At 36.9% G+C, this 63,612-nt stretch overlaps 3 protein-coding genes across 3 annotated transcripts; all 3 read right to left on the bottom strand.

The window, feature by feature from the left end:
* Window positions 1-32,657: 32,657 nt before the first annotated feature.
* On the bottom strand, window positions 32,658-36,785 carry LOC112722409 (uncharacterized). Its single transcript, XM_025773419.3, has 4 exons — window positions 35,861-36,785; window positions 35,688-35,789; window positions 35,460-35,573; window positions 32,658-32,892 (listed from the first exon to the last, which is right to left on the bottom strand). The coding sequence occupies exons 1-2, from the start codon at window positions 36,683-36,685 to the stop codon at window positions 35,751-35,753; spliced, it is 864 nt and encodes a 287-aa protein (XP_025629204.2). The 5' UTR covers window positions 36,686-36,785; the 3' UTR covers window positions 32,658-32,892; window positions 35,460-35,573; window positions 35,688-35,750.
* Window positions 36,786-40,208: 3,423 nt separating this feature from the next.
* Window positions 40,209-44,330, bottom strand: LOC112722408 (uncharacterized). The gene is made up of 4 exons (XM_025773418.3): window positions 43,412-44,330; window positions 43,239-43,340; window positions 43,011-43,124; window positions 40,209-40,443 (listed from the first exon to the last, which is right to left on the bottom strand). Exons 1-2 carry the CDS (start codon window positions 44,234-44,236, stop codon window positions 43,302-43,304), a joined length of 864 nt encoding a protein of 287 aa, XP_025629203.2. The 5' UTR covers window positions 44,237-44,330; the 3' UTR covers window positions 40,209-40,443; window positions 43,011-43,124; window positions 43,239-43,301.
* Window positions 44,331-47,756: 3,426 nt separating this feature from the next.
* On the bottom strand, window positions 47,757-51,744 carry LOC112722407 (uncharacterized). Its single transcript, XM_025773417.3, has 4 exons — window positions 50,963-51,744; window positions 50,790-50,891; window positions 50,562-50,675; window positions 47,757-47,994 (listed from the first exon to the last, which is right to left on the bottom strand). The coding sequence occupies exons 1-2, from the start codon at window positions 51,623-51,625 to the stop codon at window positions 50,853-50,855; spliced, it is 702 nt and encodes a 233-aa protein (XP_025629202.1). The 5' UTR covers window positions 51,626-51,744; the 3' UTR covers window positions 47,757-47,994; window positions 50,562-50,675; window positions 50,790-50,852.
* Between the last annotated feature and the right edge of the window lie 11,868 nt (window positions 51,745-63,612).

Here is a 63,612-nt window from a genome sequence, read left to right as displayed (position 1 = left end):
TATAGGCTTGGACTGTCTTTGGATTTGGGTCGTGTTCCTCTATTTGGGCCCTTTACTGGGCTTTCCTGTTGATTTGGCCGAGCTCTTTTGAGAAGAGGTCGGATAGTCTGACCTGAAGAGGTCGATCGCTTTGTTACTGAACATCCCGGGTTGGATAGCTCGACCCAGGGTGTGAACAGCAACCCATCAATGTCATCAACAAATCCTTGATGGACTTCAACCTCATCGGAATCACTATCCACGTGAGTTATCCTTTCGCCATGATGAACCCACACAGTGTAACTTCTTTGAAATTCCTTACTTATTAGATGATCATAAACTTCATCCCTTCGCCCCCAACTAAAGTTGTTACGTATAGAACAAGGACAAAGAATTTCTTGTCCTTGTTGTCTACCTTTAGAAAAGGCAAAATCCAAAAATGAATTAACACCATGTTGGTACCCCTCAGTATGTCTTGGTAAACTAGTCCATCTTTTGCCCATTACTTTGTCAACTAAAATAAAAGACATAGACATCTGTTTTAGACTAACGATAAGTGATTTTTCGAATCAAGATCTTATTACTTCTAAAGGATTTCTAGAAGTCAACCACTAATGTTCAAAAGATAACATCTCACCCAATCATGAAACTAACAATTTGCATCTAACAAACTATGCAAAGAAGATTAAGCAATCAATCAATCACTAAATATTCTTAACAATTAAATCTTCAAACGAATTAAAAAATATAACATATTAAATGATTTACTTGTAGTGTTGGCAGCTACAGAGAGATAAACTATTTGATTCGCTTTTTCTGGTTTTAAAGAGACAAACTACAATAACAAAGAATAAAAATATAAGCAATTCATAACCATAATCCTAAGACTAATGTTACTATCACTTCCATAACTACACACTAGCACTAGCACCTATAAATTCAAACAAAACCCACCAAAGATACTAGTTACTACATAACAAAAGCACCTTCAACCTATCTACCAGCACAAATGACCGAATTCACTATCTCTTAACAAGCCAATCAGAGAATCAACAATTATATACTTATTGAACCAAAATACTTCTAATTTTTGACATCCAAAAATTAACAACAAAATCAAATTTATTTACATTGAACAGTTTAAAGAGACTGAAAATAATAGCACATGAGTAAAAGCCACCAAGCCAATCAACCATATACAAATCTGCATAATTATGGTAATATTTTTCTATTTTAAATCAATGACTAAAACAGAGCAATGACCAAAATCAATATTAAAATGAAAACAAAATCAAAATAGCATTTCCAAAGAACCAATTACCAAATCAAAATCAGAATAACACTATACAAAATGAATATTAAAATAAAAATAAAATAAGAATAGCATTTTCAGAGAACCAATTTTCAAATCAAAATCAGAACAGCATTATACCAAATGAATATAACATCAATATTAAAATCAAAACAAAGTCAGAAAAAATTTTCAAAGAACCAATTACCAAATCAAAATTATAACAGCATTATAACAAATTAATATTAAAATCAAAACAAAATCAGAGCAACATTTTCAAAGAACTAGTTACATACCAAATTAATATTAAAATAAAAATAAAATCTGAACAGCATTTCCAAAGAACCAATCACCAAATCAACATCAGAACATCATTATACCAAATGAATATAAAATCAATATTAAAATAAAAACAAAATAAGAACAACATTTCCAGATAACCAATTACCAAATCAAAATCACAACAGCATTATAACAAATTAATATTAAAATCAAAACAAAATCAGAGCAGCATTTTCAGAGAACCAGTTACATACCAAATCAATATTTAAATCAAAATAAAATCAAAACAACATTTCCAAAGAATCAATTATCAAATAAACATTAGAACAACATTATACCAAATCAACATTAAAATTAATATTAAAACCAAAACAAAATCAGAGAAAAAGACCAGTTACCACAAATGACAACCCACAAACGACCAAGCCGATGACCACAACAAAAGTAGCGACAACTCATAAACGATAGAAGCAGAAGCAGCGGAGCAGAAGCAAAAGAAGCGCAACCCACAAAAGACCAAGGTAGCAACGAACATGGTGAGGTAAGGGGAGAAGCAGTGACGGCCGGGAGAAGCAGCAACCGCCAGGAGAAGTAGTGACGCCGCTAAGAGGGTAGAAGCAGCGACGCCACAAAGATGGGGAGAAACGGCCAGAGACGTAGTGACGATTCGAAGATGCAAGACGGCGCACCGAGAACTCCTTCCTTTGATAGTGGGTTAGGGCTGCATGGTGAGGTTATGGGAAGTTTGATTTGTGCGATTGGCTTTGAGTCTGATGAGTTGGTGTGGGTTAGAGCTGACGGTAGAGGGAGCAGAGACGAAGACTGCGCGCGCTGATCTTGTTTTGTTCTGAAGAGAATTCCTTGGTTATGTTAGAGTTTAATTTAGGGAACAAAAAATATATAACATTTATTATAAATTTATTTTTTAATTTTATTTTTTTATAATAATATTTGTTATATATTTATAACAAAAATATATAATACTTATTATAAATTTACTTTAACTTTATTTTTTCCAAAAATAATATTTGTTATATATTTATAACAAAAATATATAATATTTATTATAAATTTATTTTAATTTATTTTTCTAAAAAAATATTTGTTATATATTTATAATAATAGTTCTTGAATATTTTATAAATTTAGTATTTATAAAAAAATGTTTAAATTTGTATGATTATTTATAATTATTTTTATATGTATCTTTTAATTTGTATAATTATTTAAATAATATTAGAAAATTATTGTTTGATAAACAATTGTTTGTTGTAACGGTTATAAAACCGTTCTTTAAAATAGTCAAAGAGAACGATTTTTTGTTGTTGCTATAACGTAATGAAAAATTGAACTTTATAAAAACCGTTGTCTAAGACCATCTAATAGAACGGTTTTAAAGTGTAGCATTTCGGCAACGATTTTTATGTGTTTCTTTTGTACAATTATTTAAACAACAATAAAAAAATCGTTGCTTAAAAACAAATCATGGTAACAGTTATAAAACCGTTCTTTAAGATAGTCAAAGAGAACGGTTTTAATTTATTGCTATAAAATAATGAAAAATTGAATTCAACAGTAACACTATAAAAAAAACCGTTGTCTAAAACTATCTAAGAGGACGGTTTTAAGGCATTGCAAAATTTGATGTTGCTAAATATCATATTTGTTGTAGTGTGTCCTTGATGAGGTCGGGGTCATTGGGAATGAAGACGGTACGGTGGCATGGCGGTCGTTGAGGGTAGTGAGCTGGAGGGCAGAGCTGCGCCGTCTTTGGCCTTGCCCTTCTTGACAGCATTGAGGAACTTGTCGTAGCGCCATTGGGAGCCTCGGTGAGGTCGAGGAGGCTTAGGCATGAGATTTGGAGGCACTAAGGAGAAGGTTTTGAGAGAATGAAGAGGATTTTTAGGTTCTAGGCTAATGGACCTTGATGAAGGTTGGGGCCCTACGTTGTCTACAACAATGACTTGTAGTTGCAGGGGTAGAGAAGAGGAGTGTGACAGCAATGGCTTGTGATTGTGGGGGTAGGGAAGAGATGACAATGGGTGTGACTTGTAAGAACATGCCGTGATTTTTTTCATTGTGGTCGTTGTTGTAGGTTGTGTGCGTTAATTAATAAGAGTATTTAAATAATTTTTTATTTGTTTTAATCTTGATATTTATCTTAAATCAAATAGAATATTGAAACATAATTTAATTTTGTACATTTTACACAAAACACAATACAAAGATTTAATTAAATTTCTGTTTCTTAATTTTTATCTTCCCGCCATCTCTATTTCTCACTCTTAATCTCGCTTCTAGACGCAACCTAAAAGAACTAATAGCAACATATATTCGCTTATTATTTATAAGATTAAAAATTTAAAATCTCCTAGTTCATATTAGGTATCATTTATCATCTCTCTAGACTAATTTTATATTTATTATAATTTACATTATTAATGATATTCATAAATATTTGAGAAAATTTTACTTTTCTCTCTTAAGAGATATTAAAATAACACTCCCCTCCTCTCTATTTATGAACTATATATTTTTCTCCTTTATATTTTTTAAAAAATCTCTCTTTTTTTTTAACTCATTTTAATATAAAAAATCTCTTTTTTTTTTAACTCATTTTAAAATTTGTGTTAACTAATGTCAACTTTATCCATTTTTTAAGAAAAAATAAATTATTTTTTACAAAAATATCTTTTAGCAAAAATTTTATCTTTGTAATTCATTTTTGTATACCAAAATCTTCTTTAACAAATTTTTTTTAGTGGTTAAATTATATTTTTACTAAGATACCCTTTAATATTATTTTTCTAGCTAGTGATTAAATTGTGATATCAATACATATTATTTTAATATTAAATTAAAAAATTCTTTTCTGCGAGGCTAATAGAAAAATATAAAAAATATTAAACTGAACTTGTAAAATTATGTTTAATAATATGTATTGATATTATGAGATTAAGAGTAAAACATACAAAAAAAATTATTGTTAAAAAATTTTTTGATAAAATTATAATTTAGTAATTAAAATATTATTGAAGGATATTTTAGTAAAAAATAATTTAATCATCAAAAAATATTTTAAAGGATATTTTGATAAAAATACAATGTAGTCACTAGAAAAATAAATTGTTAAAGGATATTTTGATAAACAAAATTTAACTAAAAAAAAAATTAAACTTTTGTTAAGGATATTTTTATAAAAAAATAATTTATTTTTTCTTAAAAAATGCATAAATTTAACGATAATTAACACAAAAAAATTAAAATAGGTTAAAGAGAATTTTTTTTAATTATAAAAAAAAAAGTGTATATTTTATAAATAGAGAAGAGAAAAATATATCATTTTATAATATCTCTTAGAAAAGAAGAATAAAATTTTTTCTAAATATTTTAATATCAACTATTACACTAATTACCTGTAAAGTATAAACTAGAAAAAATTAACGGCCTTCTAATTTCTAAACGCTTTTCAATTCTCAGTTATTATTTAGAACTTGGAAGAATCACATTGATGAAGCGATAGTAATTGACCACATGAAACAAAATAATTGATCTCTCACTCCGTTATGTTTCAACGAAAACAACGTTCCATCCTCACATGGGAGAATGAAAAGATTTATTACAAAATTATTTATCTTAAAATTTAAAATAAAAAATATATAATTATACTTGTAATATATATTTTTTTTAATATAAATCTCTTTCGAACTGGATTTTTTTAAGTTTGTCATATATTAAATTTTATTTTTTATAAGGTTAATAAAAATTGAGTTTTAAACTTTTTAGACGAAAAAACCTAAAATTGAATTTTAAACATTTTAGACGGGAAAACCTTAAAAACTATATACTGCAAGTCTGCAAACTACTCAATATATATCTGAGAAAACAAGGGGAGTGAACTGTTAATAAAACTTGTCTAACGAGTATGTTAGTACGATGACATGGCCATTAAGTGTTATGCTAGAAGGGATACAATTAGCATTAGGTAATGCAATGAGATTTAGCCTTTATTCAACCAATGACTATTAAGATCCATCCAAATAAATGCAAGAAACACATCTTTAGATTTAATGACTCATATTTTCTCATTCTTACATTTAATAAACTACAAAATCCATCTTTCTAAAAATCAATACATTTAAGTTTAAAATAAAGCATAATATAAACAAAAATAACAAATTTTAAATTTTAAAATTTAAATTCTAAATTTTAAACTCTAAATATTAAATCTTTTTTTTATTCTAACATTTACTTTTTAATAGTGTGTGATTGAATAATGATAATAATAATGATATAAAACATTAATTAATTAATAATTCTATTCATATTAGTAATTTTAAAAAGTTTCGTAGCTCCGCTCCTGAAGCAAAGGCCGAATTAAGTACTTAGTTAAAACATTTATTTTCACAAATTAAATAAACAAGAAGAATAATATCGAATTATATGAGTATATCTCTATCAAATTATCCAATACACAACCAAACAAAAGCTTATCTTAGAATAATAAGAATAATAATGATAACTAATAATAAAACCCTTCCCTTATATGTCCATGTCCTGATGTCCATCCCACACACACAAAGGCACATGCATGCAATTTTCCTAATTAGTGGAGGGACATGTAACATGAAGTGTGAGCCAATTAGAGAGATTTGCAAATAAATATAAGCAGCGACCCAAACGTTCCTTCTTTTTACTCACTCACTCACTTGGATTTGTTCTCCTTTTGGGACTGAAGACAAGCAGCCAGTCTACATGAGAGATGTGACTATATGAGAGATAATGAGATTATTATACTTAATTTGCTCTTTTACTTTTTGTTTTATGATTTATTTAGTATATAAGTTGTTAAAAAGGATAATTTAATCTTGCAAATCTCAGGTTAGTCTTATTATATACATTTTGTCCCATACTAAGTTTGTAATTTGGAAACATTATTTTAGCAGTTTAAATCAACATCTCACTAAACAAAAATAAAAATCAATAATATTAAAGATACAATAATAACTCAAAATTATCTTATTTAATTTAATATATTTATAATTTTATTTATATAATATTTATAGTCACATATTTGTTATATCCAATATTATTTAATTATTTTAACAAAAATTAAAGAATATGAAATAATGTAAACAATAATTAAAAAATACAAAATATTTTCAGCTGCACCATTTAGTTAATTTTTTAGTATCTCATAAATATTTTTGAATAAAAATTTAGGATCAAATTAATTGTTATATCCTACGTATGAATTTATTGAACTGGTATATATATATATATATATAGTAATAAACTCGCATTAAATAATCAGAGAGACATAGCAATTGGCTTTATGAACATCTAAACAAAATTAAATGTTCTTTTGTTTTCCCTTGCATGGCGTCATTTAAAACTACCTTTTCTTTTATTTCGAGACTCATTGACTATATATTACCAATGAACATGAGTAGCGACTGTGAGACTCATCATACTATGTGGCGAGCCCCGTAAAGATTTAATTTCAATGATTTTTTTTATAAATTTTATTTTTTCTCGCAGATTTCAATGGTTATATGTATCACTTTAGATCCTGATCCATAAAAAAAACCCTTAGTTTAACACCCGAACTAATTTAGTATAGCTATACCATTCTTAATTTCTCACGGATCTATCTTAAAAGTGAGAGACTATAATATAAAATCTATGCTAAGCTGAAAAGTTCTCGAGACATGCTATCAAGCTCAAATCATCAGTCGTCACTATTTGAAGATAAAATCTCTATCACATCTGGATACTCCTCAAAATTCTCATTATCATCATCAGAGATTTCTATAACCTCTAAAATCTCTTTGATAATGTTATCACTGTTTAGATTCATATATGCAGGTCTATCAGTGAACATAGGTTCGTTCACAAGTGTCGTATCAGAAGTATCCACAGAAGATCCAGACAACTCTCCAGTCTGTACGTCAGACGAGGGTGATAAAATCAGCTCTAGAAGAATATTCCACTCAAGTACAGATTTCGGTACAAGCTCAAGCACTTACTGCTCAACTGAATCTGGTAGAGGAACAACCTGGTCCTCGGACTGTACAGGATGAGAATGTCCAGATCCATCAGAAAACGGATAATGTGGCGAGCATCCGGATGAAGCCAATATAAAGGAAACTCGTAGGGGGCGCCAGAGTCAAAGAAATGAGTGTTGATCGAATGATGGAAGAGATGATCTTGTAACACATATACTCGTGTACTCGAGACTTGGCGGCTACTATATAGAAACTATGATGCACCGAGACCTCATAGATATAGTGGTGATCTAACTCATAAAATAGAATCCTTGTTTCCATCTGAAACGGAAGGTAAAGGGATAAGAACTGAGAAGTCCTTAGTAGGATCGGGGTAGTTAGTTAAGTTCGTTTTAATACTATACCCAGTCAACAGCAATAACCAATAAAGACAACAAAGCATAATAACTAAAAAACGTAGAAAATCAAGTACAGCACACAATCGCAGAAAAAAAAAGTTCACAGGAAATATGCACAAACAATTATGATACATGTCTATTCCTAGTGTAGGTAATGAGCTTATCTGTCAATTTCTACCCTCTCCCAACACTACCGGGTACTAGTCCTGAATATGGCTTTTCAGTTGGCATTGACCTCTATAAGCAACCTCGCCTTACAGGTGTGGCTCTTCCTAATCATTGGATGCCGAACATAACCTCTGTAAGCAACTCTAATTGTTGTATGTCATGATAAACTTCTATAAGGATACTACCTTACAAGTACGACCATCACTACAAACTATTCGTTGTATCCTTGGAAATCAACTATTTCAGTGAAATTACCATCATATCTTTACTCGCTTCCAGCGACAGATAGTCAACTCAGCTCGTATTCAGCTTCAAATATTTCTCCTCCTGTCCTCTTTATTCTCTTTATTTTCTTTTCTTTTTTCAGTCTTTTACTTTATAAATCTCAAAATATCAAATCATGTTCCCACTATTCACTCGTCTTTTCCTAAATGTCTTATGAAAAGAGAATTATAAAATTCTTAATATAACTCTATGTTTCAAATACTTTTAGAAAGTCTTATTATTTTATTTTTTTTTATTTAATAAAAATATTGGTTTTAGTAAAAATAAATAAATAAAAATATATATTAATTAAATTGATATAAGTAAAATAATATTAAGGGAGTATTAATATTTAGGGTAAAATACTAAATTGGTCCCTATGTTTGGGTTTAATACTGTTTTAGTCCTTAAGGTTTAAAGTGTCCTATTTGAATATGAAAAAGTTTTATTTAGATTCAATGTAGTCCTACGTGAAGTCAATGCTAAATATTAACGAAAATCGATTTTTAGATATGGAAAACTTATATAGCCAAACTCTTCAGTTGCCAAGGGAAGTCCCTTGCGGTAGAGGTGACGATGGCCTTGTCCTCGTCGCCACCGGCGAATTTTTCCGCAAAAAGCGGGTTCTCGAAGATGTTCTCCACGTGCTTGAACCAAGGCCAGTGGCTTACGGTGATGCATCCGTTGTTGATCATGTGCCTCTCAAGTTTGTACCTCTTCTTCAGAGAATGACATTAAAGTTTGATAGAATAGTGACATTAATTGTTTAACATTGACTTATCGGCAGGACTATATTGAAACTAAATGAAACTCTTTTGGATTCAAATATGACACTTCAAACTTTAGGGACTAAATCATGATTAGGCCTAAATATAGAGGACCAATTTAATACTTTACCTTAATATTTAATATTTCTATTTTGATATACCAAAAACTAGTTTTATTAAAGCTTTATTCCTAAATTTTTAGAAATTATACTTTAAACCTTAAACTTTTAAGTATTTTATTTTTCACCCAATATTTTTAGAAAATTACTAATTAACTCTCTCATATATTAATATTTATAAAAATAACCCAGAATTTTATAAAATACTTGTTCACACCTGAACGTTTACTGGTTACTCAAAATACCCCTAGACTTATTTATTTATAAAATTATAAAATCAACCTCATTTTTTTATCAAAATATAATTTTATTCTCAAAATAATAATGTTATATTGGTGACAAACACAATTTTTAAAACCCAAAAATTCTTTTTTGTAATCTGTTTGAAAATATATATGATTTTTTTAATTTGTTTTCGAACTTTAAGATTACCGATTTTTCACAATTTTTCAGTTAATTTCTCGGCCATCAATCCTCAATAATAATTCTCATTCACAGCAGCCACAAAATCATCAAATCACCCCCAACTGGACTGTTCCACATGGCCGAACCAACAAATCACAAGCCAACAATAATAATTCAACAAAAATTCAACATAAACTCAATCAAACTCAAACAATAATCAATCAAACCAACATTCATTTATCACATTCACATTTAATCGGTGCAAAATTACTAAACCCTATCTCTAGCTCGCTATCCTCACAACCGAAGTACTGGAGAAACTCTCTGACCGAAAAATCTGAGAAAAAAACGTCAAAGATCGGCTATTCCACTTCTGGGCTCAATTCGCCGAACATGCATGGAGGGGCAGCAGCTTTACTGTCTACTTCTCCCGAACAAAAGTGACGTCAACGTGAAGAGGAGGAAGATACAAACACTTTAATCGGATTAAATTTATTTATTGGAGTTACAGATCTCAAAAAATTAAGATTAAAAGCACCACGGTCATGTCACGCTCTTCTCTCTTGGTTCTTTCTCTTTTTCTTTCTTAATGGTTCGGCTGAAATGAAATGAGAATCATGATGATTAAGGGTAATAATGATTATTAAGTTGGTTCGGTGACACATGGAAGGGGGCTAGATGTCATGCATATCAACTATTGAGTCAGCGATTCAAGTTATAAGTATCTTAAACGGATAATTACGAAAATTAGATATATATAAACACAAGTAATAATATATATAAAAGATTAAATATATATGAGTTACTAATATAAATGACATTGATAATTTAATGATAAAAAGTACATAATGGAGCATTAGCAACTCTAAGTTCATTAAAGAGTACCGATATTTACTTATATCGACAGATATCGAATTCGATAAGAATAATAATAAAAATATTATTATTATCTAAATTTTATTATAACTATGGCATATAAAAAAATAATAATATAATAATAAAATTATATTATCATTTATTTTATTTGCAGAACTCAAAAATGACTAAATAAAATTAATTACTAAAAAAATTAAAACGTTATTTAATTAATTACGAAAAATTAGGACGTTACAAAATTAATTTATATTGACAATGCATTAAAATTAAATTCTTAAATAACTTTATTCTTCAACAAAAAACAAATCAATCTCATATTTCTTTTAAATCATCTACAAATTTTTTAAGGAATAACAAATTAGTCTTTAAATTTTGTTAAAAAACTAATATGTTATTACTTTCAAGGTTTAATTATTTTGTTAATTTTTATAGTTTCACCAAATTTACAATTAAGTTCTTATACTTTTTTTTCTTAATTGAATCTTTACGCATCTTTTAATTTTGCAATTATATCCTTTTCGCATAAAAAATATTAAAATTAACAGAAATTTTTTTTTCTAAAAACATACTACAAAAAATTATCAGAATAGCGACTGATTTAGTGACAAAAAAATGATTGCTAAACCCTTAGAGACTGATTTAGCAACCGATTTGGGTGGTCGCAAAATTTGAAATAACAATTGATATCGGTCGCTTATCGTTAGCAACCGATTTTCAAATAAGGCTACCAAACCAGTAAAAAGTGATATTGATCCTTAACAAAATCAGTCGCTAAATAGCAACTATTTTTTTAGTCGCTGTAGAAATCAGTCGCTAAATAGTGACTAACGCATTGATTGCGAAATTAGTTGCTAATTAGAGACCGATCTTTTGGTTGCTAAATCAGTCTCTAATTACATAAAAAAATTATTTTTTTAATAGCGACCATTTTTTGATGATTAAATCTATCGTTATAGTTTTGGTCGCTAAATTAGTTGTAGACAATAATTCTTTAAATTATACATTTTTACTAAATTTCAACGATTTCCATATATAATTATAATTTAAAAAATTAAAATAATTAAAGATAGGTCCGTCTATTCAACTAAGTAACATTTACAATGTCTACCTAACTAATAAACAAAAGAGATGTTTACAAAACTGATGACTTAATTATCCAAAATGACTTAATTACTAACTAATATTAATGATGTCATCGGCAGGATGGACTTAGGTTAGGGAGAGAGGGGCACTTGTCTCGCTGGGTGATGAAAAATTAATAGTAGTTACATATAAATAGGTGATAAAAAATTAATAATAATTATATATAAATGAATATATTTAATTTTATTATTATATTATTATATTATTTTTGTTTCTATACTAAATTATAAATTATTTTTTTGAGAATTTTATTAAAAAAATATTTTATTAAATTTAATATGCAATTATATATATCACATTAAATTTAATTTAGTATCAAAACTAAAAATAAAAAAAAAATAAATAGTGATAATGTTCTTTTTAAAATAGTTCATTAATTAATTACTAAACTGATGCTTAGTTTTTTAAATATAAATAAAATTTTTAGTTTTTAAAAAAAATACTATTTATATATTAAATAATAAAAAAACTATAAGAAGCTGACTTTTAGTTATCCAACATTAATTATTTTTTAATTATAAAAATTTTCAATTTTTAGAGACTTGAGCGTTTAAATTTTAAGATAAATAACATAATTTTAACAAAATTGATTAATATTGATTGAAATTAGTTGAAAAGAATAAATTTTTTAATTAAATTCTAATTCATATTTTTTATTTTAACTCTTACAAATATAAGTAAAATTATTAGTTTATATATATATATATATATATATATATATATATATATAATTTTAGTTTCAAATTATAAATATATTAATATTTAACAAAATTTATTTTAATGTATTTTTGTCTCCATTATAAAAATTTTTTTAGGTTCATCACTGGTCATCAGTCAATAAAAAGAAGAAAATGTCTTTTATTCACTTCTCAACTTTTTCAAGAATTTTCTTTCGACTGAAAGCTTCCTTCTTTACCATTTTTATTTGGTGCTTAATATGTTGGAACATATGTTCATAGTATAGATTTTATAGAATAATTTTAAAAATAGGTGAGAGAACAAATCAACAAATAAGATCCAAGAATATTTTGTTAAGCAATTAAAAAAATGAACTAGGAAGGAATTAAAAAACTAAAGTTTTGTAACAGCTATATGAGTAGCAGAGAATAAAAATCAATAAGATTAAATTAGCCATATCTTTATTCTTCTGTTTATTATGATCCATCAATAGACAAATTTTATCTGGAATATATGTTGGCTACTTATAAGCTATGTGCTCAAAAGATGTTTACATTTAAAATTGTGCTAACAGTAGAATAAACAATGTAACTGATAGAGAATGATGTATGCAATAAAAATATAAAACACTTAATAGAAATTCTTACTAGGAGGATTCACCAATCAAATGTGAACTCCTACATATTTCTTCCAACTCCAATTTCTTTGTAAGCATAAGTTCTTTCATTTTTGTTGATTTAAACTGCTAAAGTTTTCTGACTTCACTCTCAACCTATAAGGAGAAAACCAATCTTGTTAATTACATAATGCATAGTATAAACTCCAAACAACATTAGAGCACTAAGAATCTAGGTGAAGAGGAAGAAAAACAAAACAAAGGCTATAAATCTAAGATGAAAACTCACATAGATAATAGAGGAGGCGGCATGACCAGAGAAAGTAACGGTGAGAAAAGAATGGCGCGATGACGAGAAAGAAAGATTTGGACGGTGATGCGATGATCTGTGACAAAGGAGTGAGCAGAGAAGACAGCATGACCAGAGAAGGATGAGAAAATAACAATGCAACGACGAGCAAAGAGTGATCTGGACGGAAATACAATGATTTGCGACAAAGTAGTGAGCAAAGGAAGACGGCGGGCATAATGCGGTGAGGGGCAAATGGTGATGAGGACTTGAGTAGACGAGATGGACGAGAATGGTGCCGACAAAGAATCGACGGAAAGTGACTTCTCTCTCCACTATACTGAAAAGTGAGTATGGTAGCGAGAGAGAGATAATGAAAAATTAGGGTTGAAAAATTTAAGTTTATTCTTTTTAATTTATTTTGAAATGTATTTAAAATAATGACCGATTTAGCAACTAATTAGTTTATAACATTATTTTTCAGTTGGTTGCAAATAGCGATTGATTTAGCGACCAAGTGCTGTAAAACCAGGATTTTATAGTTAGTTACTAAAATTGGTCTCTATATTAATCCTTAGCAACCGATTTAGCAACCACCTCCTTAACAAAAAAATTATTGACCAATCATTTTTCAGTCTATTTTAATGTTTGTAGCTAATTTGGTTACTAAAAAAATAGCGATCAATTCAACGACAGACTTCCTTAAAATTAGCATTTTTAAGTTGGTCGCTATCTTAATACTTAGCAACTAATTAAGCAAACCACATACTTAGCAACCGAATTAGCGATTGACCTTTTATCAACCTATTTTTATGTTGGTTGCAAAATCGGTCTAAATTAAAAAAATAGCTATTGATTTTGTGACCAATAGATTCAAAGACTAATTTTTTGTTTTGGTTGCTAATTTGGTCACTAAATTAAAAAATAACGACCGAATTTAGCGACCAACTTTATTTTAGTCATAGAAAAAAATTATCCATTGTCAAATTGGTAGCTATTAGCAATCGATTATGTTGGTCACTAAAATCAGTCACTAAATAAAATTTAGCAATTGATTTAGTGATGAATATTTTTTTGTCGTAGAAAACCCCTATCCATAGCTAAATCGGTCGCCATTAGTGACCAATTTTGTTCGTCGCTAAAATCGGCTGCTATTCTAGTAATTTCTTGTAGTGACATGCGGTCAAAGATCCTCTTTGACCACATGTTTTTAGGGTTAGGTTCTTTGACGATATGTTTTTAGGGAGGAATACTCTGTTAATTTTAATATTTTTGACACTGAAAGGACCTAATTACAAAATTAAAAGTAGTGTAAGGACCTAATTAAAAAAGTATATATAGGAACCTAATTGCAAATTTGGTAAAACTATAGAAACTATCAAAATAACTAAACCTTTAAATAATAACGTATTATTTTAACAAAAATTAAAGACTAATTTGTTATTTCTTAAAAGAAATTGTAGATGATTTAAAAGAAATATGAGATTGAGTTTTAGAATGCTATAATTCAGAAATTGGGACTGCATGGCATGAAACGGGCGGAGAAGTTATTTTATAATATTCTGATTTTTGTTGTTCGAGATAGGGTGAAGTACGACTCCCTTGTAATAGACAATGACAATGATTTGTAAGTTTTGTTTCACTATCCTCGCCTTTTTTATGAGGTGAGAACCTACGAACTATTGGCTAAGTTTGGGGATGTGATCTCTAGTTCAGGAGGATCGAATCGAAATCATCAATTAGTAGCAATGGTAGCAACCTCTAGTTCATCCCCTGTTGTTGGCTTTTTTATCTTTGCCTATAATTGCACCTGCGATAGTTTTGGTGGCATATCCGTCCTTTGCAACTGATCAAACCGCGATGACAATGGAGAAATAGGTGATGATCGGTCTTTCAGTGAGCTTGCTATTGTGATGGCAGATACTCCTGTTATGATCCCAGTTTCTGGGAAGGTCGGAGAATCAGATGCCATGGAAGATGTACTGTGGGATGACGATGATGTGGAGCCTATCATGATTGATGAGGATAGCGATGATGATGTAGGGATGAGTATTCCACCTGGGGGTGGTGGAGCATCGAGTTCGAAAACTCATCAATACCCCTGGCACTTTTTGACTTTAGACTTTGAGGACATAACACAGCATGGGTTCCCGGATGTAGAATCCGGATATAGGGCTAGAGATACACAGGATGCAGTAGGTCTAGCTAAGTTTCAAGTTAGTCAATAGTTTTAGAATAAAGGGAAAGTCATCTTATGTGTGAATACTTATAGCATTCACTGTGGGGTTGAGTACAAAGTGCTAGATGTAAGACCCGGTTAATTAACGAATAATTAACCCATAAATGAGAATTTATTCTAGAAAGCCAAAAATGTTATTTTTATAGATTAATATGATAGAGGAGATTGAGACGAGAATTTCGGTACCAATTTTATAGAAATCGGACCAAGATTGGACAAACGGGCCAAACTGGTCCAACCGGACCCAAAGTGGGCCCTTGGCCCAACTAAACTAAACCAAAACCCTAGTTTTCAGCACTCTCTCTCCTCACAACACTCTCATTCACGCTGAAATGGTGGAGAGGAAGGGGAAGAACACTCTCTCAAGTTCTATCTCTCACTTGATCTTCAAACCACCATAACTTTTGATCTAGAGCTCCGATTGTCGCACCGTTTACGGCCACGCGTTCATCGTGGAGAGCTCTACAAAACCCATATAATCAATCTTGAGGTAAGCTACGTTTTTCTCTTCTAATTTCCAGCCTTGATTTCGAGTTTCATGAGCAAAAATGTTGAGATTTTGGGTTCTTTGATGTTATAGGACCCAACTCTCTTGAAGGAGAAGGTTAATATTGTCTCCTTGGACCTTGGGTGTGGTAAGATTCTCAACCCTAGTGTGATTTGTTGTTCTATGATGTTTGGGTATTGAGATGTTGTGTATGGGTATGGTGATTGTGGCTTAGGTTGTGTATATGTGAATATTGGAGCTTGATTGGTGATTTTGGAAAGCTTGGAAGAGGGTTTTGTGTGACAAAATCTGTTCTTAGAGGTGTTGAGACCTTGAGAGCTTGTGGACAAGTGGTTTGGAAGTGTTCCGGTTGAGCTTGGGTAATCGGCTAAGGTATGGTTTCGGTTTCCCGTATCTAATATGTAATGTGGTAGGAAATACTTAGGCTAGAAGCCCTAAGATAGGCATTGAATTGTTGATATTGTTGAATGGTTGAGATATATGATGTGATCATATATGCGATTATAAATATTGATGCCTTGATTATGTGATATATGAGAAATGCATGTTGTGATATATGCTTGATGGATGATTGAGGTTGAATTGATGGGTGGTACCATGTTGATGGTGAGTATGATGATGATTATGTATAATGATGGTTGATTGGAAATGGAATTATTGGAAATTGGGATGAGGAAGGATGTATGACATGATATTGTGTTTGTCCTTTAGCCATTTGATTGAGAAGTGTTAAAATGGCTGGATGTGATTTTGGAAACCTTGGTAAAATGTCAATGTGTGAGTTGAGGATGGCTTGTTGTTGATTTTGGTACATTTTGAATGATTTCAAAGAAAAGGGTTGAAATTGGCATGTTTTGATTGATTTTGAAAAGAGTTGAAAGTGGCTTGTTTTGAAAATGGCACTTTGTGGTTTTGTATGAAAACATGGTTTTTGGGCATACTTTGACGGGACATAACCTGGACTACAGATCTCTGATTTGTGCCAAATCTGTTTAGAAATGAAATTGGATCCGGGATGTCCATGCCGTTCGAAGAACGGGTGAAAAATGATTTAAAATGAGAGAGTTATGACCGTCGGAAGATTGGGGGTTGAATCTGTGAATTCTGCAGCTTTTAACTTAGAAAATTTTTAGCAGAATAACCCTCCGCGCGTAGGCGCACTTGCCGCGTGCGCGCCATTCTTCCAGGAAGCACCATCTACGCGTGCGCGTGGTGTGCGCGGGCGCGTCGATGCGCTGCGCCATATGCCCAGCTATTTTGCAGAGAGTTGTGCCAGAATTGTGCCAGTTTTGTGCCTGGACGCAAGAGCACCCACGCGCACGCGTGGCTGACGCTTGCGCGCCGTTTGGATATTTTTCAACCTGCGCGTTCGCACGTATGACGCTTGCGCGTCGATGAGTTTTTGGCCATCTGCACGTGCGCGTGGAGTGCGCGTACGCGTGGCCCTGTTTTCATCCCAAAGTTGATTTTTGAGTTTTAAAAGCCAAATTTCATACTTTTAAGCCTCCGATCTCACCACTTATATCTTAAATCATTATGATATGCCTAGCATGAGGAAAAAGGCTAGTGAATGTGGTAACTTGCGAGTGAAGCAAGGGAAAAATGAATTATCAATGAGGATCAAAGATGATTATGTGAGATGCGGAGAATGGCGGTGGAAGTGCTTGTTACGCCATGGGCCGAAAGGCCGTAATTGTTAATGAATGGCTGGTTATGGATTTAACCATGAGCCGGATGGCTGGATTATTGCCGTGTTACGGCGGAGCCATGATTATGGCTATGTATAAATGCATATATGCTGTTGAATAAATTGTGAATGTTGCACTTCCACCACCGGAGATGAGGGTTTCCCTGGGAGGAAGCAGTGGCTAGCCACCACGTGCTCCAGGTTGAGACTCGAAACTCTTTTGACCCTATGTCGTAAGTGTGGCCGGGCACTGTGAAAGGCCCGGATAAGTTCGCCCCCGTAAATATTCACCAGTGAGGGTGATGGATATGGATCATGATTATGATCACGTTTATGATGAGTATAACTCGAGTTGGGGATGCGCGACAGAGGGACAGTCCAATGGTTAACTACCAGGACTTGTCGGGTTGGCTTTATAACCGACAGATGATATCATCAGCCACTAGGGACAGGCATGCATCATAAGCATACTACATGAATTGTTTGAGATTGCCTATTTGACTGCATATTACTTGCTAATTGTCTAAATACCTTATCTGTTCCTATTTGTAAATCTCTTGTCTGATATAACTATGTTTGTTATATTATACTCCTGTTGGTGGTTGGGAGGTTTGAAGGAATTGGAAAGGAAAGTATTAGTTAGACTGAAGGATCTTTAGTCAGTTGCCACTTACGGTTTAGTTTGTTTATAAGCTTTGATATTATCTGGAGGAAGTCCTAGGATTGCCTTCGGCTTTCCTCTATTATTATGTATTATATATGTGGAAGCTGTTACCGTGCTGGGGACCTCTGGTTCTCACCCATGCGGATTTTGTGGTTTTCAGATGCAGGACGCGAGGCTTCTCGTTAAGGCATGCTGGGGACTTCTGGATTAGCGAAGATCCTTGTTCTCGGGATTCTGTTTTGGGTTATATATCTTGTTTAGATACTTTTATCTCCATTAAATAATACAAACTGTGATGACTCCTCTTATAGGAGGTTTTGGAGAATAGGTTTCTGTATTTGTGTCCCTTTGGGTTTTCCTTGGGGTTTTCCTTATTTTATTATATGTATATATTGCTATGCTCGGACCGGTTATCTTCGCAGCCGGATTTTGAGTCTTGATATTCCTGTTTTTGACACTCTTTATATATATGATCTCGCGTCAGCTTATCCCTGTTCGTTACGTTATCGATCGGAGTGTTGCGCTTTCGAGTTACGGTTTTTGTTTACCCCTTTTTCTATAAAAGCTCCTAGTTATAATCAATTATTCATACTACTATACGTACTAAGTTTTTTTGTTTTAGAGGTCATAATACCTTGCCATCTCTGAATTATGACTTAAGCATAAGACTCTGTATGGTAGGGTGTTACATTATGGTATCAGAGCAGTTCGTTCCTGTACAGCCTGAGGAATGGACTGACTATGCTTCTTTGCATTCTCTGTATATGTGTCATGTGCTATTAGTATATCTGCTTGATATAATTGGCATAAACGTTCATGAGCATGCATTTGGGACTTTGAAGCATTAGACTTCCGATATTGAGACTGATCAACTTAATATCGATTGTTTGGTGTGTATAGGAACCAGATGGCGCCTCGTGGATGCGGTAGAGGCCGTGGGAGAGGTCATATGAATGCTCGTGCGCCAGGGATTAACCCTAATGACCCGGTGAATTTTATGACTGCGTTGGAGAACATGGCTGCTGCTATGCAAGCCACTACTGAGGCTCTTGGCCAACAGATGAACAACCACGGTAATGACGGAGGTGGAGTTCAAGGCCCGATGACACTGGCGAACTTTTTGAAGGTTAATCCCCCGAAGTTCAAGGGAACTACTAGCCCGACTGAGGCCGATACATGGTTTCAAGCTATGGAACGAGCACTGCAAGCGCAGGTGGTACCTGAAGGGCAGCGTGTTGAGTTTGCTACCTATTTGCTCACTGGTGAAGCGTCGCATTGGTGGCAAGGTATCCGACGCCTCCTACAGCAGGGTGATGATTATATCACCTGGAATGTCTTCCAAGAGGAGTTCTATAAGAAGTACTTTCCGACTTCTGCTAGGACGGCCAAGGAGCTTGAATTGTTGCAACTGAAGCAGGGTACTATGTCCGTATCTGAGTATACTGACAAGTTTGAGGAGCTGTTCAGATTCTCTCGTATGTGTCAAGGGACTCCGGTGGAATATGAAGAATGGAAGTGTGTTAAGTACGAAGGAGGACTCCGGAGCGATATTTTCAGTTCAGTGGGACCAATGGAGATTAGGACTTTCTCCGAGTTGGTGAAAAAGTGTAGGGTTGCTGAAGAGTGTGTGAAGAGGGCAGCCACTGAGAAAGGAAGTCACAAAGGATCATTTTCATAGAACCGAGGGAAGAGTTTTGCACCTAGAGGTTCGCCTTTTAAAAGGGAAGGTTCTTTTAGGAGGCCCAACAACAACAAATCCCAAGGGAAAAGGTTTGGGAAGCAGCCTCAGAATGATCAAGCTTGTACTAGGTGTGGAAGTCACCATCCGAGAGTACCATGCAAGGCCGGATGGGGTTTGTGCTACAATTGTGGAAAGGCGGGGCATAAAGCCGCAAGTTGTCCGGAGAAGCAGAAACAAGGTGCTGGGAAAGTACAACAGACTAGTCGGGTATTCACCACCTCAGCTATAGGTGCCGAGAGATCTGAGACACTCATTCGAGGTAACTGTGAAATGGCTAGTCAAACTTTAAATGCTTTATTTGATTCGGGAGCATCGCATTCATTCATTGCATTTGAGAAAGCCCATGAGTTAGGATTGAAGATCGTAACCCTAGGTTATGACTTAAAAGTGTATAATGCTACCCATGAAGCCATGGTAACTAGGCTAGGATGCCCAAAAGTTTCGTTTAGGTTCAAGCAGCGTGATTTTGTCCATAATTTAATCTGCTTACCGATGATCGGTCTTGATCTTATCTTGGGATTGGACTGATTATCTAAGAACCATGTCTTGCTTGATTGTTCTACAAAGTCAGTGTACTTTATGCCAGAAGATACAGACGGGCCGGTCGTGGTGAATAATTATTACTTGAATTCGATGATGGTGAACTGTTCCGGAATCGAATGTCAGGGTATCCTGTTGTTAACCGCTGGTGTTTCGGGTGATGACCAAAGGTTGGATCAGATTCCGGTAGTGTGTGAGTTTCCGGAAGTGTTTCCCGATGATATTGAGGAATTTCCACCTAACCGAGAGGTCGAGTTTGCTATTGAATTGGTGCCTGGGGCGGGACCAATCTCAAGTGCTCCTTATAGGATGTCACCGTTAGAGATGGCCGAGCTAAAGTCTCAGTTAGAGGAATTGTTGGGTAAGAACTTTATCCGACCAAGTGTTTCCCCGTGGGGTGCTCCAGTGTTACTAGTAAAGAAAAAAAGATGGAAGTATGCGACTCTGTGTGGATTACAGGCAGCTGAACAAGGTCACCATAAAGAATAAGTACCCATTACCGAGAATTGATGATCTCATGGATCAGTTACAAGGAGCTGGGGTTTTCTCTAAGATCGATTTGCGATCCGGTTATCACCAGATAAGGGTGAGGGGTGAGGATATCCCTAAGACTGCTTTCAGGACTCGTTATGGTCATTACGAGTATACTGTAATATCTTTTGGGTTGACGAACGCTCCTGTAGTGTTTATGGATTACATGAATAGAGTGTTCTGTCCGTTTCTGGATAAATTCGTTGTTGTCTTCATTGACGACATCCTGATTTACTCCAAGACTGAAGAAGAGCATGCGGAACACTTGAGGACCGTGTTGCAGATTTTAAAGGAGAAGAAACTCTATGCAAAACTGTCTAAGTGTGAGTTCTGGAAGAGTGAGGTGAAGTTTTTGGGTCACGTGGTGAGTAAGAAGGGAATAGCCGTAGATCCAACCAAGGTAGAAGCTGTGATGGATTGGAAGCAACCAACCACAGTAACTGAGATAAGGAGTTTTCTGGGTTTAGCTGGCTATTACCGAAGATTCATCAAAGGCTTTTCGCAATTGGCCTTGTCATTGACAAAGTTAACTCACAAAGACACTCCGTTTGTTTGGACTCCTGAGTGCGAGGAGAGCTTTCAGGCATTGAAGGAAAAGTTGACCACTGCACCTGTGTTGGTGTTACCTGAGCCGAACAAACCATTTGAGGTGTACTGTGATGCCTCACTAAAGGGTCTAGGATGCGTGCTGATGCAGCATCATAATGTGGTGGCGTATGCCTCACGACAGTTGAGACCTCATGAAGTTAGTTACCCTACGCACGATCTGGAACTCGCTGCGGTCGTGTTTGCCTTGAAGGTATGGAGGCATTATCTCTATGGGGTTAAGTTCCAAGTCTTCTCCGATCACAAGAGCTTGAAATATCTCTTTGATCAGAAAGAGCTTAATATGAGGCAAAGGAGGTGGATGGAATTATTGAAAGACTACGACTTTGAGTTGAATTACCATCCGGGAAAGGCGAATATAGTGGCGGATGCGTTAAGTCGGAAGTCGTTATATGCGGCTTGGATGATCCTTCAAGAGGAGAAGTTGCTCAAGGGATTCGAGAGTCTAAAAATTGGTGTTCGAGAAGTATCTGGAACCTTGTGTTTGAGCCGATTAGAAATCTCGAGTGACTTTAAGTCCGAACTCCTAAAGACTCATGAAAATGATGAAGCGTTATGGAAGGTGTTACCAGCTATCGAGCAAGGAAAACAGTGGAGAGTGTTGGAAGAAAAAGATGGGTTATGGAGATTCAAGGGTAGGATCATTATGCCGGATGTTGGTACTTTGAGGCAAGATATCTTAAAGGAGGCACACAAAAGCGGATTCTCCATGCACCCGGGAAGTACTAAGATGTACCATGATTTAAAGGCGATGTTTTGGTGGCCGGGTATGAAGAATGATGTGGCGGAATATGTTTCAAAGTGTTTAACTTGTCAAAAGGTAAAGATTGAACATCAAAGACCTTCGGGGATGTTGCAACCTTTAGAGGTTCCGCAATGGAAATGGGAAAGTATTGCAATGGACTTTGTGTCAGGATTGCCAAGGACTAGGACTGGTTTTGATGCTATCTGAGTGATTGTGGACCGACTAATGAAGTTAGCTCACTTTTTGCCCATTCGGATGACTTACACCCTTGAGGATCTAGCACGGTTATACATAAAGGAGATTGTGAGACTCCATGGTGTACCTACTACTATAATCTCTGATAGAGATCCTCGTTTCACTTCGAGATTCTGGGGTGCATTTCAGAAAGCTTTTGGAACCCGATTAAGCTTGAGTACAGCGTACCATCCTCAAACCGATGGTCAATCCGAGAGGACGATCCAAACCCTAGAGGATATGTTGAGAGCTTGTGTTTTGGACCAACCGGTGAGTTGGGATCGGTATATGCCGTTAGTAGAGTTTGCATACAATAATAGTTACCATGCGAGCATTGGAATGGCTCCGTATGAGGCATTGTATGGGAGGAAATGTCAATCTCCGCTATGTTGGTATGAAGTTGGAGAGAAAGGCTTGTTGGGGCCGGAAATGATAGCTGAGACCACTGAACAAGTTAAAAAAATCCGAGATAGGATGCTTACGGCGCAGAGTCGCCAGAAGAGTTACGCCGATCAGAGGCGGAAGCCCTTGGAATTTGAGGAAGGAGATCATGTTTTCCTTAAGGTTACTCCGACCACAGGAGTAGGTAGAGCGATTAAAGCAAAGAAGTTGAATCCTCAATACATTGGTCCATTTTAGATCCTGGAGAGGATTGGGCCGGTGGCGTATCGGGTGGCTTTACCACCTCATCTTTCGAACCTGCACGATGTGTTTCACGTGTCGCAGCTTCGGAAGTACACTCCTGATGCTAGCCATGTGTTAGAACCTGAATCGGTTCAGTTAAGGGAAGATTTGACGCTTCCAGTGGCTCCAGTCAGAATTGATGATACTAGTATCAAACGGTTGCCTGGAAAAGAGGTTTCATTGGTCAAAGTGGCATGGAGTTGAGACGGTGTTGAGGAACACACTTGGGAACTTGAATCGGAGATGCGAACGGATTATCCGCACTTATTCTCAGGTAATTGGATTTGAATTTTGTGGGCAAAATTCCCAATTAGGTGGGTAGGATGTAAGACCCGATTAATTAACGGCTAATTAACCCATAAATGAGAATTTATTCTAGAAAGCCAAAAATGTTATTTTTATGGCTTAATATGATAGAGGAGATTGAGACGAGAATTTCGGTACCAATTTTATAGAAATCGGACCAAGATTGGACCGAACGGGCCAAACCGGTCCAACCGGACCCAAAGTGGGCCCTTGGCCCAACTAAACTAAACCAAAACCCTAGTTTTCAGCACTCTCTCTCCTCACAACACTCTCATTCACGCTGAAATGGTGGAGAGGAAGGGAAGAACACTCTCTCAAGTTCTATCTCTCACTTGATCTTCAAACCACCATAACTTTTGATCTAGAGCTCTGATTGTCACACCATTTGCGGCCACGCGTTCACCGCGGAGAGCTCTACAAAACCCATACAATCAATCTTAAGGTAAGCCACATTTTGCTCTTTGAATTTCCAGCCTTGATTTCGAGTTTCATGAGCAAAAATGTTGAGATTTTGGGTTCTTTGATGTTATAGGACCCAACTCTCTTGAAGGAGAAGGTTAATCTTATCTCCTTGGACCTTGGGTGTGGTAAGATTCTCAACCCTAGTGTGATTTGTTGTTCTATGATGTTTGGGTATTGAGATGTTGTGTATGGGTATGGTGATTGTGGCTTAGGTTGTGTATATGTGAATATTGGAGCTTGATTGGTGATTTTGGAAAGCTTGGAAGAGGGTTTTGTGTGACAAAATCTATTCTTGGAGGTGTTGAGACCTTGAGAGCTTGTGGACAAGTGGTTTGGAAGTGTTCCGGTTGAGCTTGGGTAATCGGCTAAGGTATGGTTTCGGTTTCTCGTATCTAATATGTAATGTGGTAGGAAATACTTAGGCTAGAGGCCCTAAGATAGGCATTGAATTGTTGATGTTGTTGAATGGTTGAGATATATGATGTGATCATATATGCGATTATAAATATTGATGCCTTGATTGTGTGATATATGAGAAATGCATGTTGTGATATATGCTTGATGGATGATTGAGGTTGAATTGATGGGTGGTACCATGTTGATGGTGAGTATGATGATGATTATGTATAATGATGGTTGATTGGAAATGGAATTATTAGAAATTGGGATGAAGAAAGATGTATGACATGATATTGTGTTTGTCCTTTAGCCATTTGATTGAGAAGTGTTAAAATGGTTGGATGTGGTTTTGGAAACCTTGGTAAAATGTCAATGTGTGAGTTGAGGATGGTTTGTTGTTGATTTTGGTACATTTTGAATGATTTCAAAGAAAAGGGTTGAAATTGGCATGTTTTGATTGATTTTGAAAAGAGTTGAAAGTGGCTTGTTTTGAAAATGGCACTTTGTGGTTTTGTATGAAAACATGGTTTTTGGGCATATTTTGACGGGACATAACCTGGACTACGGATCTCTGATTTGTGCCAAATCTGTTTAGAAATGAAATTGGATCCGGGATGTCTATGTCGTTCGAAGAACGGGTGAAAAATGATTTAAAATGAGAGAGTTATGACCGTCGGAAGATTGGGGGTTGAATCTGTGAATTCTACAGCTTTTAACTTAGAAAATTTTTAGCAGAATAACCCTCCGCGCGTAGCGCACTTGCCGCGTGCGCGCCATTCTTCCAGGAAGCACCATCCACGCGTGCGCGTGGTGTGCGCGGGCGCGTCGATGCGCTGCGCCATATGCCCAGCTATTTTGCAGAGAGTTGTGCCAGAATTGTGCCAGTTTTGTGCCTGGACGCAAGAGCACTCACGCGCACGCGTGGCTGACGCTTGCGCGCCGTTTGGATATTTTTCAACCCGCGCGTTCGCACGTATGACGCTTGCGCGTCGATGAGTTTTTGGCCATCCACGCGTGCGCGTGGAGTGCGCGTACGCGTGGCCCTGTTTTCATCCCAAAGTTGATTTTTGAGTTTTAAAAGCCAAATTTCATACTTCTAAGTCTCCGATCTCACCACTTATATCTTAAATCATTATGATATGCCTAGCATGAGGAAAAGGGCTAGTGAATGTGGTAACTTGCGAGTGAAGCAAGGGAAAAATGAATGATCAATGAGGATCAAAGATGATTATGTGAGATGCGGAGAATGGCGGTGGAAGTGCTTGTTACGCCATGGGCCGAAAGGCCGTAATTGTTAATGAATGGCTGGTTATGGATTTAACCGTGAGCCGGATGGCTGGATTATTACCGTGTTACGGCGGAGCCATGATTATGGCTATGTATAAATGGATATATGCTGTTGAATAAATTGTGAATGTTGCACTTCCACCACCGGAGATGAGGGTTTCCCTGGGAGGAAGTAGTGGCTAGCCACCACGTGCTCCAGGTTGAGACTCAAAACTCTTTTGACCCTATGTCGTAAGTGTGGCCGGGCACTGTGAAAGGCCCGGATGAGCTCGCCCCCGTAAATATTCACCAGTGAGGGTGATGGATATGGATCATGATTATGATCACGTTTATGATGAGTATAACTCGAGTTGGGGATGCGCGACAGAGGGACAGTCCAATGGTTAACTACCAGGACTTGTCGGGTTGGCTCTATAACCGACAGATGATATCATCAGCCACTAGGGACAGGCATGCATCATAAGCATACTACATGAATTGTTTGAGATTGCCTATTTGACTGCATATTACTTGCTAATTGTCTAAATGCCTTATCTGTTCCTATTTGTAAATCTCTTGTCTGATATAACTGTGTTTGTTATATTATACTCCTGTTGGTGGTTGGGAGGTTTGAAGGAATTGGAAAGGAAAGTATTAGTTAGACTGAAGGATCTTTAGTCAGTTGCCACTTACGGTTTAGTTTGTTTATAAGCTTTGATATTATCTGGAGGAAGTCCTAGGATTGCCTTCGGCTTTCCTCTATTATTATGTATTATATATGTGGAAGCTGTTACCGTGTTGGGGACCTCTGGTTCTCACCCATGCGGATTTTGTGGTTTTCAGATGCAGGACGCGAGGCTTCTCGTTAAGGCATTCTGGGGACTTCTGAATTAGCGAAGATCCTTGTTCTCGGGACTCTGTTTCGGGTTATATATCTTGTTTAGATACTTTTATCTCCATTAAATAATACAAACTGTGATGACTCCTCTTATAGGAGGTTTTGGAGAATAGGTTTCTGTATTTGTGTCCCTTTGGATTTTCCTTGGGGTTTTCCTTATTTTATTATATGTATATATTGCTATGCTCGGACCGGTTATCTTCGCAGCCAGATTTTGAGTCTTGATATTCCTGTTTTTGACACTCTTTATATATATGATCTCGCGTCAGCTTATCCCTGTTCGTTACGTTATTGATTGGAGTGTTGCGCTTTCGAGTTACGGTTTTTGTTTACCCCTTTTTCTATAAAGGCTCCTAGTTATAATCAATTATTCATACTACTATACGTACTAAATTTTTTTGTTTTAGAGGTCGTAATACCTTGCCATCTCTGAATTATGACTTAAGCATAAGACTCTGTATGGTAGGGTGTTACACTAGAATCAGATCATGTCAAGTACTATGAAAAGTGTAAGGAGTTTAAAAATGGTTGCAGATGGTTGATTTAGATCACTCTTCGCTAGTGGAAGGGTATTTGGGAGGTAAGACGGTATAATGGACTTCACACATGTCTGGCCACATTGATCTCTAGCGATCACATGAAACTTTATTCTCATGTGATATCTACTTTCATCCTTCCTATGATCAAAGCTGATGCGGCTAAGTCGATCAAGGTTTTGCAGAATGCGATAGAGGCACATTTTGGATTTAGACCGATATAGAAGAGGGTTTGGTTGGTTAAGCAGAAGGCCATCATGCAGATTTATGGGGATTAGGAAGAGTCCTATAATGAGTTGCCAAGATGGGTACTTGCTTGGTGTCTAGATAACGATGCCAGGTAGTATTGCAGTATTGAAGATGAATCGTAATCGACTTGGAGGCCAGGTTGACGAGTCATCACCTTATTTTCACTGGGTTTTTTTTGTCGTTTCCACTGTGTATCGGGGAATTTAGGCATTGTAAGCTACTAGTTAGTATTGATGGGACCAACTTATACAGTAAATATGGCAACTACTCTGGGGTCACTGAGGAAGAACTTCAGTGACAAGAACCTCCGCCCATGCTCATACCACTACTCTAAGTACAATTGTGACGGTCTTGGGTCTGGAACGATATCAAACCGTAGCACATGATTGGCCCTGTAAGTCTAAAAGAGGTGCTAAGTCTGTAACGTGTAACACCCCGAATTTATAAAAATTAAATAATTAGTTATTTATAAATTATTATATTATATTAAAATTTTATTTTAAAAAAAAGTATTTTTTAACAAAAATAATTAAATAAAATTTTATAATTTTTAAAATTTAATTTAATTATGACTTATTCTATTAATTTAAATTATTTATTAAAAATTATTTTGATAGAAAAAATTTAAATTAATTATTATTATTATTATTATTATTATTATTATTATTATTATTATTATTAGTTGCCAAAGCCATTAAGGAAATAGTAAAAGAATAAAAAAGGTGCCAAACGTGGCTTATATATGTATAGATATATATGTTTAACGTGACACATGTTCTTTACTTCCATTAAACACCATTATCGTCATTAATATCACGGTATGCTTTATTTGCTTTTTTCTTTATCACCGAACCAAAAGAAAGGAAATAAGGGCAGACATGCATCATATTGTTTGCGCACTTGCATTTGATTGTGGTTGTTTATTCAATTTTTCTGTGATTGTATTGTTTGCCTTGTTGACCTGCTTGTGTGCTTTACTAGATATTTTGTTGATGTTGCAAATTTAGTAATGTATTGATGAATGCTGCCTGTGGTTGATGAACTGTTAATGTGACCGAGACTTTATTTAAGTAGTGTGATTTAAAGAAAGGACTTTAAACGATTTTAGGTAAGACCTAGAAAAAATTTCAAGGATTTAATAGAGATAACTGTTTTTGGGACGTGAATTAATTATTTGTATTTTATTCTATATTCTTACGGCATTCACTTATCCTACTGAGAACATGTGAGGACGACGTTCTCACCCCCTACAGATTTCCTTTCAGCAGCAGGTTCAGGAATCCTTGGCGCAGAGCCGCGACTGAACATCAGAACTTTATGTACATACGTATTCGTATCTCCTATATTCGGTGTTGTCCTTGATTTTTCTCTCACCATTTATTGTCTTTGAATTTCAAAGGGGTAGAACTTGTATTTGAGAGTTTTAGAATAAATCTATATATATATTGCTATGTGAATAAACATATTTTGTGATTAAGAGGTTTCAAGTAAAAACCTTTCGTTTTCTTGATTAAAATTTCAGCTCGTATTCGCGAAAGCTCAATATTAAATAGAATTAGTATAAAATAAAAAAGGTTTAGAGTTGAGTAGCGCTCGGACTTTTAGTACGGTCATGGGGTGCTAAAAGTTAGGGTGTTACATTATGGTATCAGAGCAGTTCTTTCCTGTTAGAGCCTTGGGAATGGACTGACTATTCTTCACTGCATACCCTGAGTGTCTGTCATACAATAGGACTTGTCCTAATGACAAAAGTTTGAGTTTTAGATGCATGACTGTCTATTGATTAATGCTGTTAGTTGACCGTTGCATTTCTCATGGTATTAGATCTGGCCAAGTTAATACTGATGATTTGTGTATACGATAACTCTAATGGGTTATCATGGACGAAATAGAAGTAATAGGTAACACAAACCGTGGGTTTTGGAAGCATTAGCAGTTGCGTCTCGAAGTTGCTCGGTTACGTATCTTGTCCCTCCATAGTTTGTCTTGAAGTTTTGTCTGAGGTTTCTTTCTTAGAAAAGTGAACTAATTATTCTCCAATCCTATTCTTTGTTCATATGCATTTTTCCTTCGATCTTTTAACTACATATGTTTGCTTGAATTTCCTGAGATATCCACTTTTTCTGAGATATCAAGCTTACCTTGTAACTTCTGCTTTGCAATCATACTTCTACCTTATCATCTTTATGTCATATGAAAACTCAAGTATTTGAAATTGTATATGTATCTATATGAGTTGAGACTTTTTACTTTTTCCGTAAAGTATTTTAAAAAGTAAAGTATTAAAACTATATAGTGTTTTGTGTAATATGCTAATTTTTGAAGATGAAAATTTTTATAAATGGGATAGGATGTAACACCCTAAATTTTTTAAAATTAAATAATTAATTATTTATGAGTTATTATATTATATTGAGATTTTGTTTTTTAAAATAATTATTTTTTAACAAAAATAATTAAATAAAATTTTATAATTTTTTAAGTTTAATTTAATTATAACTTATTTTATTAATTTAAATTATTTATTAAAAACTATTTTAATAAAAAAATTTAAATAGTTTTTTATAAATATTATTATTATTATTATTATTGTTATTATTATTATTATTACTATAATATCATTAGTATATTATTATTATTATCCTTAGTTGTCGAAGCCATTAAAAAAATAGTAAAAGAAAAAAAAAAGGTGCCAAAAGTGGCTTATATATGTATAGATATATATGTTTAACGTGACACATGTTCTTTATTTCCATTAAACACTATGATCATCATTAATATCACGGTACGCTTTATTTGCTTTTTTCTTTTATCACCGAACCAAAAGAAAGGAAATAAGGGAAAGAGGAGTGACCATGCGAGGGAGGGAAACCGTCAAAACCTCCAACTTTTTTACTTCGATTTTTTGCGATCCGTAATTTTAATAAAAAGTCTAATTTGATAAAAGTGTTTGTACATTTTTTTTATACGTTAACGTTACTTTTGTTCGGTAGAAGTTAATGGTGATGTAACTCCTTTTTTTCTTGAACTCGGCCAATTGAAGTTCTAGAAGGCATAGACGATTTTTGACGTTTTTCTCTTCAGCAGTTCGATCAAAAAATTTCTCCGAAACTTCCGTTGTTTTGATTTCACATGGAGGTAGGAAATTTTATTTTAAAATTAATAGTTTTTAATTTAAGAATGCCAAAAAAATTATTGAATAATTACAAATAAATTGTGATTCTCTGGACTGATTGAATTCGATGAATAAGTGTTGACTATGAGAATGATTGAGTTTGATGAACGTGTTTGAATTATTGATTGTTTGAATTGTGGCTGGAAATATGTTATGTTTACTCCTTAGTTAAATGACATATGAATTGAGGAAATATGAAAGTGAGGGGCCCATAAGGGTGGTGATGAAGCCTAATTTTAAGGGAAGGTTTTGTCTGAATTCTTGTAAAAATAAACGAACATGTAGTTTTGGTTAATGTTAAATGTATAAAGAATATGGTCGGGAGATTTTGTAAAGTTTGAAAGAACGTGCGACTTTTTCTTTTGGTTTTAATATCAAAAGATTTAAAAGAGAGCTGAATTTTATTGAAACAGAAAGAGGCTTAACTTTGAAGAAAACGATTTGATTATTGAAAACTTATTTGATATTTTGAACGGTGTGATTATTGAAAATGATTTGATACTTGAAAAGGATTTGAGAAATGACTTAGTTGAGACCTGTTACGATGGGTAACTGGAGATTAATGGGCTGGACTAATTGGGTTGGCCCAATCGTCTGAGGAAGCACTACAACAAATAAGGGTTTTCGCAACTGTTGAAAACCGTTGCCATAGATCAAAAAACCGTTCCTAAAACTTTAGGCAACGCTTTGGCAACGGTTTTTGACCTGTGGTATATGCGGCCGTTGCCAATGCTCAAAGGCAATGGTTTTTTACCTAAGGAAACGGCAACCAAAAAACCGTTGCCATAGTTACTGGCATAGACAACAGTTTTGATGACAATTTTTAAGGAACGGTTTAGAACCGTTACTGGATTGGCAACGGTTTAAAACCGTTCTCTTTCATGACGTAGGTTTAAAACCATAACTGGATAGGCAACGATTTTAAGCTGTTGTAGTTTTGTTATTCACAAAGACAACAGTTTAAAAGCGTTGCCTTTGGTGTTGTTTTTCTTTTTGGAACGGTTTTAATACCATTGTCATTTTATAGCTGCTTTTGACAACGATTTTAATACCATTGCCTTTTGTGACTTTTTACAACAGTTTTTTTTAATTATATAATTCTTTATTTACAATAATTTTTTCATGTTGCATTGTAATTAGTTCCAATTATTTTTAAAGTCCGTATCAATAAATAACTTTAACTATTTGAATCAAATTACTAACGAAATGTAATTGAACATTTACCATAAAAAAATAAACAATTATATACTTAGTGAACAAAAAAATTCCAAATGTAGTATAGTGTTATCAGTGTCGGTTACAAATAATTTCAGATATTTTTTTATTACCCCAGGGAGATAAACTTCAGAAACCCCAACCCTAGAAAGGAATTCAATCTTCTTCTAAAGAGTTTTATTAATGCTGGCAGCAAAAATTTTTGACTGCTGAAGGCATCAAAAGGATCAAGCAACCATAGTCATATGGAACTGATTGCTGAAGATCTCGACATAATCTTATATAACTATGAAGATCCTAAAGAAACAATTATACAAAATTAAAAGATAGTAAGTACTAATTAGAATATTAATGAGTTGATTATGCAATGATTCTTGAAGAATAAAATTAAATTTAATTTTATAATTAGTTTTTGAAAAATTTATTACCATATTCTCTTGAATTAATCTTACCACCAGCAACTTGTAAAAGCCTAAAAGATCAGATATTGATTAACTTGATGCCTAAAATTTATACTTAAAACACTGCAATAGCACATCATGTAACACCCTAACTACCAAAGCTCGCACTTCCGGCTGTGCGACTCTGATAGCTCGGACATTACGACGACACTTATATTATTTAATACTAAAATATGAGCCTGTTTAAAACTTTAAACCGCAATACCGCTCCTAAAGATACTTTCATTCGATAACGTACATCCATAAATACCATTCAACTTACAACAACTCATACAGAGTACATCCATATATATATATACATAAATATATATAAATAATATTACAAACATAATACAATACAATTCCTATCCCTCTTACAGATTATATCGAGATAAAGGCGAGGGTACAATAAACCATAACTAAAACAATATAGAGCATCATAACAACAATTAAATAAGCTCTTCGTAACTTCTGCGCCCATATCCTGAAAGGGGAAAAATGTAGGGGGGTGAGAACATCATCCTCGAAAGGGTTCTCAGTAGAGGGTTTTTGGGAATTACTGTAATAGGATACATGAAGATAATCGCACCAGTGATTAATAACCGTCTTATGCCTCTTTTCAAAAACAACGGTTTACAATAAAAGAGGAATCGGAAATCTTTTCTGAAAGAGGAACAGTTCAATTCTCAAAAACTCAAAAGCCTTTCAAAACGGTTTATCTATGCTGAACCAAAGTAGCCTTTCATATTTTATTCCAAACCAAAAACACAAAACCGAAATCAACCATCAGTTCATCTTATTCCAACCACGGCCCTAGGCCCAAACAATCCAACCAGCAACCAATCACCACAATCCAACAGAGTCCCAGATGCAAACACAGATAGGAAGTTCAACCACAAACAAACAGTTATTACAAGTAAAACAGTTAGCAATTAATCACATAGGCAAACCAAGTATAATATGCACACCCAACCAATGTCACACAAATGCATATGATGCATGCCTGTCCCTAGTGGCTGATGATATCATCTGTCGGTTATAGAGCCAACCCGACAAGTCCTGGTAGCTAACCATTGGACTGTCCCTCTGTCGTGCATCCCCAACTCGAGTTATACTCATCATAAACTTGATCATAATCATGATCCATATCCATCACCCTCACTGGTGAATATTTATCCATCACCATCACTGGTGAATATTTATGGGGGCGAGCTCATCCGGGCCTTTCACAGTGCCCGGCCACACTTACGACATAGGGTCAACAGAGTATCAAGTCTCGACCTGGAGCACGTGGTGGCTAGCCACTGCTACTACCCAGGGAAACTCGTATCTCAGATAGTGGAAGTGCAACATTCATATATATCAATGATTCAGCATAAACATGCATTCAATCTCATCCATGGATCAACATCCATCTCAGCCATCCGGCTCACGGTTCAGTCCAGAACCAGCCAATATTCATATCATACACAGCCATTCCGGCTCACGGTTCAATCCAAAACCAACCAATATGTATAATCATACACAGCCATTCCGGCTCACAACAAAACAGCACTTCCACCATTCAACATCATTAAATTCATAAAGTCGGCATTTAAGCCATAAATTATTTTCTCAATTCATTTCACTTTGAAATCGAGTTTCAACTCTTTTCAGCCTTGGCTTTAAAGATCTCATTTCTCAAATCATCTTAGGCTCATAAGCCACTTTTACTCAAGGTAAATTCCCCTTTGAAAACAATGCCACTCTCGGCATCCTCTTTCCAAACTTCCATAACCATGGCAAGTTAAAGATTTATTTTGAAACATTCAAAATCATCCATTCAACAATGGGATTTTATAACAAAGTTTCTCGACATAGTCCCAAGTCTTTAGGGGAGAATAACATATCTCATTTCACCAAATTCATTTAAAATCATTAAAACATTGGCTTTCTGATTTGAGTAAGAAAATAGGATCTAAGCCAAACCGAGTCACGTAATCTTTACTTCTTTCAAAACCATTTCCTTTACTTAAACAAAACCGGCTTCAATTCCATAATTAAATCTGAAGCGTTTCAAACTGATAAGAGAATCATTTTTGTTGTGTTAAACTTAGAGTTCAAAAGATACTTTGAATCTTATTTAAAACGTCGAAATAATGAGGCTCATCACTCGAAATCCAATTCCTTTTAAAATCACGAAAACTCTCCCAAGGGACAATCTTTGTGTTTAATAGAGAAAAACATAAACCCGTTTTACCTTTTAAAACAGCCTCAAAGCAAAATTCTCTTTCGAATGACTTGTCCCCAAAGACATACTGTTCTTCTTGGAAAATAAGGAGAAATCATGATTCTCTTTTCAATAATTCTTTCAACGCATAACTTCATTGCTTTCTTAATTGTTCTAAGTAAAGGTAATAAAAGAAGCCATAATTTCACAATCCTCAAAATAGATAGGAAAGGCATTAAACTTAAAATTCCCCAATTAACATTTCAAATAAGGACTCGGATTCTATAGAAATTTCGGCAGCACCTCCCCTAAAACTTGGACTTTTGCCACCCGGTTCGGGTCCCAACTAAACCGTTTCTCATTCCTTTTCAACAGCTCAAAACCAGAAATCAATTCAAAAGCAAGCTAAATCCAACAATCGCCTCAGTGGCATATCTCAAGGAAACCATTTCAAATATCAACTCAATATCAACCGATTTAACTCATTTCTAAAGCTTTAAAGAATCGGTTCAGCATTAAATCATTTATCAAAACCAAATCAATTAAAGCGACCCAGGCTGACTTTCAAGAGTATTCTATCTTTCACATCATCAAAATAATTGACTCAATTCAAACTAATCCTCAACGGATTAAACTCATATTTCAAATCTTTAAAGAATCGACTTCAGACATTACATTTCACAAAGCCGCACCACAATTCAACCAAACCAACATCCATAGTCATTCGAGTCAATCAAATAATACATAAGGCAGATACAATCACCAAATACACAATATCTCGCACCAGTATCCATATGTAATAATTCCAATAATAAACTATAGTTTTTGGAAAGCGCCCCTACCTCGAAACGCAAATCCATAACTCAAACATGTCACAGAGTCCTTTCCGCCTCAACCCGAACTGACGGCAACTAAAATCTCAGCTCCCAGTCACGTTCGCAACAACCATCGCAACACTATTCGCAACATATAATAATCAGGACTCGACCCCACATTACCCAAAACTCATATTCATTAATCAAACACAACCGAATACCAACGCGAGGCTTTTTGAAACATAATTTACTTACTGAGCTAGCGAAACGAAGCAGCCGCAGCTCCATATCAACCCGGCAGCGACTCCGTCAGCCACCTCAAGCGGCAGCGGCGATGAAAGACTCCGACAACCGCGGCTGCACAACAACGTCATAGCGATAAAACCCAGGAATAGAAAGGAATGAAGACCAAATGCAAGGACCCTTACCGGCAGTGGTTTTCCGGCGACTAAACTGCGTTCTCCGGCGGCAGAGATGGCGGAGCAGCTCGAAACGGCCAGCAGCAGTGGCGGCGTTATCCCAGCACCAACATCCACCACCGTTTTCCGGCAACCAGAGGCACTGCGGGGTTTCACGGCGGCAGATCTAGCAGGAAAAGGGACCCTCGGCAGTGGCGCGTCGGCGGCGACTGGACGCAACTCCTCCAGCTCGCGTCTCCTTCTCTCCCAGCGTCGCCCATTCTCGGCCTTCCTCCTCCTTCGAGTTCGACAAAAAGGGACCCACGGCGGCGCTGTGCTTCCTCCACGATTGCGGACCCGACGATGGCGCAGCAGTGAGGACGACGGAGCTGGCGGCGAGTCCCTCTCTGCGCGACACTGACAGAGCGGCTTCTTCCTTCCTTCGACTCGGACCTGACGGCGGACCCCAAGACGGCGCGACGGCTGGGCGGCGATCACAGCGCAGCCCTTCCCTCTCTGCGCGATCTCCCTTCTCAAGCTCCCTCTCCCTCTCTGCCTCAATTTCTTTCTTTCATGGTAAAGGGAAGCCGTGTGGGTGTGGGCCACGAAGCACAGCTCGCAGTGAGGCGGCTGAGGACGATGGCGGCGCGGTGAACTCCCTTCCCTTCCCCCTTCACGCCGGCGACCCCTCATTCCTTCTCCCTCAATTTCACTTTCTGCTTCTGTTTCCTTCCTTTCATGAAAAGGAGAAAGGAAACCGTGCGTATTGTGGCTACTGGGGTATGGGCAACAACGGGTAACCGGGTAGGGTTTCAGGGTTAGGGTTTTACTTTTGAAAATTAGGGTTAAGGGCATTATGGTAATTTCACATAAAATTGGGAATAATATAGTAATTGAAACCCAAATTAAATCCAACACTAGTTATATATAGAAAATACTATTTGCTCACCAATTTCACAAATTATTTTCAATAAAATGCCCAAATCTAAAAATTAGAAATAGTATACTTAATTTCTTCATTTTCCAAAATAGCAGTAATAATATTTAAAATATTATTTATCTAATCCAAATCATATAAAATCCTTATTATTTCATAACTATCAATCTTATACTTTAAATATAGAAAATAATCCAATAATTATAAAATTGGATAATAATTATAACTCATCTCAAATCCAATAAATCAAAACTTGCCTTAATTATCTTTAATAAAATAATCTCTGAAATTAAGGCTATAAATACTGTAGGATTTGAGACTTGATCATAATAAGACTTTTCAAAAGTTCTGGGTCTTACATCCTACCCACCTTATAAAAATTTTCGCCCTCGAAAATTGATACAAAACGAAAGAAATCTCATAACAGTTCATCCTTAAACACATTTAAGGAAGAAGCAAAAATATCTCAAAATATAATCATATATACGATTTTCAAATACTTTGACTGTCATAAGCATAAGGATGTGAAGGTAGGAGTGTGATTGCAAAGCAAACGTTACAAGGTAGGCTCAATGCAAAAGATAACATGGGTCAATCATGTGATAGAAGGGCAAGGCATCAAAGGCTATCAAACAGGATGGAGTTAAAACGACGTGCTCAACCTCCGCACACTAATCTCATATCCACCTCAAGGCTTCAACTTTCCAACTCCGTCAAACACTTTTCAACCTCATAGCCAAACATAAGCCTAACACCCGCAAGCTCGTTTGCAAGGGATAAAACACCCACAACTCATCATAACGTTACACACCTACCGCTTTACCTTCCATATATACATATCACGTCTTAAAGAACTAACGCATCGCGTTACTACGTCTATAAGTCGCACGTGATACCAAAACAATTCTCGAGTCTACTCAGAAGAATATGAGATCTTAGAAAGGAGAGACGGATGTCAAAGACAATAGTCATAGATTTGAAAGAATATATCCAATCCCAGATAAACATGGATGTTCAAGCAATAAAGTTTGCTAGACATAATTCAATTGACAACTTCAAAGATAACCCTTAGATCAAAGAAGTTCAATAGGATCAACAAGAAGATAACCAGCGCATCAGCTTGAAACAAACTCAAACTGAGTCGATGAAGTATGAAGTTTATAGAGGAGAATATCTCAAACCCAAGGCAAAGCTCACAAAACTCAAGGGCATGATTAAAAATACTTCTGAATACATTGTTCTTAAAAGAATCGAAAACTTGTAAAAATATCACTTCGCAGTCTGAAAGAGAAGTTAAACAACAAATGTCCTTCAAGAGAGTAACAAAAGCATAAATGTGGCTTTACTTCAATACAATTCCATGTTGAAGTAGATTTTGTAGAGTTCCAAAAACAAATGCACACAACTTTGGCTAAGAGCTAAAATATTTCCTCAAATATTTTAGAAAGATAATTAAATGCACAACTTAACCAAAAGCAGTTCATAAAAACTCGGAAATAATCAGATGCTTGTTCAAAATTCTCAAAATTTCATATTCAAACAAGCATGTATAACATTTATAGCAAGTACGAAAGAGGAAGTTAAACTCTTTTTAGAAAAGAAACTCCGAGATAAAATTTGCTTACAATCTGGTAAGGAAATAAGTGGTGCGTTACAAACAAACCGATTTCCACTAAACAAGGAAACTTTCCAAAACCTCATTTAAAATAGCGCATGCCGATTTTTAAATTAACTTCATCAATATTGAACAATGGTTTCAATCTAAATCAAGAAACAGAAAATAAATTCCGTTTAAAACTTCTTACAAGAGAATTCAAAACTTCTTTAAAAATTCCAAAACCAAAAGTGTTCTTGAAATCCCCTTCTCATAAGAACATTCAAGAAGTTTAAGATGTACTAAAAAGGAGTCAAGCCTTGCAAGAAAGGATCTTAAATTAGAGTAGTTCAAACAAGATCCACTAAGCATGAAATATCAAACAAGTTTTAAATTGATCCAAAAGAATACAAAAGTCATAGAAAAGACAACTCAATCATTTGTAATTTTTCAATGATAAATCTTTAACTAAAAACTCTTGTAGAGATAATGGGAGAATAAACAATGTACTATCCTGAAACGAATCAAACTGACCCACATAAGGATGAGATTCACAAGAGGGGACAAACCAAGATCAATGGTAATGTTCACAAGATGTAAAAGATTAGTTAAAAACAGAATCACGTATGACATTCATAGAGGTGAAAAGCTTAAGAAGGAACCAGTCCGTTCATAAGAAGAAAGCTATGAATCCAACATTTTCAAAAGAGCAACAATGGCATAAACTATGTAGTATGCTAAACCAAACTCAATTCAAAATAAGTTAAGTAAAGCTTATCAAATGAAACTCAACCGGAATGAAAGCGAAAAATTCTTTCTTTCCAGTATTTCAGAAAATATCCAAATACACAATCAAATAAAGATGTCCATTGGAACTATAGTAAAATTACTAGAAGGTCAAAATTTACTTTTAAAATAAGTACAATTGCGTAAACCAGTAAAAGTACAGGCAAAGTATTAGAAAGAAATAGTTGTTAAACTGTATAAATAATTTCAAAGTCTCATATATAGAAAAGCATATATCTAATCAACAGCAATTTATAAAATCTCAAAATTAGTTGTAATCACTGTCAAGTAAGAGAAAAACTGAATCAACAATTTCTCAAAGAATGGACTCAGAATCCGGAGTTAAAAGTCACAGCACATTAAGACAGGTTCAAGGCTATATCAAAGAATACTTGAACCAAGAAGAACTCAAACAGAGGAAGATAGATGCAACAAAGATCTTAAACCAGCATATGCACTTAAGGTCAAACAAGAATACATATGGATAGAGGAATAGAGTGAAGACATCAAATTACTCTTCAAAAGGTCTAGCAAATAAGAACTTCAAGTTAGGATATGAAAGAACATGTCAACTCGAACAGAATTCAAGACACACAACTGAATAGCCTCGAGAAGTAGTTTCCAACTTTTCCAAAACCCGCAATTCGCTTTACTCAAAACTAGGATTTCATCTATGATAACCCATCGGTGCTTTCATATACATATTTCACTAGTATTAAGCCGGCCGAACTTAATATCAGGAATTATGCAATGCAAGACTAACAGCGTTAATCAATAGACTGTCATGTGCATAAAGCTCTAATTCTCGTCATTCGACAAGACCTAATACATGACGAACGCTCAGAGTATGCAACTGAAGCATAGTCAGTCCATTCCTCAGGCTCTACAGGAAGAACTGCTCTGATACCATAATGTAACACCCTAACTACCAAAGCTCGCACTTCCGGCTGTGCGACTCTGATAGCTCGGACATTACGACGACACTTATATTATTTAATACTAAAATATGAGCCTGTTTAAAACTTTAAACCGCAATACCGCTCCCAAAGATACTTTCATTCGATAACGTACATCCATAAATACCATTCAACTTACAACAACTCATACAGAGTACATCCATATATATATATACATAAATATATATAAATAATATTACAAACATAATACAATACAATTCCTATCCCTCTTACAGATTATATCGAGATAAAGGCGAGGGTACAATAAACCATAACTAAAACAATATAGAGCATCATAACAACAATTAAATAAGCTCTTCGTAACTTCTGCGCCCATATCCTGAAAGGGGAAAAATGTAGGGGGGTGAGAACATCATCCTCGAAAGGGTTCTCAGTAGAGGGTTTTTGGGAATTACTGTAATAGGATACATGAAGATAATCGCACCAGTGATTAATAACCGTCTTATGCCTCTTTTCAAAAACAACGGTTTACAATAAAAGAGGAATCGGAAATCTTTTCTGAAAGAGGAACAGTTCAATTCTCAAAAACTCAAAAGCCTTTCAAAACGGTTTATCTATGCTGAACCAAAGTAGCCTTTCATATTTTATTCCAAACCAAAAACACAAAACCGAAATCAACCATCAGTTCATCTTATTCCAACCACGGCCCTAGGCCCAAACAATCCAACCAGCAACCAATCACCACAATCCAACAGAGTCCCAGATGCAAACACAGATAGGAAGTTCAACCACAAACAAACAGTTATTACAAGTAAAACAGTTAGCAATTAATCACATAGGCAAACCAAGTATAATATGCACACCCAACCAATGTCACACAAATGCATATGATGCATGCCTGTCCCTAGTGGCTGATGATATCATCTGTCGGTTATAGAGCCAACCCGACAAGTCCTGGTAGCTAACCATTGGACTGTCCCTCTGTCGTGCATCCCCAACTCGAGTTATACTCATCATAAACTTGATCATAATCATGATCCATATCCATCACCCTCACTGGTGAATATTTATCCATCACCATCACTGGTGAATATTTATGGGGGCGAGCTCATCCGGGCCTTTCACAGTGCCCGGCCACACTTACGACATAGGGTCAACAGAGTATCAAGTCTCGACCTGGAGCACGTGGTGGCTAGCCACTGCTACTACCCAGGGAAACTCGTATCTCAGATAGTGGAAGTGCAACATTCATATATATCAATGATTCAGCATAAACATGCATTCAATCTCATCCATGGATCAACATCCATCTCAGCCATCCGGCTCACGGTTCAGTCCAGAACCAGCCAATATTCATATCATACACAGCCATTCCGGCTCACGGTTCAATCCAAAACCAACCAATATGTATAATCATACACAGCCATTCCGGCTCACAACAAAACAGCACTTCCACCATTCAACATCATTAAATTCATAAAGTCGGCATTTAAGCCATAAATTATTTTCTCAATTCATTTCACTTTGAAATCGAGTTTCAACTCTTTTCAGCCTTGGCTTTAAAGATCTCATTTCTCAAATCATCTTAGGCTCATAAGCCACTTTTACTCAAGGTAAATTCCCCTTTGAAAACAATGCCACTCTCGGCATCCTCTTTCCAAACTTCCATAACCATGGCAAGTTAAAGATTTATTTTGAAACATTCAAAATCATCCATTCAACAATGGGATTTTATAACAAAGTTTCTCGACATAGTCCCAAGTCTTTAGGGGAGAATAACATATCTCATTTCACCAAATTCATTTAAAATCATTAAAACATTGGCTTTCTGATTTGAGTAAGAAAATAGGATCTAAGCCAAACCGAGTCACGTAATCTTTACTTCTTTCAAAACCATTTCCTTTACTTAAACAAAACCGGCTTCAATTCCATAATTAAATCTGAAGCGTTTCAAACTGATAAGAGAATCATTTTTGTTGTGTTAAACTTAGAGTTCAAAAGATACTTTGAATCTTATTTAAAACGTCGAAATAATGAGGCTCATCACTCGAAATCCAATTCCTTTTAAAATCACGAAAACTCTCCCAAGGGACAATCTTTGTGTTTAATAGAGAAAAACATAAACCCGTTTTACCTTTTAAAACAGCCTCAAAGCAAAATTCTCTTTCGAATGACTTGTCCCCAAAGACATACTGTTCTTCTTGGAAAATAAGGAGAAATCATGATTCTCTTTTCAATAATTCTTTCAACGCATAACTTCATTGCTTTCTTAATTGTTCTAAGTAAAGGTAATAAAAGAAGCCATAATTTCACAATCCTCAAAATAGATAGGAAAGGCATTAAACTTAAAATTCCCCAATTAACATTTCAAATAAGGACTCGGATTCTATAGAAATTTCGGCAGCACCTCCCCTAAAACTTGGACTTTTGCCACCCGGTTCGGGTCCCAACTAAACCGTTTCTCATTCCTTTTCAACAGCTCAAAACCAGAAATCAATTCAAAAGCAAGCTAAATCCAACAATCGCCTCAGTGGCATATCTCAAGGAAACCATTTCAAATATCAACTCAATATCAACCGATTTAACTCATTTCTAAAGCTTTAAAGAATCGGTTCAGCATTAAATCATTTATCAAAACCAAATCAATTAAAGCGACCCAGGCTGACTTTCAAGAGTATTCTATCTTTCACATCATCAAAATAATTGACTCAATTCAAACTAATCCTCAACGGATTAAACTCATATTTCAAATCTTTAAAGAATCGACTTCAGACATTACATTTCACAAAGCCGCACCACAATTCAACCAAACCAACATCCATAGTCATTCGAGTCAATCAAATAATACATAAGGCAGATACAATCACCAAATACACAATATCTCGCACCAGTATCCATATGTAATAATTCCAATAATAAACTATAGTTTTTGGAAAGCGCCCCTACCTCGAAACGCAAATCCATAACTCAAACATGTCACAGAGTCCTTTCCGCCTCAACCCGAACTGACGGCAACTAAAATCTCAGCTCCCAGTCACGTTCGCAACAACCATCGCAACACTATTCGCAACATATAATAATCAGGACTCGACCCCACATTACCCAAAACTCATATTCATTAATCAAACACAACCGAATACCAACGCGAGGCTTTTTGAAACATAATTTACTTACTGAGCTAGCGAAACGAAGCAGCCGCAGCTCCATATCAACCCGGCAGCGACTCCGTCAGCCACCTCAAGCGGCAGCGGCGATGAAAGACTCCGACAACCGCGGCTGCACAACAACGTCATAGCGATAAAACCCAGGAATAGAAAGGAATGAAGACCAAATGCAAGGACCCTTACCGGCAGTGGTTTTCCGGCGACTAAACTGCGTTCTCCGGCGGCAGAGATGGCGGAGCAGCTCGAAACGGCCAGCAGCAGTGGCGGCGTTATCCCAGCACCAACATCCACCACCGTTTTCCGGCAACCAGAGGCACTGCGGGGTTTCACGGCGGCAGATCTAGCAGGAAAAGGGACCCTCGGCAGTGGCGCGTCGGCGGCGACTGGACGCAACTCCTCCAGCTCGCGTCTCCTTCTCTCCCAGCGTCGCCCATTCTCGGCCTTCCTCCTCCTTCGAGTTCGACAAAAAGGGACCCACGGCGGCGCTGTGCTTCCTCCACGATTGCGGACCCGACGATGGCGCAGCAGTGAGGACGACGGAGCTGGCGGCGAGTCCCTCTCTGCGCGACACTGACAGAGCGGCTTCTTCCTTCCTTCGACTCGGACCTGACGGCGGACCCCAAGACGGCGCGACGGCTGGGCGGCGATCACAGCGCAGCCCTTCCCTCTCTGCGCGATCTCCCTTCTCAAGCTCCCTCTCCCTCTCTGCCTCAATTTCTTTCTTTCATGGTAAAGGGAAGCCGTGTGGGTGTGGGCCACGAAGCACAGCTCGCAGTGAGGCGGCTGAGGACGATGGCGGCGCGGTGAACTCCCTTCCCTTCCCCCTTCACGCCGGCGACCCCTCATTCCTTCTCCCTCAATTTCACTTTCTGCTTCTGTTTCCTTCCTTTCATGAAAAGGAGAAAGGAAACCGTGCGTATTGTGGCTGCTGGGGTATGGGCAACAACGGGTAACCGGGTAGGGTTTCAGGGTTAGGGTTTTACTTTTGAAAATTAGGGTTAAGGGCATTATGGTAATTTCACATAAAATTGGGAATAATATAGTAATTGAAACCCAAATTAAATCCAACACTAGTTATATATAGAAAATACTATTTGCTCACCAATTTCACAAATTATTTTCAATAAAATGCCCAAATCTAAAAATTAGAAATAGTATACTTAATTTCTTCATTTTCCAAAATAGCAGTAATAATATTTAAAATATTATTTATCTAATCCAAATCATATAAAATCCTTATTATTTCATAACTATCAATCTTATACTTTAAATATAGAAAATAATCCAATAATTATAAAATTGGATAATAATTATAACTCATCTCAAATCCAATAAATCAAAACTTGCCTTAATTATCTTTAATAAAATAATCTCTGAAATTAAGGCTATAAATACTGTAGGATTTGAGACTTGATCATAATAAGACTTTTCAAAAGTTCTGGGTCTTACATCCTACCCACCTTATAAAAATTTTCGCCCTCGAAAATTGATACAAAACGAAAGAAATCTCATAACAGTTCATCCTTAAACACATTTAAGGAAGAAGCAAAAATATCTCAAAATATAATCATATATACGATTTTCAAATACTTTGACTGTCATAAGCATAAGGATGTGAAGGTAGGAGTGTGATTGCAAAGCAAACGTTACAAGGTAGGCTCAATGCAAAAGATAACATGGGTCAATCATGTGATAGAAGGGCAAGGCATCAAAGGCTATCAAACAGGATGGAGTTAAAACGACGTGCTCAACCTCCGCACACTAATCTCATATCCACCTCAAGGCTTCAACTTTCCAACTCCGTCAAACACTTTTCAACCTCATAGCCAAACATAAGCCTAACACCCGCAAGCTCGTTTGCAAGGGATAAAACACCCACAACTCATCATAACGTTACACACCTACCGCTTTACCTTCCATATATACATATCACGTCTTAAAGAACTAACGCATCGCGTTACTACGTCTATAAGTCGCACGTGATACCAAAACAATTCTCGAGTCTACTCAGAAGAATATGAGATCTTAGAAAGGAGAGACGGATGTCAAAGACAATAGTCATAGATTTGAAAGAATATATCCAATCCCAGATAAACATGGATGTTCAAGCAATAAAGTTTGCTAGACATAATTCAATTGACAACTTCAAAGATAACCCTTAGATCAAAGAAGTTCAATAGGATCAACAAGAAGATAACCAGCGCATCAGCTTGAAACAAACTCAAACTGAGTCGATGAAGTATGAAGTTTATAGAGGAGAATATCTCAAACCCAAGGCAAAGCTCACAAAACTCAAGGGCATGATTAAAAATACTTCTGAATACATTGTTCTTAAAAGAATCGAAAACTTGTAAAAATATCACTTCGCAGTCTGAAAGAGAAGTTAAACAACAAATGTCCTTCAAGAGAGTAACAAAAGCATAAATGTGGCTTTACTTCAATACAATTCCATGTTGAAGTAGATTTTGTAGAGTTCCAAAAACAAATGCACACAACTTTGGCTAAGAGCTAAAATATTTCCTCAAATATTTTAGAAAGATAATTAAATGCACAACTTAACCAAAAGCAGTTCATAAAAACTCGGAAATAATCAGATGCTTGTTCAAAATTCTCAAAATTTCATATTCAAACAAGCATGTATAACATTTATAGCAAGTACGAAAGAGGAAGTTAAACTCTTTTTAGAAAAGAAACTCCGAGATAAAATTTGCTTACAATCTGGTAAGGAAATAAGTGGTGCGTTACAAACAAACCGATTTCCACTAAACAAGGAAACTTTCCAAAACCTCATTTAAAATAGCGCATGCCGATTTTTAAATTAACTTCATCAATATTGAACAATGGTTTCAATCTAAATCAAGAAACAGAAAATAAATTCCGTTTAAAACTTCTTACAAGAGAATTCAAAACTTCTTTAAAAATTCCAAAACCAAAAGTGTTCTTGAAATCCCCTTCTCATAAGAACATTCAAGAAGTTTAAGATGTACTAAAAAGGAGTCAAGCCTTGCAAGAAAGGATCTTAAATTAGAGTAGTTCAAACAAGATCCACTAAGCATGAAATATCAAACAAGTTTTAAATTGATCCAAAAGAATACAAAAGTCATAGAAAAGACAACTCAATCATTTGTAATTTTTCAATGATAAATCTTTAACTAAAAACTCTTGTAGAGATAATGGGAGAATAAACAATGTACTATCCTGAAACGAATCAAACTGACCCACATAAGGATGAGATTCACAAGAGGGGACAAACCAAGATCAATGGTAATGTTCACAAGATGTAAAAGATTAGTTAAAAACAGAATCACGTATGACATTCATAGAGGTGAAAAGCTTAAGAAGGAACCAGTCCGTTCATAAGAAGAAAGCTATGAATCCAACATTTTCAAAAGAACAACAATGGCATAAACTATGTAGTATGCTAAACCAAACTCAATTCAAAATAAGTTAAGTAAAGCTTATCAAATGAAACTCAACCGGAATGAAAGCGAAAAATTCTTTCTTTCCAGTATTTCAGAAAATATCCAAATACACAATCAAATAAAGATGTCCATTGGAACTATAGTAAAATTACTAGAAGGTCAAAATTTACTTTTAAAATAAGTACAATTGCGTAAACCAGTAAAAGTACAGGCAAAGTATTAGAAAGAAATAGTTGTTAAACTGTATAAATAATTTCAAAGTCTCATATATAGAAAAGCATATATCTAATCAACAGCAATTTATAAAATCTCAAAATTAGCTGTAATCACTGTCAAGTAAGAGAAAAACTGAATCAACAATTTCTCAAAGAATGGACTCAGAATCCGGAGTTAAAAGTCACAGCACATTAAGACAGGTTCAAGGCTATATCAAAGAATACTTGAATCAAGAAGAACTCAAACAGAGGAAGATAGATGCAACAAAGATCTTAAACCAGCATATGCACTTAAGGTCAAACAAGAATACATATGGATAGAGGAATAGAGTGAAGACATCAAATTACTCTTCAAAAGGTCTAGCAAATAAGAACTTCAAGTTAGGATATGAAAGAACATGTCAACTCGAACAGAATTCAAGACACACAACTGAATAGCCTCGAGAAGTAGTTTCCAACTTTTCCAAAACCCGCAATTCGCTTTACTCAAAACTAGGATTTCATCTATGATAACCCATCGGTGCTTTCATATACATATTTCACTAGTATTAAGCCGGCCGAACTTAATATCAGGAATTATGCAATGCAAGACTAACAGCGTTAATCAATAGACTGTCATGTGCATAAAGCTCTAATTCTCGTCATTCGACAAGACCTAATACATGACGAACGCTCAGAGTATGCAACTGAAGCATAGTCAGTCCATTCCTCAGGCTCTACAGGAAGAACTGCTCTGATACCATAATGTAACACCCTAACTACCAAAGCTCGCACTTCCGGCTGTGCGACTCTGATAGCTCGGACATTACGACGACACTTATATTATTTAATACTAAAATATGAGCCTGTTTAAAACTTTAAACCGCAATACCGCTCCCAAAGATACTTTCATTCGATAACGTACATCCATAAATACCATTCAACTTACAACAACTCATACAGAGTACATCCATATATATATATACATAAATATATATAAATAATATTACAAACATAATACAATACAATTCCTATCCCTCTTACAGATTATATCGAGATAAAGGCGAGGGTACAATAAACCATAACTAAAACAATATAGAGCATCATAACAACAATTAAATAAGCTCTTCGTAACTTCTGCGCCCATATCCTGAAAGGGAAAAAATGTAGGGGGGTGAGAACATCATCCTCGAAAGGGTTCTCATTAGAGGGTTTTTGGGAATTACTGTAATAGGATACATGAAGATAATCGCACCAGTGATTAATAACCGTCTTATGCCTCTTTTCAAAAACAACAGTTTACAATAAAAGAGGAATCGGAAATCTTTTCTGAAAGAGGAACAGTTCAATTCTCAAAAACTCAAAAGCCTTTCAAAACGGTTTATCTATGCTGAACCAAAGTAGCCTTTCATATTTTATTCCAAACCAGAAACACAAAACCGAAATCAACCATCAGTTCATCTTATTCCAACCACGGCCCTAGGCCCAAACAATCCAACCAGCAACCAATCACCACAATCCAACAGAGTCCCAGATGCAAACACAGATAGGAAGTTCAAGCACAAACAAACAGTTATTACAAGTAAAACAGTTAGCAATTAATCACATAGGCAAACCAAGTATAATATGCACACCCAACCAATGTCACACAAATGCATATGATGCATGCCTGTCCCTAGTGGCTGATGATATCATCTGTCGGTTATAGAGCCAACCCGACAAGTCCTGGTAGCTAACCATTGGACTGTCCCTCTGTCGTGCATCCCCAACTCGAGTTATACTCATCATAAACTTGATCATAATCATGATCCATATCCATCACCCTCACTGGTGAATATTTATCCATCACCATCACTGGTGAATATTTATGGGGGCGAGCTCATCCGGGCCTTTCACAGTGCCCGGCCACACTTACGACATAGGGTCAACAGAGTATCAAGTCTCGACCTGGAGCACGTGGTGGCTAGCCACTGCTACTACCCAGGGAAACTCGTATCTCAGATAGTGGAAGTGCAACATTCATATATATCAATGATTCAGCATAAACATGCATTCAATCTCATCCATGGATCAACATCCATCTCAGCCATCCGGCTCACGGTTCAGTCCAGAACCAGCCAATATTCATATCATACACAGCCATTCCGGCTCACGGTTCAATCCAAAACCAACCAATATGTATAATCATACACAGCCATTCCGGCTCACAACAAAACAGCACTTCCACCATTCAACATCATTAAATTCATAAAGTCGGCATTTAAGCCATAAATTATTTTCTCAATTCATTTCACTTTGAAATCGAGTTTCAACTCTTTTCAGCCTTGGCTTTAAAGATCTCATTTCTCAAATCATCTTAGGCTCATAAGCCACTTTTACTCAAGGTAAATTCCCCTTTGAAAACAATGCCACTCTCGGCATCCTCTTTCCAAACTTCCATAACCATGGCAAGTTAAAGATTTATTTTGAAACATTCAAAATCATCCATTCAACAATGGGATTTTATAACAAAGTTTCTCGACATAGTCCCAAGTCTTTAGGGGAGAATAACATATCTCATTTCACCAAATTCATTTAAAATCATTAAAACATTGGCTTTCTGATTTGAGTAAGAAAATAGGATCTAAGCCAAACCGAGTCACGTAATCTTTACTTCTTTCAAAACCATTTCCTTTACTTAAACAAAACCGGCTTCAATTCCATAATTAAATCTGAAGCGTTTCAAACTGATAAGAGAATCATTTTTGTTGTGTTAAACTTAGAGTTCAAAAGATACTTTGAATCTTATTTAAAACGTCGAAATAATGAGGCTCATCACTCGAAATCCAATTCCTTTTAAAATCACGAAAACTCTCCCAAGGGACAATCTTTGTGTTTAATAGAGAAAAACATAAACCCGTTTTACCTTTTAAAACAGCCTCAAAGCAAAATTCTCTTTCGAATGACTTGTCCCCAAAGACATACTGTTCTTCTTGGAAAATAAGGAGAAATCATGATTCTCTTTTCAATAATTCTTTCAACGCATAACTTCATTGCTTTCTTAATTGTTCTAAGTAAAGGTAATAAAAGAAGCCATAATTTCACAATCCTCAAAATAGATAGGAAAGGCATTAAACTTAAAATTCCCCAATTAACATTTCAAATAAGGACTCGGATTCTATAGAAATTTCGGCAGCACCTCCCCTAAAACTTGGACTTTTGCCACCCGGTTCGGGTCCCAACTAAACCGTTTCTCATTCCTTTTCAACAGCTCAAAACCAGAAATCAATTCAAAAGCAAGCTAAATCCAACAATCGCCTCAGTGGCATATCTCAAGGAAACCATTTCAAATATCAACTCAATATCAACCGATTTAACTCATTTCTAAAGCTTTAAAGAATCGGTTCAGCATTAAATCATTTATCAAAACCAAATCAATTAAAGCGACCCAGGCTGACTTTCAAGAGTATTCTATCTTTCACATCATCAAAATAATTGACTCAATTCAAACTAATCCTCAACGGATTAAACTCATATTTCAAATCTTTAAAGAATCGACTTCAGACATTACATTTCACAAAGCCGTACCACAATTCAACCAAACCAACATCCATAGTCATTCGAGTCAATCAAATAATACATAAGGCAGATACAATCACCAAATACACAATATCTCGCACCAGTATCCATATGTAATAATTCCAATAATAAACTATAGTTTTTGGAAAGCGCCCCTACCTCGAAACGCAAATCCATAACTCAAACATGTCACAGAGTCCTTTCCGCCTCAACCCGAACTGACGGCAACTAAAATCTCAGCTCCCAGTCACGTTCGCAACAACCATCGCAACACTATTCGCAACATATAATAATCAGGACTCGACCCCACATTACCCAAAACTCATATTCATTAATCAAACACAACCGAATACCAACGCGAGGCTTTTTGAAACATAATTTACTTACTGAGCTAGCGAAACGAAGCAGCCGCAGCTCCATATCAACCCGGCAGCGACTCCGTCAGCCACCTCAAGCGGCAGCGGCGATGAAAGACTCCGACAACCGCGGCTGCACAACAACGTCATAGCGATAAAACCCAGGAATAGAAAGGAATGAAGACCAAATGCAAGGACCCTTACCGGCAGTGGTTTTCCGGCGACTAAACTGCGTTCTCCGGCGGCAGAGATGGCGGAGCAGCTCGAAACGGCCAGCAGCAGTGGCGGCGTTATCCCAGCACCAACATCCACCACCGTTTTCCGGCAACCAGAGGCACTGCGGGGTTTCACGGCGGCAGATCTAGCAGGAAAAGGGACCCTCGGCAGTGGCGCGTCGGCGGCGACTGGACGCAACTCCTCCAGCTCGCGTCTCCTTCTCTCCCAGCGTCGCCCATTCTCGGCCTTCCTTCTCCTTCGAGTTCGACAAAAAGGGACCCACGGCGGCGCTGTGCTTCCTCCACGATTGCGGACCCGACGATGGCGCAGCAGTGAGGACGACGGAGCTGGCGGCGAGTCCCTCTCTGCGCGACACTGACAGAGCGGCTTCTTCCTTCCTTCGACTCGGACCTGACGGCGGACCCCAAGACGGTGCGACGGCTGGGCGGCGATCACAGCGCAGCCCTTCCCTCTCTGCGCGATCTCCCTTCTCAAGCTCCCTCTCCCTCTCTGCCTCAATTTCTTTCTTTCATGGTAAAGGGAAGCCGTGTGGGTGTGGGCCACGAAGCATAGCTCGCAGTGAGGCGGCTGAGGACGATGGCGGCGCGGTGAACTCCCTTCCCTTCCCCCTTCACGCCGGCGACCCCTCATTCCTTCTCCCTCAATTTCACTTTCTGCTTCTGTTTCCTTCCTTTCATGAAAAGGAGAAAGGAAACCGTGCGTATTGTGGCTGCTGGGGTATGGGCAACAACGGGTAACCGGGTAGGGTTTCAGGGTTAGGGTTTTACTTTTGAAAATTAGGGTTAAGGGCATTATGGTAATTTCACATAAAATTGGGAATAATATAGTAATTGAAACCCAAATTAAATCCAACACTAGTTATATATAGAAAATACTATTTGCTCACCAATTTCACAAATTATTTTCAATAAAATGCCCAAATCTAAAAATTAGAAATAGTATACTTAATTTCTTCATTTTCCAAAATAGCAGTAATAATATTTAAAATATTATTTATCTAATCCAAATCATATAAAATCCTTATTATTTCATAACTATCAATCTTATACTTTAAATATAGAAAATAATCCAATAATTATAAAATTGGATAATAATTATAACTCATCTCAAATCCAATAAATCAAAACTTGCCTTAATTATCTTTAATAAAATAATCTCTGAAATTAAGGCTATAAATTACTGTAGGATTTGAGACTTGATCATAATAAGACTTTTCAAAAGTTCTGGGTCTTACATCTGTAAGGCCCACATCGGTTGGGGAGGGGAACGAAGCATGCCTTATAAGGGTGTGGATACCTCTCCCTAGCATGACGCGTTTTGACGAGTGAGTGTGGGGGGCTTCGGCTAGCATCCCTATCGTCAAAAGCAAAACCGTGAGGCCTTGTGTGCCAAAGCGGACAATATCGTGCTAGCGGGTGGTCTGGGCTGTTACAGATGGTATCAGAGCCGGAACCCGGATCGATGTGCCAGCGAGGGCGCTGGACTCCCTTAGGGGGGTGGATTGTAAGGCCCACATCGGTTGGGGAGGGGAACGAAGCATGCCTTATAAGGGTGTGGATACCTCTCCCTAGCATGACGCGTTTTGACGAGTGAGTGTGGGGGGCTTCGGCTAGCATCCCTATCGTCAAAAGCAAAACCGTGAGGCCTTGTGTGCCAAAGCGGACAATATCGTGCTAGCGGGTGGTCTGGGCTGTTACACATCATACTAGAATGTATGCTAACTAGAGATTTTTTGACACCATTGACATGGTTGTGATTTAATATGCTAAGAAATAATATTTAACTTGTAAAATACAATGCAACAAGTTTATTTCAGTTTAGCATCTTAATTGAAATTGTTTGATTTCACTGTAGAGTCTGTTTTTATGCACATAGGAAAACACCAACGTTAACTAAAGTCCTTTTTAATTTGAGTAATATTTTTGTAATATTTTTATTTAGCAAAAAGTATATTACTTATGCAATGCAAGCATGTTTATAAGTAATAACGTACTATAAAAGTCTAGCACCATCCCCCACAATCTCAAAGGACATGAGTGGCATATTCAATTCAAGCATATAGATTCACTATGATTTCTACTAACTTAATATAAAAGTCTAGCACCATCTCCCACAATCTCAAAGTATAGCTACTGTGTATACCTAATTCTAAAACAGAACTAATTAAAATAATAACACTTCCAAACTAATTTTTTAAAGATAAAGATAAGTGTTAAAACAACTAACAACAAAATTATTACCAAAGATCAGTTTGGATTAGCATGATGCTAGAGTTCAGTTTTGACGGTTGAATCTAAGCAGTCAGGTACTAACTCAAGCTCAGGAGCTTTCTCTGGATGTTCTCACAAAGGGAGTAAAGACCTCTGCTTTGACTTGCCTGATCAAAACACCAAGCAAAAATAAAACAACCAGCATTTCAACGTAACTACCAAGATACCAAGCGCTTGAACCTTAATAAAAGTATAATAATAGTAACAATACAAATTCTTTGGCATGTGAATTTCTATCGCTTAGGAAATTATTAGTATAACCATGGATTATCTTAAGAATGTAGATCCTAAATTGAGTTTTATGCTTCTAGAAGAATCTTAAAAGAGTTTTCATCTTTGCCATAAATGAGGGGCTTAACTTAGTAATGAAGCAGTACTAAATTAAAATTAAGAAGGGATTAGTTTATCTTAGGGAATTTTTGAACATTACTTCATTTGGCTTTAGCTCTTTTGTAACTTATGAATTCAACTAATTAAATTGTCTCTAAGTACTAAAGCTAAAATCTTGATCAATAACTAAATTTTTATATTTTTATAAAAATTCGGATATAACCTCCCCTAAAAGTGGACTTAACCACCCTTAAGGGTCCCTTTATCTTAACAATCCACCAATCTTCTTTTTAACAATTACCAACAACTTTTTCAAAATCAACTTATCATATTTTAATTTAACAAATAATTCCAAATCCATCACCATTCATAGCCACAAACTAAACAAATTCTCATTACAATCAGCTAACAATAAGAATTTCAACATTCCCAAACAATAAGTAAATCAATCACATATTCATCAAATTCAGTCACTTTCACGGTTACAAACCCAACTCAAACTCATCATTTAGTAATTCTAGACAATCATAAATTATTTGCAATTATTCGATAAACTTTATTGGCATTCATGATTTAAAATCTTTAGTTTGGAAACGAATCCCCTACCTCAACGTGTCGAAATCCAAAGAAATTAAGCCTGACCCCTTCGTCTTAACTCACAGCAGCAGCAGCAGTAACAGTCTTGAACCGAACAAATAGCAGCGGCATTAGCCACACTGACAACTTCCTGCAGCAACAACACCATCAAACACAGCTTCATAGTTACAGTGGTTCAACGCTGAAATGTTAACACCCAAAACCCTTAACAAGCATATAACACAACAATAACAATAAAGGTTTTAGATCAGGAACTCACTGCAGCTATGAAAAAACAGAACGATGGAGCAGCAGCAGCCCCGGTAGTGGCGTAACCAATGGAGAGCAAGCTGGCAGAGGCGTATGGTTCGACGGCAAACGGCCCACACTTTCGGCGGCAAGAGAAACACCCACCGACGTGTCCTTCGGCTCCTCGTTCGTCTCTCTCTGGGCTTCCTCTACTGCAACGGCCACACTACCCGCGACGACAGCGCTACCCACAACGAGCCCTTGCAGCGACAACGGCGGAAGCACGATGGCGATGAGGCATCATCTCCCTCTCGCGTCGCTCTGTCTCTCTCTCTCTCTTTCTCTTTCCCTCGCGTCGCTCTCTCTTATGATCGGTCTCCCTCTCTTCCTTGCGAGCAGCGACAGCAATGGTGTCTCTAAGCTCTGCCGGCGCCGTCCTCTCCTCCATTCCCTTCTTCTTGCACTCTCCGTCTCTCTCACTTTGTTTAGTGTGCATGTGTCTAGGGATAGCAATTAGGGAAAATAATTAGGGATTATAGAGTAAGAAATTTTATAAAAAGATAAAGGTAAAGATAGTACCAAGATTTTAACAAAATTATAAAGTAGAATAATAATTTATAATTAAATTTATTATAATAAAATTATTTTAGGAATATATAAAAATATTTATTGCTTAATTTATAAATTAAGCTTAAGTAATTATTTTTATTTAAAATTACAAATAATGTAATAAAGATTGATATTTTGTTTTGAAGAAAGATTGTTAAAATTTTTTTGAGGTGTTAAAAATATATTATGTTAAATTTTAGAATGAAAATGAAATAAAAATATATAATATTTGTTATAAATTTATTTTAAATTTATTTCTTTTATAAATAATATTGGGTTATATGTTTATAACAATAATTTTTAAGTGTTCTATAAATTTAGTATTTATAAAAAAAATTATTTAAATTTGTATAATTATTTATAATTATTTTTATATGTATCTTTTAATTTGTATAATTATTTAAATAATATTAGAAAATTATTGTTCGATAAAAAATTGTTGTAATGGTTATAAAATCATTCCTTAAAATAGTCAAAAAGAAAGTTTTATTTTGTTGCTATAACGTAATGAAAAATTGAATTTCAACAACACTGTAAAAACCGTTGTCTAAGGCCATCTAATAGAACGGTTTTAAAGTGTAGCATTTTGGAAACGGTTTTTATGCGTTTCTTTTGTATAATTATTTAAACAACAATAAAAAACCGTTGCTTAAAAATAAATCATGGTAACGGTTATAAAACCGTTCTTTAAAATAGTCAAAGAGAACGGTTTTAATTTGTTGCTATAAAATAATGAAAAATTGAATTCAACAGTAACACTATAAAAAATCGTTGTCTAAAACTATCTAAGAGAACGGTTTTAAGGCGTTGCCAAATTTGGCGTTGCTAAAGCCCATATTTGTTGTAGTGAAGGAAGCCTTCGAGCGGGTTCGGGTCTTTGGGACCTCCGTCCGACTTGTGAGTGTGAGAGAATAGGGGGTGGTACCTGCAAAGACGCTCCGATGCCTAAGTCAGCAAGGGTGTAAGCAGGTCTAGAGAGTATTGGGACTTAATAATACCTGAGGGGTGTCAGTGTATTTATAGTGGTGAACCAATAACCACCGTTGGAGTAGTTCCACCTTTGGAGGGGAATAACCGTCCCTTTATCTTAGGAAAGTTGGGATATGGCTCCTGAAAATGAGTTGAGAGATTTTAGGGGCAGTTACTTATTTGAGTGAGTGTTATCTGCCAGCTAATCTTCGTCCCCGACTTCTTGAGGGGAAGGTCGGTGAAGGATGAGAGTCGATCCTTTGGATTGGGCCTCTTATTTGCTCCTGGGCCCTGGCGTTGGGCCAGAGTATGAACAGTGCCCCTACTCGAGTCCAATCTCTTTTTAAGAGGTGGGGTCGAGTATCTCAACTCGGGTTTGTAACCGACTTGCTGAGGAACCGACGTGATTTTTTGGAACCGTCGTGTTTCAAGGTTACCCAACAGCCGTGTCTAATCAAACGTCGCGTCGGTTAGGAATTTGTGTATTCATACGCGGGGATCAGTTACATTGGTAACGGTGCACCTCTTGAATGACGGCCCCCGTTTTTACCATTATGCCCCTAACGTATTTATAAATACTTTCCCTCTCTTTCTTTATTTCATTTCTGAAAACCTTCGTATTTGCCTTCCTTATTCAAAGGAAAAAGAAAAACTTTATTCGCGAGATTTCCTCTGAGCCTTCTCCTTTCTCTGAGCCGCCACTGCCCATCCCTTTTTCAAGCAAAGGTTAGTTCTTTTCTCTGCTCTCTTTTTTACGAAAATGCTTTTGTTGGCATGCTTTTATTTTGAGAAGAGAGTTGGCTATAGGCTTAACGACTCTGTTTTGTTTGAGGATTTGGTCCCAGACCCCTCAGACACCCTATTTTTTGATCCTTTTTCCTTTTTCCTTTGTAGGTTTCGCTACTTTTATATAGGAAAAGAATGTCTTCTCTAGAGTCCCTGGCTCAGTGGGTGGATGTCACAGTTCTTGGGGAAGAACCTTTGGTAGATACTGACTACATCACTGATCTTCGCACGCGTCATAGGATCTGTGCTCTTGATGAGGATGAGCCAAAATATGAGTTGGTTGCCCCGTTCTGGAAGACCGGGTTTGCTTTGGGATGGCTTCTGACGAGGACCCCCATTTCTTTTTTATGTATGAGAGTTTTTTCACTCGACTGGGAGTGTTTCTACCCTTTTCTGCTTTTGCGGTTTCTGTTTTACGTCACTGCCGTGTCGCTCATACTCAACTTCACCCTAACTCTTGGGGTTTTTTGAAAGTTTATCAACTTATCAGTGAGGCCTTAGATTTTCCGACTTCTCTGAGGATTTTATTTTATCTTTTTCATATGACTAAGCCCTTTAGTGGGCAGAACAATAAACAACAATGGGTGTCTTTCCGGGCTATCCAAGGTCGGAGAGTTTTCAACCTTTTTGATGAATCCTTTCACGACTTCAAAATTTTTTTTTAAAGTTCTAGCTGTAGAGGGTCACCACCCCTTTTTTCTGGACGAAAATTCTGCTCCCCGCTTTCCTTTATACTGGCTGGAGGCTTCTCCTGTGAAGAAGTATGGTTTGGATGACCTAAATGAGGTCGAGGAGGCTGTTGTCGGGTTCCTCCGAGAAGTTTGGGGGAGGACCCCTTATTTGGATACAAAAAAGTTCCTCTAGGGGTCTCCGACCTTTGTGCAGACTCAATTAGGTAGATATAGTTTCTTTTTGATTTGTTCCGACCTATTTTCTAATTCTGAAATTCCGACTTCTTTGTGAATTGAATTTTTGTTTTCTTTTCAGAAATGGTGAAGAAAGCTTCTGCCTCCTCCTACCAGAAAGTTCAGGAAGCCAAAAAAGATCTCGGGCGCGGGTGGACGCTGCAAGGGCTACTGGCGATCTTCCCCCTCCTCCTTCTCCTCCTCATAATTTGGGAACTTCCTCCCGTCCCATTATGGTATCCTCTTCCTCTACTTCTTCTCTTCCTTCTCCTCCTCCTCTGCCCCAACCTTCCCCTGAACTCGAGAAGAAGAAACGAAAAACTTCTGGCTCTTCTTTCGGGGCTGGTTTTGATGGTCCTCAGTTTGTCCGAACCCATCTTTTTCCTTATTCAACTATTAGTATGGATGATGCTATGGTTCGGAACCATCTAAATCTTATATTTCAGGGAAGCGTTTGGGCGGCTGGGGTTTGTACCAAGCTCCTGGATATTTTTGAACATACTCCCCTCAGTTCTTTGGGTTCCATCCTAAGAATTGAGGAACTTGAGGGGAGGATTTCTTTATATCAGGAGGAGGAGAAGAGGTTGAAGGAGGAGATTACCAAATTAAAGGAGGAGAAGGATAAGATTCGGGAGAGGGAGAAGAAGCTTATGGGCCAGTGTGCCATGGCGGAGGGCCTTAAGGAGAAGGCGGAGCAGAATTATGTCAGGCTTTTTACGAAGAATTTGGACCTGAAAAAGGAGCTCTCTGGTTGCCGGGATGCTTTCCAAGACTTGGAGGACTCCATTGCTGAGGGAGCGGAGGAGGCGTGGAGGATCTTTAAGGAACAGATTGGGGTCATTGCTCCCGACCTGGACCTTTCTCCCTTAGATCCTGATAAAATTGTAGTAAATGGCACGATTATCTCCCCTCCCCGACATGAAACTGACTCCGAGTTGAAAACTCGGGGGCAGAGAATAATGGAGTTTCCTCCTCGGGGTGACATTCCGAGTTCTTCGGGGGTTCCTCCTGAAGTTCCCGACCAGCCTGTTCCGACTTTTTCTGACGCTGCTCCGACTCCTACTGCTCCGACTTCTGGTGGTGACCTTCCTTCTTCCAATTAAACTATGCTGGCTATATGGGGGCCCGGCATGTGGGTCCCCCCTTTTTTAAATAATTTTTATATTTTTATTTATGGTGGTGATTTGCTGACAATTTGGTGGCCTTTTTTTTTCCATAAACAAGATTAAAAATACCCCTTTTTGGATAAGGGTTTTAGGTTATCTTTCATGTTTGGCCTGCATGCTTACTTCTTAGGTTTTTGGAAACCTCTTTTGATCTTTTTTGTTTTTTTGAAAACCTTTTTTCATTTTTTGAAAAGGCTTTTTAACTTGAACTTTTTTCCAAAGTTTTTAAGACAGTTTCTGCCTATTGGTTTTTGATGTATTTTCTTATCTCTTTTTGGGTTGTTCTTTATACTCAATTTTGGATTTCATTGAGTTTTCCTGACTTAGGTTATTTTTGCGATGTATTTCATCTGTCATTGGTTTTCCGACATCTACGTCGGCCAATTTCCAAGTTGTTATGATATGCAACCTCTTTACACCGACTTGTACCTCGTCGTTTTATCCTGACAACCATCTAGGTCGGTTCATGGGATTTTCATGCTTTGTCAATCTTAAGTCGGTGCGTTTCATAGAAAAAGGTGAAAAGGAATTTATAAGAGATATTGTAAAAGATCTTTATTTATTTACAAAGGTACTTTATTGCTACTAAGGGTTTTTGATAATTTGTAGCCCCTTAGTCTCTACTTTGATGCCTCATTAAAAACCCCCCTTCATGAAAACCCTTTTTTTTTTTTGGAAAAAACCATGAAGTTGGGAAAAGAGTACATTAGGGAGTAGAGTTCGCTTTTAACTGTAGTACCTTTTCATGTTACAAGCATGCCACAACCTTGGTGACTCGGTGCCATTCAAGTCAGTCACCTTATAATAACCTTTTCCTAAGACCTCACTAATTTTGTATGGTCCCTTCCAATTAGCAGTGAGCTTCCCTTCCCCAGATTTGTTGACTCCAATGTCGTTTCTAATTAAGACCAAGTCGTCTGGGGTGAAACTCCTCCTAATAACTTTTTTGTTGTATCTGGTAGTCATCCTTTGCTTCAATGCCGCCTCTCTTATCTGGGCTTGCTCTCGGATTTCAGGGAGTAGTTTAAGTTCCTCTTTGTGCCCCTGTATGTTCCTGACCACATCATGGAAGATCACCCTTGGACTTTGCTCGTTGATTTCTACTAGTATCATGGCTTCCACGCCATAGACAAGTCGGAAGGGTGTTTCCCCTGTGGACGATTGTGGCGTTGAACAATAAGCCCACAATACTTGGGGGAGCTCCTCAGCCCAAGCTCCTTTTGCATCTTGCAACCTTTTCTTCAATCCTGCCAGTATGACCTTGTTAGCTGCCTCGGCTTGTCCATTTGCTTGTGGATTTTCCACCGAGGTGAACTGGTGTTTAATCTTCATACTAGCTATCAGGCTTCTGAAGGTTGAGTCGGTAAACTGAGTTCCATTATCCATGGTGATGGAATGAGATATCCCATACCTTGTGATAATGTTTTTGTATAGGAACTTCCGACTTCTTTGGGCAGTAATGGTGGCTAATGGTTCTGCTTCTATCCACTTTGTGAAGTAGTCTATTCCCACTATTAGGTATTTTACTTGTCCTGGGGCTTGGGGAAAAGGTCCTAGCAGGTCCATCCCCCATTTTGCGAAAGGCCATGCAGAAGTTATACTAATGAGCTCCTTGGGGGGAGCCACGTGAAAGTTTGCATGTATTTGGCATGGCTGACACTTCTTCACAAATTCTGTGGCATCCTTTTGCAAGGTCGGCCAGTAGAACCCAGCTCGGATTACCTTTCTGGCTAGCGACCTAGCTCCGAGATGATTTCCGCAGATTCCATTATGAACCTCCTCTAACACTTCAGTTGTCCTTGAGGTCGGGACGTATTTTAGCAATGGTGTTGATATTCCTCTTTTATAGAGGATATTTTTCACCAGAGTATAGTGTTGTGCTTTCCTCCATATTTTCTTGGCCTCTTTTTCCTATTTGGGGAGGATGTTGAATTTTATGTATTCGACTAGGGGATTCATCCATCCGAGGTTTAGCCCGGTTACTTCAAGGACATCTTGTTTAGCCTCTGTTTTAACTATAGAGGGTTCTTGGAGAGTTTCCTGGATCAAGCTTCTATTATTTCCCCCTGGTTTGGTACTTGCTAACTTGGAGAATGTGTCTGCTCTGCTGTTAAGATCCCGAGTTATATGTTTGATCTCGGTTTCTACGAAGCGCCCGAGGTGCTCCAAGGTTTTGTCCAAGTATCTCTTCATATTTGGGTCTTTGGCCTGATACTCTCCATTTATTTGGGAGGTCACTACTTGAGAGTCACTGAATATCATCACTTTTGTTGCACCGACTTCTTCTACCAACTTTAAACCTGCGATCAGGGCTTCATATTCTGCCTGATTGTTGGAAGCTGGGAATTCAAATTTGAGGGACACCTCTATTTGGGTTTCCCTTCATTGACCAGTATTATGCCCGCACCACTTCCTTTCTTGTTTGAGGATCCATCTACGTATAGTTCCCATGTAGTTGGTTTTTCCTCTTGATCTCCTGCATATTCTGCTATGAAGTCGGTGAGGCATTGGGATTTAATTGCCATCCGGGTTTCGTACTTCAAGTCGAACTCGGAGAGCTCTATTGCCCATTGAACCACTCTCCCCGCAACATCCGTTTTTTGGAGGATTTGCTTCATGGGCTGGTTCGTTCGGACTTTTATTGTGTGAGCTTGGAAGTAAGACCGTAACCTTCGTGAGGCTATTACTAAGGAGTAGGCAAATTTCTCTAGTTTATGGTACCTTAGTTCAGGCCCTTGTAGAACTTTGCTGGTGAAGTACACAGGATGTTGCCCGACCTTATCTTCTTGTATCAGGGCTGATGCTACAGCTTTGTCTGCTACAGACAAATATAGGTCGAGTTTTTCCCCAACTAGAGGTCGGGTCAGGATTGAAGGTTGGCTCAATAACCTTTTGAACTCCTAGAATGCTTCTTCGCACTCTGGAGTCCATTCGAACTGGCATCCTTTTCTTAGTAGAGAGAACAATGGAAGGGATCTTAATGTTGATCCTGCCAAGAACCTGGAGAGGGCTACAAGTCGGCCATTCAATTGTTGAACCTCTCTTAAGCAAGTTGGGATTTTCATTTCTAGGATGGCTTTGCACTTGTCGGGATTTGCTTTGATCCCCCTTTGGGTTAGCATAAACCCTAGAAACTTTCCAGCCTCCACCACAAAGGTGCATTTTGCGGGATTTAGCCTTATCCCATGCAACCTTATGGTGTTGAAAACTTGCGAGAGGTCTGTCGAGAGGTCGGTTTCTTCCTTGGTTTTCACCAGCATGTCGTCTACGTAGACTTCCATTAAGTTCCCGAGGTGGGGAGCAAACACCTTATTCATCAGCCTTTGGTATGTGGCCCCAGCATTCTTTAATCCAAACGGCATGACCACGTAGCAATAGTTCGCTTTAGGCATGATGAATGATGTCTTTTCTTGGTCCGGCTTGTACATTGGGATTTGGTTGTATCCCGAGTAAGCATCCATAAACGACAAATATTGATACCCTGAGCTGGAGTCTACTAGAGTATCAATGCTTGGAAGTAGATATGGGTCTTTGGGACATGCCTTATTCAGGTCGGTATAGTCAACGCACATCCTCCACTTGCCGTTTTGCTTTTTGACTAGTACTACGTTTGCTAGCCATGTCGGATATTTGACCTCCCTGATGAAGCTGGCCTCTAGGAGCGCTTGTACCTGTTCTTCCACTGCCTAAGCCCTTTCTGGACCGAGCTTGAGCCTTCGCTGCTGTACAGGTCGCGATTCAGGGTATACTGAGAGCTTGTGGGACATGAGCTCGGAGTTTATCCCTGGCATGTCGGAGGCTTTCCAAGCAAAGAGGTCGGAATTATCTCGTAATAGCTTTGTCAACCTTTGCTTTAGGTTTTCTTCTAGGCTGGCTCCTATGTTGGTATTTTTTCCTTCCTTCTTGTCGACCTGTATTTCTTCAGTTTTTCCCCCCGGTTGCGGCCACAACTCTTCTTTGGCTCTTGCTCTGCCAAGCTCTATGGTGTGGATTTCCTTGCCCTTTCCTCTCAGGTTCAGGATTTCATTGTAGCATTTTCTTGCCAATTTCTGGTCTCCCCGTACAGTTGCTATCCCCACATATGTTGGAAATTTCATGCAAAGGTGAGGGGTAGATACCACTGCTCCGAGCCGATTTAGGGTAGTTCTGCCAATTAAGGAATTATATGCGGACCCGACGTCGATGACTATAAAGTCTATGCTCAGAGTTTTGGATTTTTCCCCCTTTCCAAAAGTCGTATGGAGGGGGTAGGAATCCTAGTGGTTTTATTGGCGTGTCGTCCAGCCCGTACAGGGTATCAGGGTAAGCCCTTAACTCCTTCTCATCCAACCCTAGTTTGTCGAACGCGGGCTTGAAAAGGACGTCTACTGAACTTCCTTAGTCTACTAAAGTTCTGTGGAGATGGGCATTTGCCAGGATCATGGTTATCACCACTGGATCATCGTGTCCAGCGATTATTCCTTGCCCATCTTCTTTTATAAATGAGATAGTTGGGAGGTCGGATGCTTCGCTCCCGACCTGGTAAACTCGCTTGAGGTGTCTCTTACGAGATGACTTGGTGAGTCCCCCTCCCGCAAATCCCCTTGAGATCATATGTATGTGTCTCTCTGGGGTTTGTGGTGGTAGGTATCTCATGTTCCCGTCATCTCGTTTCCTTTTCCCATGATTCTCTGACCTTTCCATGAGATATCTGTCAAGTCGGCCTTCCTTAGCCAACTTTTCTATCATATTTTTGAGGTCGTAGCAATCTTTTGTTG

The sequence above is a fragment of the Arachis hypogaea genome, chromosome 11 (genome assembly GCF_003086295.3).
Source record: "Arachis hypogaea cultivar Tifrunner chromosome 11, arahy.Tifrunner.gnm2.J5K5, whole genome shotgun sequence".
NCBI lineage: Eukaryota > Viridiplantae > Streptophyta > Magnoliopsida > Fabales > Fabaceae > Arachis > Arachis hypogaea.
This window is presented reverse-complemented; position numbering and strand designations above follow the sequence as displayed.

Coding starts and splice junctions, on each gene's coding strand:
- LOC112722407 (XM_025773417.3), bottom strand. CDS start 51,625: ATGAGGGGTCGCCGGCGTGAAGGGGGAAGGGAAGGGAGTTCACCGCGC. Junction 50,892..50,962: donor TCGCCGGAAAACCACTGCCG/GTAAGGGTCCTT, acceptor GTTGTTGTGCAG/CCGCGGTTGTCGGAGTCTTT.
- LOC112722409 (XM_025773419.3), bottom strand. CDS start 36,685: ATGCCCTTAACCCTAATTTTCAAAAGTAAAACCCTAACCCTGAAACCC. Junction 35,790..35,860: donor TCGCCGGAAAACCACTGCCG/GTAAGGGTCCTT, acceptor GTTGTTGTGCAG/CCGCGGTTGTCGGAGTCTTT.
- LOC112722408 (XM_025773418.3), bottom strand. CDS start 44,236: ATGCCCTTAACCCTAATTTTCAAAAGTAAAACCCTAACCCTGAAACCC. Junction 43,341..43,411: donor TCGCCGGAAAACCACTGCCG/GTAAGGGTCCTT, acceptor GTTGTTGTGCAG/CCGCGGTTGTCGGAGTCTTT.